Consider the following 71,864-nt stretch of genomic DNA (forward strand, 5'->3'; position numbering starts at 1 on the left):
AGGCAACTGGATTTTCTTGTTTTTTCTTTTGAAGACATTTCGCTTCTCATCCAAGAAGCTTCTTCAGCTCTGACAGGATAGTGGGGAATGGAAGGATTTAAACCCCTTGCAGACAGCTGGTCATTTGCATCCCTTTTAGAGGGCTGTTGAAGCACTTGGAGTTCTCAGGGTCACCTGAGTAATGCTCCTAGTTCCTGTAGTCTGCAATTTTTCTCCCCCTCCCCCCTTTTCTTTGAAGACTGAATCATTTTCAAAGAAAAAGAAAATTTTTTCCAGACTACAGGAACTAGGAACATTGCTCAGGTGACCCTGAGAACACAAATAAACCTCCAAGTGCTTCAACAACCCTCTAAAACAGAGGTGTCCAACTCAAGGATACCGGCCACAGGGCCAGCCTGGAGATATAAAAGGATTGACCCATGGTGCCTCTGGTAGCTAAAATGGGCTGCGTGCAGCTCCCCCTGCACCTTGTTTTCACCCTCCATGGCTGCCTACAGCACTTCGCAGCTGAAACCGCCCCAAGAAATGAGGCAAAAATGGGCTGAAAACAGGCCAAGGAGGATGAAAGCAAAATGTAGGGGGGGGCGCACGCAGACCGTTTTTGCCAGCAGGGTGGTGCAGAAGGCATCTATCAGTTCCTCCCATCCCAGCCCATGGAGAACTACCATGCTGATCCGGCCCTTGAAGAAATCCAGTTTGACACCCCTGTTCTAAAAGGATGCAAATGATCAGCTGTCTGCAAGGAATATACCATATTTTTCGGAATATAAGATGTACCTTTTTCCCTCAAAAAAGAGGCTAAAAATCTGGATGCGTCTTATACACTGAATACAGCATTTTTTTGCCTCCTGAAACCCCGCCCCCTTCACCAAAATGGCCGTGCATAGCCTTTAGGAGCCTTGCAGAGTGCTCCTGGTGGCTGGGGAGGGCAGAATTGTGCCCCCAGGAGCACTCTGTAAACTCCCTAAAGGCTATGCATGCCCTTTTTTTGACAAAAAATGGCCCTGTTTTTGTGACTTTACAAGCCTCCTAAAGGCTATTCATGCCCCCCCCCCTTTTTTTTAAAAAGGCCAGTGTTCGGGAAAAACGGGCCAATTTGGGAGGTCTTCTTGGATGAGAAGCGAAATGTCTTCAAAGGAAAAAGAAAAAAATATGAAAGTTCCTGAAAAAGTACCTTTGGACAACCATGACCTGGATGACTGAGAATCTCTACAGAATATGATCCAAGATTCCATTATGAGATCTAAGCACTAGCATATCCTTACTAAATTCAGTATGAGCCAGTGTTCTATCTTGAGACAGATGGAATTCTACAGTGAGAGATGATGTATATAGATTTTTTTTTGTAAGGTATCATCAGCTGTACAGAGACCTAATTTTCTAACTGCCTCATTCAATGACTTTAGAGCTATGGTGCTGAAAAAAATATTTGACCAATGCCGTCATTTATGACATTTACAGTGTCTCATAGTCAGTATATAGTCTGTGTCTGACTTATTTTTTATTTTTTCCTCTTGCAGAAAATGAGAAAGGGGATTACAAGAGAGTAAGTAGGAATAGTTGATCTAATTAATTGCCATTTTTCCTAAATTACATATTGAGTAATGACAAGTACTTCTAATGAACCTCTTCTGCCTTCTCTGGTCATTTTTCTAGTAGTTATTTTAAGCAAAAACAAAAGTCCCAAGTAAACAGAGTTAAAAAAAACCAAAACCCTCTCTTTTCTCCTTATCTTACTTCATCCATTTTCACTTTATAATAGAAAAAATAATTCTGTCCCCTTAGCCATTTAAAAAACTTTTTAGGTTACATTTTTTTCACCAATAGTGTTGTGGCCCGCCAGCGGACAGCAGAGTTGGCTGCAGATTCGGACAGTGAGGAGGTTGGGGAGGAACTTGGGCCAGTCCTGGAGTCTGGGAAAGGCTCTGATTAATGCTCTGCGTCGGAGGCAGAGACGGGGCCAGGCCATCTAACAGTTATCAGCTGGCTTCAGAATCAGACATCAGTGGGGCAGAAGAACAGCTGGAGCCTGTTCCCGGTCTTCTTGCCAAGTAATTGCTGCAACAGCTTGGCATTTGGAAGATATCGGCCTTGCAACTCTCCAAGCCTGATAAAGGTCTGTGGTTGTGAAATCTCATGAAAACTGTTTGCCGAGACTTTGCTGAAGAGAAATTCCCTTTAACCTAAATAAAAGAGGTTTTACCAGGACGAGGAGTTTGCTTCATGATCTTGGGAAGCCTAGGTCAAAACAATGCGCTCCCAGACCCTGGATCCCAGACCCCTTCTAGGGTGTGGGTCCTACTACATTTTTTTAAAAAAATATTCCCTACTCTTTAATCCCTTCCTCTCCAAATACCAACAATTCCTTGTCGTGCTAATTATCCCAGTACTGTGAACCAATTTTTCCGATGATCAGCTGTGCTTTGTGATTTATATAGGCTAGAAAGCAGGATTTCCATCCTGGCGATGGGCAGGCGGTTGCGGGCGCTTCACCAGCTCGGGTGCAGCTGGACTGGAGCACTTTATCTTCTCAGAAAAGTCTTTTCAGTGGAGCTGTGGCAGCCTGCCTGTCCCTTTCAGGTGGTTCGACTCCTGAGAGGGAGGGAGCTGGGGGGGGCATAAAGGGAGCAGCAGCTCCTCTGTGAATGGAGGGGGGGAAAAGTTCGGCTTCTCTGTGCCATTTAAGGGCTGCAGCAGGGAGAATCCCAACTTTTTTCCTCTCCCTCCATTCAGAGTGGAACTGCTGCAGCCTCTCCACACGTTGCCCAGTTATGGGGCCAGCCTGCTCTGCCCCGGAGTATTCGGGTGGAGCGGTCCTCTGTTTGGGGAGGGGAGATTTGATTGCAAAAACCCCAAAGGGGGAGGGCAGCCTTGGAGGGCCTATTCCTCCTTCCCCTTTTCCTCTCAGCCCTGCAAATCCAGAAATCTCCTCCGCTCCAAGCAACAACTGAGACCGTGCAGGGGAGAGGGGGGCAGGAGAAGATAATCGGACAAGAGAAGTTGAAATCCAGGAAAGACAGCAATTGTGCAGCAAGAGGAGTTTCTGCAAAAGGGAGGGGGGACGGGACACCCGCAGTTTCCAAATACCTTTTGCTTTTAGCCATAATTGCCATCAGAGCAGATGTTGGGGTGGCAAGGAGGGAAGGGGCCCAAGAAGCCCAGCACCCCGAAGAGATACGCGCGGACAGGGTGATGGGGAAGCGGAGGAGAACTGGAGGGGATTTCCTCAATCGTCTTCCTTTGCTCCCCTCCCTGGAGGGAAGACCAACAGGAGGCTCCTTTTGGCCGGGGGAGCGGACTGCATGATCTCCGGGCTGCATCCTTTAAAAAACAAATTGGTTGAAGTTGGGCGCGCATCCCTCTTGGAGCTCTGCTTGTCCATCCACAATAGATTGCCAGGAAAAAGAAAAGCAAAAGCAGGGAAGGAAGTCTGCAAGATGGTGGCAATGCTCTTAAATTGCTTAAGAAAGGAAAATCCATCTGGGGAGCAACTCCCGGGTCTGTTTTCTTTAAGGCACCCACCAGCAGACCTTGGGGACAGCTGTATGTGTTTTCCCCAAAAGGCCACAGGAGGTGCCTATCCCCGGCCTCACATTTTTCCAGATGCTGCAGTGGAACAAGAGAGAGGGGGGGAGGGGAAGGAGCAGTTGTCCTCTATCAGGCTTTGTGCATGAGGAAGGAGAAGCTGCTTCTCTCCCCCAAACCAGCTGGCCTGTTAATTTGAAAATGAGCAATAAAAGAGCATATTTCTGTACATAACACTGAGAAGTGTTGAGGAACTGTGGGGTGTGCGTGTGAGTCAGGGAATTCCAGACCAGATTGTTTTGCATTCCAGTTAAATTAGAACTGGTTCTTTGTGAAGGATCTGTGAGAATTTGATTTTGATTTACTGTATGATTTAATGTTGAAAAAGAATAATCTTTATCAGTATAAGCAGAGGTGTATTCTTCAACCTTTAATGCAGTTTGCAAAAATCATTGTAGTAAACTGAATACCACTGTAGAACATCATTTCTCACCAAAAATGCAATTTAATGGAGAGTAAAGTAAGATTTTACACAGGCAAGAAAAAAATGTATACAATAGGTGGTGGGTGCCTGGCTCAACTGGAAGTAACTATGAGAAGGATCTGTGAGACGGAAACTTATCAAACAGATCCAACCTAGAAATGAGAAATTTCTTGACAGAACAATTAGAGAAATGGGATGCCTTCGAAATTGTGGGTATACCATGTGGGGGGGCGTTTAAGAAGAAATTTGTCCATAATAGTATAGGGCAGTGGTTCTCAACCTGTGGGTCGCAACCCCTTTGGGGGTCGAACGACCCTTTCACAGGGGTCGCCTAAGACCATCGGAAAACACGTATTTTAAAAAAAATACGGAAAACATAAAATAATTTTATGGTTGGGAGTCACCACATGAGGAACTGTATTAAAGGGTCGCGGCATTAGGAAGGTTGAAACCCAACCTGATATAGGGTCTCATCTCATGCTTCCGCAGGGGTTGGACTAGAAAACCTCCAAGGTCCCTTCCAACTCTGTTATTCTTTATAAATTTCTCCACTCAGTCTTACCAAGAGAATGGTGATAAACAATATTTGGAAATGTACAGCAGGCGGTCTTCTGACAGCAAAATCTCATCTTATTGGCTAATATCAAGGGGAAGATAACTTTGAAAATGCTTCGTCTCCCACCATAACATGCAAGACGAGGTGAGGACTGGCTGGGAGGGGAGGGGCAAGAAGCCAGACCAGGTGCCCCTCCATGTGAGAGACATCAAGTTGGCCATGCCCATCCAATCATATGACCTTACCCACCTAGTCACGCCCACCTGGTCACATGACCCCCCAAGCCACTCCCACCCAGTCGCATGACTGCCAAGCCACTCCCACCCGGTGACATGACCGAGCGACTCCCACAAAACAGGCCACACCTACAGAATAGGTTCTAAAAAAATTTGAAACCCCCCCAAGTCTCGAAGGTACACACACAAACACAACAGACATTAACTTACATGGTATTGTAATTTAAAATGTTTAACCTTTACGATATCTCAGATGGAATGCATGTAGAGGTTTTTCTCTTTTAATCCTTGCAAAAATCCTGAGAAACCAGGCTAAACAAAATATAGCTTGCCCACCTCCATAATAAAATCTGTTGCATCTCTAATTGGACAAAAATCCTTTACCAGGACAAGCTGAACTCATGAGTACTTAATTTCTCTGCTGATAATTTCCCACATGATAGAGCAGGTCATTTTTTTTATTCCCATCTGAGATGCACAATTATTCAAGAGTTAAATAAATTTTAAAAATGTAATTAAGCTTCTGCATTTAACATTAAACAAAAGCACTTTATTTCCTTAATTAAGTTTAATTGCAGAAAGCTGCATACTTAGTTCAAAGAATAGACACAGAACTTTACTATTTTTTTTAAATGCCCCATGTTCTTTATTGCTAAAGTAACTTTCAGAATTAAGTACTGATGATACTTTTATACTTCTTGAAACTTAGTGGGACACTAAGCCAAGTTCAAAGAATTGCTGAAATATTGTTGATGTTCTTCAGGTTTCATGTATTTGTCTATATTTGAAACCAAAATATAACAATTAACAGCTACTCAAAATAGCAATACAAATTTGGTTCAAAAAATATAGACTGACATAAACCCAAAGTAAGTATCAAAGTTTAACATATTTAAAATGCAGGAATTGAAATAAAAGGATTTTTTTTGTAGTTGAAGCTCTTTTGAAATGCCCTTAGCTAAATCAAATACACAGGTCTTTTTTAAGATGAAGATTTAGAGGGCCGTTTAGCATGAGGAAATCAGAGAAAGATTTCCTCATAGGCTAGTTTATCTTTGGAGGATACATTTTATCTTAATGGGAAAAAAGCCCTCAGATAACAGTTGCCAGAAACACAATTCTGAAAATCCAGCAATTCAATAAATATAAAACATTTGTTTTCTGTTGGCTTGAACTGTTGTTGGTCCTTCTGAGCTAGAAGAGTGGGATTGTCCATGGAGATAAACCAACAAATTATAATCAATCCGTTTGAGAAGTCTGTTATGCAATCTGTTCATAAAAAAATTAAACTTTGTTCATCCAGCCAGTTATTTTTACAAACAGTAAGCATAAACACCATAATGCATCTGAGGTATTGGCACTGAATGTTAGGTACATGTACAATATGTAAACATCAGCTCTCATTTAGTGGAATGTCTCATTTTAGTCCATGTTGTTTTAAAAGGGGGAGGATCAGCATCTTAGTCTTGCTTCTTAGCCTTCCGGTATTCCAATATAGTAGTGATGACCCAAATATTAAGAGCCGTCATGACTACAAAACGGATCAGGACTAGGAAGAGGAGGAAAGAATACTCATTAGCAATTACATCCCTTAAAATAAACAAGCAAATTAATTTCAAACTAGGAAATAACTTCAATAGCTTTTAAACTAACACCGTGTTTCCCTGAAAATATGAGAGGGTCTTATTTTCTTTTGATCCCCGAAATAAGCGCTTGGCCTTATTTTCGGGGAGATCTTATTATTTTTGAGGTGTAAGAGGCGGCAAGTGTGGTCACCTCATGGCTGCTGGGGTGTTGCAATATTTTGGGGGAGAGCTTATTTTAGTGCATGCGCTCTAACTCCGATTGGGCTTATTATCCAGGGAGGTCTTATTTTTGGGGAAACAGGGTAACACAATACCTATGCTAGAAGAGAAACTCCTGAACCTTTCTCTTCATACAAAGCATCACACTGTTCCTCTCCCCCCACCCCACACACAATTCCTCCAAACTCCAAATTTGTAGCTTTTTAAAAAGAAGTGTGTTTTTCAAGAAAGGCACAAGAACAGTCGCCAATTGAAAACAAGCCCTTCAGTAAGGTGGCGTCTGTTCCCATAAGCTTCTGCACACCAAACCTTGTAATGGAGTGGGAACGTGAATTTGACTTAGAGAAGGAAAAGAGTAACATCAAACCATTACAAAGAAAGGTATTTGAGTCCTGGGAAAGTAGGAAGTGTAAGAAAGAAATTCAAAACAACACTTGTGATTGGGTTAGGTACAAGTGGAAGTAGAGAGAACTTCTGATAGGCTTTCAAGATTCTGTTACAACATCTTCCCCACATTAAAAGTGCATTCCAGGATTCCTAGCGATTCCCATTTTAAGCCTGATTCACTTCAAAGGGTAGACTGGGAATCAACCACATTTCTCAATTAGTATGTAACTAGGAACATAAGGACATTGTGACAGATGCTTATCCCACCATTCTTGGGACTAAATTGTAAGAGGAATTCCCTTGTCTTACGTAGATTCTAGTGTCACTTATACAGAACCCCTCACAATCATGACATTTAAAGCAATGGTGGGATTCAAATTTTTTTACTACTGGTTCTGTGGGCATGGCTTGGTAGGCGTGGCAGAGAAAGGATACTGTAAAATCTCCATTCCCTCCCCACTCCAGGGGAAGGTTCCTTCAAAATCCCCATTCCCTCCCAATCAGCTGGGACTTGGGAGATAGAGAATAGATGGGGACGGGACCAGTCAGAGGTGGTTTTTACCGATTCTCTGAACTACTCAACATTTCCGCTACCGGTTCCCCAGAACCTGATGAATACTACCTCTGATTTAAAGTTGGCTCTCATAAAGCTATATCATCATCTCAGCACATACAGGTAAAGAAATCCTTACTGCCTCAATGAGGCATTTTGCAGTTACTTTTTTTGTTGTTTTCAAAATAGAAGGGATTAATAATAAACTTAAAGTCCATCCTCCCAGAAAATATGCCATATTTGTTTGCATGTAAACATGCATCATTCAATCTGCACCGGGAAGGCAAATGTCCTCTTCTGATTGTAGTTGCAAAGAGAATCTCTTCAGCACTCCTATTCAAAGCTTTGGAGGATGAGATGCTTATGGGGTTGAATCTTTCCTTCACCCCCTGAAGGAACCTCTTAGGTGTTACAGAATGCTGTCCAAATCCAGCAGAATCCTCCATTGATTTTCCAATGAATGAAGGGCAGATGACTGAATGATGAAGGGGAATGAGTGTGCTCCCCCATGCCCCTCATTGCCTGTTTCAACTGCTCAAACACGACCAAGATTTGAAGTCAAGGATTTCTAGCTTCACATCTTCCTTTTGATTCATAAAGAGAAAGTGGGTTGTGAATGGGAAAGTTTGTGTTATTCTATCTAGCCCTTTATTCTAATGAGAACTCTTCCCTAGTTATTCTTCTCTTGTCTTCCACAGCCAGTAAGAACATATAGGTACTATTCAAGCATCTTCCAAAGGAGGCCAGGTCAGGCGACAGATACTGCAAGGACAACAAGTAGTCCACAAAGCGATGCGGACATAAAGCATATCATCACAAGACTGCATCATTTACTGATGGCAATCTTGGCAGTCCCCATTGCTGTCCTTAAGAGAGGTTCACAGGTCATTAAGCAAGGACCTCCACATAATTTCCTGCTGGCTTCCAGCAACCACAGTGTGAAAACCAGTTGCAAGTGCTGGTCGGCTGGCAAGGAGGCAGGAAAGCAGGTTAAGTGCTAGCAGGTGAGGAAGGGTACATGAGGGGTCAGCACAGCATACTGCAAGCACGTTAAGAGTTGGGAGTGACTTTCAACCTTCCCTGCTGGCTTCTCCATTGATTTTGCTTGTGGGAAGCTAACAGGGAAGGTTGCAAATGGTTCCTGTGACTGTGAAATGCTGCAAATGTTGTTAAGAGTGAGCTGACTGCCAAGTGCCCAGATTGAGATCATGTCACTGGGAGGGGGGCTGAAACATCAAGGACCAGTGGTAACTACCTCTTGTTCAGTGCCACTGTAAGTGTTGTGACCCGCCAGCAGAGCTGGCAACAGATTCGGACAGTGAGAAGGTTGGGGAGGAACATGGGCCAGTCCTGGAGTCTGGGGAAGGCTCTGATGAGGGCTCTGTATTGGAGGCAGAGAGAGGGCCAGAGCCGTATGCCAGTTATCAGCTGCCTTCGGAATCAGACATCAGTGAGGCAGACGAACAGCTGAAGCATGTTCCCAGTGTGCGCATGCACAAGAGTTTCCAGACAAAGGAAGGGAACAGCTAAACAACAGGGGTCAACTATAAAAGAGGAGCGAAAGGGGAGTGGAGTTTGCAGGAGGCAATTAGTTCGCTTAATTGGTTCGAGGCTCCTTGCCAAGTTTTGCAGTATCGGCCTGGCAGCTCTCCCAGCCAGATAAGGTCTGTGACTGTAAATCCTCCCTTGAAAGACTTTGCTGGATGTGAATGAGCAGAATTTACAGTAAATTAATAAAATAGTTTTTTGTCATGACAAGGAGTTTGCTTCCTGCTCTCAGGAAGCCTCGGTCAGAATAGTAATTTCAATTGCTGAAGAAGTGGCTTTTAACCTGGGATTACCTGTACTGGTAGTTTATTGTTATCTAACAGAATCTGAAAGCCTCTTGTCCCATAGAAGATTAAAGCAGGGTTATTTTGAGTCTTTTTCTTAGGTACCCACTTTTCCCAGAGCTGAGATACTGTTGACTGCTAACAGTTCTTGCAACCTTTGCCAAGGTTATCTCTACCTTCCTCTACACTTCCACGTTTTCTGCAGAATATATTTAAAATCCCTGCTAAAAGACTCCCCAATAATAATGTAACATTACCTGTAGAATCCTTTGTAGTCATTAATGTTGTAAATATTCTTGCTTTAATTGGGAGAAAGCGAGAGATTTTGAAAGTTAGCAAATTTTAAATAAATGAGTTTCCTATTTTAGCTGACAATTCACTTCCATTCTCTTTCAATCCTGGCAAGTAAGATATGCAGAACCATTATCATGACTGGTGAAGAATTCTTGTCAAGCATCTACCTGAAATCTTCCATATATTTTTTTTTCTTTTGGTATGCACTCACATGTTCCTCCCATAAGATTATCTTTCAACAAAAAATAGTATTTTTCAGGCACGTGTTTTTATTTTCTCAGCGATTTTTGTAGAACTTAAACTCTTATTTTCAACAAACTACATTTAACAGCAGCTCATAAACGTTAACTTTTAAATTCTTCCAATAATTTTAAATTTTGTTCTATTTGGTCTAGTGCCGTGATGGTGAACCTATGGCACATGTGCCACAGGTGGCATGCAGAGCCCTCTCTGCGGGCACGCCAGCCATCATCCCAGCCCAGATTTACCGTGCATATGCATGCCTCCTGCTGGCCAGCTGGTCTTCAGGTCTCTGCCATGCATGCGCGGGGCACGTGTGGGGGACATGCACGTGCATGCATGGGAGGGGTTCTTGCATTGCATTTTAGGACCTCGCGCAGCGCCCTGTTTTGGCTTCCAGGTTGGCGCAAGCGGCCTTCCAGGCCCAAAATGGGGCGCGAGGGAGCACGGGGGGGGGGGACGCTTGCACATTGCATTATCAGCATGCAGTGACAAAAAGGTTAGCCATCACTGGTCTAGTGGTTAAGGCATCAGGCTCCACACAGAATGTCAAGAGTTCTAGTCCTAGCTGCGGCACAAAGCCAACTGAGTGACATTGGATCAGCCACTTTCTCTCAGACATAGGAGAGGGAATGGCAAACCACTTCTGAAAAAAAACTTCAGGTAGTCTCTGAGAATTGGACACAATTGAACAGAAGGGGGACGACGACACATATACTGAGAAATTCCACAAACACGTTGGTAGGATAGATATCGCTTACCTGCACAGGTGTATATGGCTAATCCCCAAGTTGTGGCACTCACTTGTTCAGAATCTCTAGTCTGCCAAAGACACCGGAGCTGAGCAAGTTTACTTGCAGCACTGATCACTGTGCTCAGGTTCTGCAGAGAGGGAAGAATAGGAGTGCAAATGTTGGAGCAAAGATCATGTTTGAAGGTGGGAGGTGTCCATCGCTCAATTATTCTTTTGTAAGCAGAAATTGAATCACTGATGCTGCCTGTTCAAAACAGATTTCACATCCCAGGACTCAAAGGGCAGGTTCAGCTTCAGATCCAACAAAGCTGCTGGTAGCTGGTGAAGATGACATTTAATGCTTGGATCTGCACTGATGCATTGAACAATTCCTTTGCAAGTTATGTGAAGCCATACTGAGATTTGTTTGACTTTAGACCAGGGGTGTCCAAACTTGGGAACTTTAAGACTTGTGGACTTCAACTCCCAGAATTCCCTAGCCAGCATGGCTGGCTGGGGAATTCTGGGAGTTGAAGTCCACAAGTCTTAAAGTTCCCAAGTTTGGACACCCCTGCTTTAGACCAATTGTCACCAACCTTTTGGACCTCACGGACCATTACATTCATAATTTTAAATCCCGCAGACCACTAATATGATCTGCCTAATGACTAGGTGGGCGTGGCAAGGTGGTCATGTGAATGGGTGAGTGTGGCCAAATTGATGTCACTCACATCGAGGGGTGCCTCACCGGCCTCTACTTGCTCCTCCCCTCCCAGTCACTCCTTGTTTGCCTGCTCGAGCTCCTTAGAGCCTCAACAGGAAGCAGTTGCTGGAGCTAAGCAGCCACCACAAGAAAGAAGCTCAGCAGAAGCACCTCACTGAGGACTACAAGCATAGGCTTTCCATGCAAAGGGAAGACCTGTGAGAGTGCAAGGCCATGCCTGGAGACTCAGTGGGCTAAGATGGTCAGGCAGTTCCAGGCCATGATGCAGCCCCACTGGAACAAGGCCCTTTGACTCTTCGCCACCACCAGCACTTCCCTCCAGCCTTCACCCAAAGCCCTGCACCAGGAGGCTGAAGCAGAGCTCAAGTTGGAATTTCTTCCCCCCTCCGACCCACACAAAAAGACCCCAAAAGGGGGAAGACTCTTTGCAGCAAGACAAGCATTCAGTGCATGTATCCAGCCCAGGGGCCAGTCCCCCGTTTGAAGATCCCTGATTTAGTGCAATATAAAAAATGAAAATAGTTTTTCTGCGGACCTCCAAAATTTTCTCGCAGACCACCAGTTGGTGACTGCTGGGCTAGACTATGTTGGCCTAGGCCACCATTTAGTCAGCCAGGAACTTAGCCAAGATTGATGAGCTGATGCAGGCTGGTGTTTAGTCTCCCCAGGGACAGAGAACGTGAGGCTCTAGCACTACAATGGGCATGCCAATCACTGTTAGAGCTACAACTGGCAAAAATTGGTGGTAAGTATTTTAGATACATAAAATAATAAAATAAAATAGACAAGAGTTTTATTTTTTAAAAGAATCCCCCTATCAATTTAGGAATAAAATTCCTGTCCTTACCATTTTGCATTGCTTCATCCCCTTGTCTCATGCAGATATCCAACCCAGCCCAGTCCCCCAAAGGATGTCTACCCTAGGGTAGTGATGGCGAACTTTTTTCTTACGGCGTGCCAAAATTGTACACACGCATGTGTGGTATTGCGCACACACGCGTGCCCACTCAATTTCCCCACCCACCTGCGGATGCGCATGTGATAGCCCCCCGCGCATGCGCTTGCGGCCTCTTCCCAGGCTTTCCTCTGGAGGCTTTCCTAAACCGCCGGAGCTGACAGCTGGCATGCCACCAAATATGGCTCCGCGTGCCACAACTTCGCCATCACAGCTCTAGGGTATTGTAATGTATGGCCTTGTTTATTAATCATACTGATCAGTAGTGTAGCGAAATAGCATATGATCACTCCCAAGGTTAGGCGATCATTTTAAGTTAACATATTTAGTTCTTCCTAACAGCTAAGAACTAGACAAACTTGAATTTTCTGATACAATTTCTATCCTAACTTGCTCATCAAATTTCCATGTTTTTAGACTATTTTGACCTGCCTGGCTTCACAACAAAGTAAGCAGATATTGAAGTGGTTTCAAGGTGTATATATTGCCCAGTGTACCCACAGAACCTTAAACTTTAATCCAACTTTAATGAAGCACTCTAACCTTTAATGGAATACCAAAATTACTGAAGGAAACAATTAGACCCTGTATTTATTTTGGCCTCTTGAGCTTGAAGCTATTTTGTAAGCACGGCATACACTGGGGTCCCAAACCAGCCATGATTTCCCTTGCCCTTCTCTTTGCCTCCCTGTAGAGACCTATGATGGCCTAAAGAGCAACATCCTTCACGATCAACACAAAATGTAGAGGAACTCAATTTCAAGGGCTATGCCACATTGCTATGTGATGATGCATCTTAATTCAAGCGAAGGAAGGCAGAAGATAAACAATGAGCTTCTGACTTTTCATTTCCATGAAGTTCCTGCCCCACACATTTTTTTTTTTTTTTTTTTTTTCAAGAAGTTTTATTGGTTTTTTTTAAAAACATTTATGCGGAAAAGGGTAAGTGGAATAGTTACAAATTTTGGCAGTTGCAAGTATGGCAGACGCCCCCTCCCTCCAGACTCCTAGGTTACATCAAAATATCAAACCTTATTACATAGTCATAAAAAAAATCAGCATATTAATTCTAGAAAAAATACTTTTCAATCAGTTTATATAATTATAATATATAGTCTAGTTGTAAATTCATTAATACTTTCGGTCTGTTTATAACATTGTGGTTTTCTTATTTATTTTTGTGATCTGAGCTTTCTTGGTGTTGCCCCTTCACCCCCCGCTGGCAGAGCTCCGGCCCCTCCCGTGTCCTGTATAACCGTTGTAGTGTCATCTGTTTTTTCTAGGTTCGCTTTGTTTTTTTCCATAAAGGCCTGTGCCTCTATGGGTGTGTTGATTCTGATTCTTGTCTCCTCCCAGAATATCAGCATACCTTCAGGCATCAACCATCTAAACCACACCCCCTTCTGGTATAATTTATTCGCCAATTGCGAATAACTTTTCCTTTTTTCCCTAATTTTTTTGGGAATCTGCTTTAGAATGGTTATCTCCCTATCGTGGTATGTCAGTGTTTGCCCCCTTTGTACACCCAGAATTTCATCTCTTGTGGTTTTCCTAAGAAATTTAATATGAACCTCCCTGGGTACATTATGTGTTCTGGCATATGCTGAATTCACTCTATAAGCTAGATCTATCTCCCATTCCATCTGCTGTTTATCTTTGTGTATGTATTCAGCTAGAATGTTAGTCATAATGTCCCTTATATTTTCCCCATCTGCTTCTATTACATTTTGAAATCTAAGATAAAAGGACATTCTTTCAAACTCTGCTTTCATTTGTTGGATATCAAGTTCTTTGTTCCCCTTCTGTAAGGCCTCTACCCCCCCCCTCGCCTCCGCCACCCCACCCTCCACAAGGTCCAGTCTCTGTGAGTTCTTAAAGATTTGGGCTTGATTCTGTTTAATTTCATCTTTCATTTCCCTTAACTGTTTCTTAATTTCCTCCTGGCCTTGTAAAATTTGTTGAAGCATTTGTTGGAAGTCTATCTCTGTAGTCTTGGGTTGCATCAATTCTGATATCTTTGACTGTGTAGCTGGACTAGACGTTGCAGACGTTGGAGCAGAAGTAGCAAAGCCAGGCTTTCCAGGAGGTGGTCTTTTTGGAGACATGGTTTATGAAGCAAGGAGATCAGTCAAAGTAGAGACTGGGCAGCTGGAGAGGTAGAGCAGGCAGGCGAATTCAGAAGGCAGAGGATCCAAACAGATGGGGATTTCTTTAGTCACTCTAGCAGTAGATGAAAGTTTTTTTTCTCCAAAGAGTTCAAAAAGTAGCAATCCACAAGAAATTCCTCTGGGTGACTCGGAGACAAAGACCGGAAGCCTGAATTTTAAAGGTGGAGTCAGGTTTCACAGTTCATGAAGACAACGGAAGTGTGCCATCTTGCCCTGCCAGCTTTGGGCTCAGAGGCATAGTAAAATTTTTAAAAGTTCAAAAAGTTCTCAGTTCATCCATTAGTTCTGGAGCTAGGTCGAATGAAAATCACTTTTATAGGGGTGAGGCATCATTAGTTGGCTCTCCCCCCTCCTCCTCTCTGGGGATGGAAGGAAAGACTTTTCAAGCCGCTTGTCCGAGGGAGGGGGGGAAATCCCCCTCCCTCTAGCCGCACCTCCAGCAGGGATCCGAAAGTTTAACTTTTTAAAAGTGCTGAAAAGTTCATCAATTCAAAAGCGAAGGAATGCAGAAAGGAAGCCTCTCACCATACTGCCGCTGCTTCGTTCGGAAGTGTGTTCTCCGATCGGCATGGGGCGAGACGCGTGCGCACGCACGTCCTCCAAAACTGCTCCCCGATGCCTAGAACGAAGCGGAGGAGCCCCCGCCAGCCGCCGCCGACGCCAGGACCCTCCGCGAGCCGTTCCTTCGGCAAGACGCCCCTCCAAGGCGTCTTGTGCCCCCCCAGAAGCGGGGGAAGCCCACCGGGAGAGCTGGAGCAGGCAGCGATCTGCCTGTCGCCGTAGCCGCCGGAACCGGAAGCCCTGCCCCACACATTTTATGGTGGCTTCCCATTACATATTGTAGCATTTTAGAATGACTAATTATATAAGCATGTTCTTTCAACTCCTTACCATACTCAAGTCCAATATCCATTCTTGCAGTGTTAGAGCATACCATCCTGCCACAAATCTTACCTTTCAAGTTAAGATAGATATTATGTATTACATAATGCATGTGAAGGTGAAAAGGATGCTTGGTAGATCTGTGGCATAATCTGATTTTAATTGACGCAGTCCCTTTATTGTGCTCTTCTCCTTTCCTTATCTGCAATCCTTTTGATATTCCACTGATTTCAATCATCCTTAACGCTTCACATCTACATACATTATTCATCAGGAGATGAATTAATAAGTCTAGAATTAATTAACCAATTGCTTTTACTTGTTCAGTCAAACTGCACAGACATGCCCTCAGGATTCCCAAGAAAGCTCTCCATAGATTAGGAAATCTAAATATGTGTTACAAATGAGGATTGTGAAGCGGTTGAGAAAGAGATCAGGAAAGGGTTTCAGGGTGTACAAATGAAACATCTGTGTTTGCCTCAGCTGCATCCTTCCCCAGAATACCAACCACAGTTATCAGAATACAGGATTGCAGGCTGATTCTGCCCACAGTCAGGAGTTTGATCCTGGCTGGCTCAAGGTTGACTCAGCCTTCCATCCTTCTAAGGTCCGTAAAATGAGGACCCAGATTGTTGGGGGCAATAAGCTGTCTCTGTAAACCACTCTAGAGGGAGCTGTATATAAGTGCTATTTTTATGATGCAGCTGCATCCTGCTCCTGGGAAATGTAGCTGCTTTAAAGGGTTGCAGACAAATGCTACGCTCGTGTCCCTACCTCTTGTGAAAGATCTGAATCCAAAGCACTAAAGCCCCATTGCACATAGTTTGCAGAGATGGACTGATGCTGGTCACAGAATGAATAATCTTGAAATGCTCAGCTTTCATTTCACACTCCAGAGCCAGATCCACAAATTTCTAACTTACAGGCTACCTGAATAGCCAGATCCAACTGGGAAACAAACTATTGGGCAATGGTTCTTGTGACACTTGGGAAAGGTCTTTATGATCTCATACATCCTAACTGCAAAATGAAAAAATAATGCTTCATTTTGGAATGCAATGAATACACATTTCCTATAAAAGCATTGACCAGGGGTGGGCTGCTGGGGAATCGCAGAGGTTCGGGAGAACCTCTAGCTAAGATTCTGTGCAGTTCAAAGAACCCCCAAATCCCACTCGTGGCTGGACCTGCCCTGCCCAACCCGCCCCTCCCCTCCCAGGAGTTCCCCACGCAACCCGTTTTGGATGCAGGTTAAGAGCAGGCCGCATGCGAAGGCTCGGTAAGGAAGAAAAACAGGCCTATTGGAAGTTAGGGAAGGCCTGAAACATGGCCATTTCCAGCTTCCAGAGGGCCTCCGGAGCCTGGGGAGGCCGTTTTCACCTCCCGGAGGCTCGAAAAAAGCCTCCAGAGCCTGTGAAGGGCAAACCTCCACCCACCCACCCTCGTGGTGGTGCAGGAGGCCGACTAGGCCATGCCCACCATGATCATGCCCAACCAGCAACTGGGCAGAAAACCTTTTGCTAAAATTTTTGAAGTCCACTCCTGAGCATGACCCCAAGTAAGTTGTAAAAAATATCACATACCGTATTTTTCGGAGTATAAGACGCACCTTGTTCCCTCAAAAAAGGCTGAAAATCTGAGTGCATCTTATACACTGAATACAGCATTTCTGGCCTCCTGAAATCCCGCCCCCTTCACCAAAATGGCCCAGCATTGCCTTTAGGCTTCCAGAATGGTCCTGGGAGCTGGGGAGGGCAGAAATGAACGAACGGACCATTTCTTGCTCAATTCTGCCCCCCCCCAGCCCCCAGGAGCACTCTATAAGTCTCCTAAAGGCTATTCAAGGCTATTTTTAAAAAAACGGGGCCGCTTTCGCAAAAAACGAGCCCTTTTTGAGAGGTTTGGGGAGTGCAAAAACTTTTTTTAAAATTTGCCTCTTCAAAATCTTGGTGTGTCTTACACTCTGGTGAATCTTATACTCCGAAATACGGTATATATTCACCTATACAAGCTGAGTTTCCAAAGCTTTCTTTACAAGCTTTGGACTCCAAAATCTACCAGTCCCAGCTTGAATGCCCACAGTTAACGGGGATAACAGATTTTGTAGCCTAACAACACGGCAGAGCCACTTTTTCTGTTCCTCAACTAAAACCAGGCCCACTCTGTTACATTTCTCACAAAGTCCATCTACTCCACTAAAAAAACTTCAATTGTCAATGAAACACATTAATCCACTAGAAAATATTTGTGTAAGATCCTGAACATGTGACTTCTAAAAAGAAACATGGAGAAAAGCTTAGTTCTAAATATGAAATGAAGGAACAACGGCTGGAAATGCAATATAAATGGAAAAGAACAAATCATACAGTGAAGGATACATGACTGTGTAAGGCAAAGCATGCTTCATTTTGCCATTGAAATGCAGAACAAGCAGGCAAAGAATGATATCTGAAAGAAAACAAAACAAAGTTCATTACTGCATGATTGAGAAAAACAAAAGAATGGTGGAATAATAAAGGAGGAACAAATCCTACCTTGAACAATCATGAGGGGATATTCAATATATGTTAGTGGAGGATAACGGTAGTAACTCATGTATCTCAGGCAAACAAGGAAACTGGAAAAGAAAGCATAACTTTAATCAATGGGGCCAATTCAGACGCCCAGCCATCTTAAAGCAAGCTTCATTATTCTTTCTCTTCCTCCATGGGCCTCACTTCACACCAAATAATTCCTCCATTTTTAAACAAGTTATCACAATATTCAGACCAAACCAATTGAGTTTACAGGCATCTCCAAACCAAAGGCACAAATTGATCTTCTCAAGGCAGTCAAACAAGAGGCATTGTATTTAATTATCTATCTATCTATCCATCCATCCATCCATCCATCCATCCATCCATCCATCCTTTAAATTTATATACCACCTAACCTCACTCTGAACAGTGACTCTGAGTTGGTTGCAATTAAAATCATAAATATTAAAAACATTCAACATTTAAAAAAAGGCAGGAGGGAGAAGGAAGCAGGCCAAGAGCTGTCAAGTCAGGGACAGAGCGTTTATAGCGCCTGGGATTTTACCCAGTGGTGAAATTCATTTTTTTTTATTACTGGTTCTGTGGGCGTGGCTTGGTGGGCATGGCAGGGGAAGGATACTACAAAATCTCCATTCCCACCCCACTCTGGGGCCAGCCAGAGGTGATATTTGCCGTTTCTCCAAACTACTCAAAATTTCCGCTACCGGTTCTCCAGAACCTGCTGAATTTCACCCCTGATCTTACCCCGATACGCTGCTGAAATTCAATTAGAAGGCTAATTCTGCCAATTGTTATTTTTACCAACTATGATAATTCGACCACGTGATAACAGGAAATAACAGCAGCCAAGAATGGGGAGACAGCTGGATTTCAGATGTTCGGAACAAGTGTCATGTTTGGAACGAAGCTGTACTTTTTAATACAAAACGCTTGGGAGAGAAATTCCAACCTCTTCAGGGTTCTAGTTTACACTTGGGATTACTTCACAAATAAGAAGAAGGCCTGGTTTCCTGTTAAAAGCTGTAGTAAACTTTGGGCTGATGTTTTTTTTTTTCCTCCTGGGATTAGCAGTAAATTCAAATGCACTTAAAAATATATGCAGCTTTAGGATACAGTAATTTTTGAGCTTGTGAGAACTGTCTCATAGCCTTTCCCCACTTGCATGTAAGAACAGCCTGCCCTAGGAATACAGCTTTTAAAAAGGAACACTTGTTTAAAATGTCAACTCAGCAAATATTGAAAATAAAGCATAAACCGGTTCTTTTTTGTGGCATCAGTCTCTCAAGAGAGCTATCCTGATCATTTTAATGCTAGGAATAGATTAGAAAGGATAGAATAGAATAGAATTAATATAATAAATAGAATAGAGTAGAATGAATAGAATAGAATAGAACAGAATAGAATAGGAATTCTTTATTGGCCAAGTGTGATTGGACACACAATAAATTTGTCTTGGATGCATAACCATAAATACAGAATTTATCTCTGTTCAAGAAGCTTTTCAAAGCCAAATACTGAAATCGTCATCTGGACCCCATTCTATCTTAATTCTACTAGAAGCTCCTCCCCAAACTTCACTGTTCTGATACAATCTAGAATTCTGGATGTTCACTTCCCAGAATTCCCACAAAGCATGCCAGAGGAGTAGAGTCCCAAGAGAAAGCTGTCCCATATAATTTAAAGGAAGAAAAGCTATTTTGTGCCAATGTTGGTGTCAATGCCATATAACAGAGGCATGCAGAACTTGGATCTGAAGCAGGAAAGAAGTATTTTGTATTTTGTGAAGCATGTGTGCCTTGCCTAAAGAAGCTGCACAATACCCAACATGCATTCGGGAAAATACCTGTTTGAGTTCACTTTACAGAACCATCATCACCTTATATCAAAATGTATGCTTTCATGAAGTGCAGAGTTCCTATGTGAGACCAGAAGTGGGTCTTTCTACAAGTGCCATCAATGGACCTAAAAAGTCTCGTCCACTTTGCACCTCAATATGCGTATCTCAATCACATAACTTTCCTGCATTTATGGCCATATGCAGTATTCTGCAATTTTGTGACCACTTTTTATGTTTTTGCTGAAAACCAGTGTTTACTTCTCGTTTTTGGCAAAAATGCCCCAAACCCATCGTCAACAAACAGTCAGCTTGCTTAACAGTTGCTGCTGTTAAGTAAGTAAGCTCCCCGTTAGGAGAGCGAGTGTAAAGAGAAGCATAATGAGAGTGGTATGGAAGAACACGCACAAACCAGCATACAGGGACACCGAATAGTATAAAAATATAGTAGTTTACTATGTGGAAATATAGAGGTATTCAGAGTTCAATTTACAGTCCAAGTCATACACGGTTCAGTCAGTCAGTTATCAATGTTCTCAGTTAAGGAATGATCCTTCGAACACAGTCCAGTATCAAATAATCAGTTTAGCACACAAAGCAGCTAACAGTAGCAAAAACACAGTACCTCACGATACGTCTAATAAGCAGTGTTCACCGATCAGCATCTAACAAACAGAGACCTAACAGTCATTCTGGCTCCCTCTTATGGCTGCTTGACGTAACAGCAACCAATCACATTACAGCAGTACTTAAAGCAACAGTACTACCATCCTGGTTTATATATTGCTAACCCAACTGTTAGCTTACATTCCTAACAGCTGCAATAAAAGGTCATAAAATCAGATTGGTCACATGATGAACCCTTTTACAACCATCACAACTTATGATCATTATGTCCATATGTTGAGGACTACCTGTATGTAAGCTTTTCTACTGAAGATATCAACGCCGCCAAAATCATAGAAGCCAAGAGTAGAGATGTAATAGAACACCAAGGACATGGCAAAGGCAGTCATCTGCTCACAAAAAGTAGGACCTCAGCTTTTTCCAACCCAGTATCCTCAGGATGTACAGAATTTTCAACTAGCAAGATCAATAATAATGCTGGCTGAGAATTATGGGAGATGCAATGCAAGGTATCTGGCAGGCACAGACAAGGGAATTTGCCAACCATTTGACGAGCATATATCAACCACTCAGACAAGGATGGAGATTAAAAAAGGAGGCCACTGGCTGAGTCGGCAAAGTATTCAAGGAAGAGATCAGAAAAATGACTTGATTTTTCTTGTTCAAATCAGAATGTAAGGAGCCAAACCTCTCCCCCAAACTAAATGGCGTACAAAAGAGTTAAACAGTTCTCTGACTTTCTGTGGCACAGCGGTAAGCTTGAATTGGCTTTCTTTCCTTTTGGAGAGGTTTAAATGCCAGTTCGCCAGAATCTGACTCACAAGCTTGTAACGATATTATTATAAAACTGCAAAGAAGAAAGAAGACAGAATAAAAAACACTTTTTAATGGAAGAAACAGGCTATCTGGCCACAACTGTCTGCCTCAAAAACCCACTTTGCTTTTTTTGTAGATAGTTATTGATGAAGGGTAACAAGTCACTTAGGGATTGCAGAACTGTCACCATCAGCCCAATAAAATGTCATTTTTCACTTCCATGGGGGAAGCTTCATCACCATTATCCATGAAGTGCAACAGTCGAGTAAGAGATGACTATTTACAGCTTTAGATTCCCGATGCTTTATTATTCTTACTGTGGATTTCAGAGCACGCACCTTAGAGAATAGCAGAGTTGGAAGGGATCTTGGAGATCCTCTAGGTCTAGTCCAGGGATGGCTAACCTTTTTGCCATCTCGTGTCAAAAGCGGGGGGAGCGCAAGGGGGGGGAGAGAGAGGTCATACGCATGTGTGCCCACACCCATAATTCTATGCACCCTCTCCCCACAAATGCGCACGTGACCAACCACTTTTGGCATGTGATAGTATGGTGGACACATTTTTCGCCCTCCCCAGGCTCCAGACTCTTTCTAGGAGGCAGGGGAAAGCGAACCCCCCCCCCCCACTGGAGGCCCTCTGGAAGCTGAAAACAGCCCGTTTGCTGACTTCCAGTCGGACCGGAAGGCCCATTTTTCGCTCTCCCCAGGCTCCAGAGGCTTTCTAGGAGCATGGGGAGGGCAAAAATGGCCTCCCCGCCTCCCCCCAGAGGCCTCTGAAGGCTGTAAACAGCCAGTTTTCTGACTTTCGGTTTCCCCGTTGGGCTATTTTTCTCCCTCCAGAGGCTTCAGGTGGTTTCTGAACCCCACCGCAAACTGGAAGTTCCTGGCCAGCTGGTCTTTGGTGCGCATGGGGTGCCGTGCACACATGCGCAAAGGACAGGATGCATGCGAGGGTGCCGCATGCACAGGGGGTGGGGGGCATGCAGGACTCCCCACGCACGTATGCACATATCCAGGGGCCGAGCACATGCGCAGGGGCCAGCCATGCATTGCATTTTGGGTGGGGGGCGCATTCACGCATGCGCGCACATGCTTTAGCCACTTGGTCTGGAAAAGGTTAGCCATCACTGCTCTATATCATTCCAGACAAATGGTTGTCCTGATAAACAGTCTGAAAAACAACCTTACTGAGCCCAGAGATAGAGAGAAAGAAGTTGACACAGCTGAAGAACGCCAGATTAGAAAAAGTTGCAAAAGTCCACTTCTAAAGAAAAGTAAAACATTTCCTAAGAACTTCAATGTGGGGACTTTAAGAGTGGTTTGGAACCTCAAGAATCGGAGATAGAAAAAGGTTACTTGGCATTTTAAGGGAAATGCAGCCATGAGATACTCCATGGCACTAATATTACCTTTTATTATATTTGCAGGTAATCCTCAATTTACAGCAGTTCGTTTGGGACCATTCAAAGTTACAACAGCATTGAAAAAGTGACTTATGACCATTTTTCTCATGGCGGTATCTCCACCGTCATCTGGTCAAAATTCGGATGCTTGGCAACCGATTCATATTTAAGACGGTTGCAGTGTCCCAGGGTCATGTGATCACTTTTCATGGCCTTCTTACAAGCAAACTCAAAAGGGGACTCGGGATTCACTTAACCGTGTTATTAACTTAACACCTGCAGTGATTCATTTAAGAATTGTGGCATAAAATACCGCTTTGGTTGGATCTTGCAGACACCATGGGGATTACGAATATTAAGTCACTCGGGGGTTGTTTATATAAAGATGTGCTTATTGCTGATGGGGGCGAATGGAAGTTAAAAACTCTGGAACAGCTGTTGGAAGAAGGAATTACTTTAAATTGGTTACATTACATACAGCTTCAGAAGAGATGGGAAGAAGATCGCAGGGTCGGCTTTATGGATAAAGAAGTGGAACTGATTAAGCAGATAAAAGAGACTGGTCCAAAACAAGTTAAAAGAATATATAATGTACTGTTAGAAAGAGACTCAGAAAGTGAATTGGTTAAGGATTGTATGATTAAATGGGCTCAGAATTTTGGGGAAGTGGTTATGTTGGAAACGTGGGAAAAAATATGGGTTCAGAATGTTAAATTTACACAGTCACAGAATTTAAGGGAGAATTTTTATAAAATGTTTTACAGATGGTATTTAGATCCTAAAAAATTATCATGCATGTACCCAAATGTTCAACCAAAATGTTGGAGATGCGGGTGTCTAGATGCTACCTTTTTTCATGTATGGTGGACCTGCAACAAGGTTAAAGCTTTTTGGATAAAAATATGGTGGGTTATGCAGAATGTATTTAAGAAAAGAATACAATTCACTCCACAAATGTTTTTATTGGGTATAGTTAAGGATTTTACCAAAGGGGAAACAAAATTGGCCTTGTATATGGTTACAGCAGCTAGGTTGTTGATTGCGCAACATTGGAAAAAAGATTTTTTGCCAACAATTGATCAATGGATTCAGAAGGTGGCGGGGTCCGCTGAAATGGCAAAAATTTCAGCTTTCTTAAAAGCTCAGAAACAGGAGGATTACACACAGGAATGGGCAAAATGGATTGATTATATACAGAATAAATATCAGACTAGGAGTTATTATCTAGCCTTTAGGTAAGAATGTTTTGACCGTAGATGATCAGAGTAAATAGTATATGGGATGTTTGGAATTATTAGAGTGGTATACAGCGGAAGTCAGGGGGGTGGGTTTGTGCGGGAGGTGGGGGAGGGTTAGGGTGGAGGGTGGGGCAATATATATGTATGAATAAATTAGAAGATGGGACTAATGAAACATTGTTAGGCTAGGAGAAATTTATATTAAGGGTTATAGATGTTAAATTAGCTTAGAAAATGATCAATGTGTTATTATTAATTTAAGACTAATCTCTATAGTTTTTGTCGGGAGGAGAGGGGTTATGAGTAATCTATTTTAAGATGGGGGGTGGGGAGGGGGTAAAGTGTTTGGTATAATATTTGAATGTGAATTTTTGCGGGGGGGTATAGCATTTGTATGAGATTTATATTGTATGGAGGGGGGGGGTGAAAAGGGGGAAAATTTGTTTGTACAAAACTCTTTTAATAGAAAATGCTCACCACTAAAAAAAAAAAAAAAAAAAAAAAAAAAAAAAAAAAAAAAAAAAAGAATTGTGGCAAGAAAGGTCGTAAAACGGGGCAAAATCCACTTAACAAATTTTTCCCTTAGCCACAACTTCAGTCATAAATTGAGGACTAAAGGTATTTTATAAACTGGGAAAGGGGTTTGGGACTGAATTCAGAGTCCAGTTTTAGGCTTTCTAGATGTGCTTCCTTTCAGGAGGGCTGAACTGTCTGGTTGCAGCGGCTGCAACTTTCTTCTCTTTGGCTTTTAAAATCCAACCAAAGGATCGTTTTGCCAGCTCCTCCTCCTCCTCCTCCTCCTCCTCCTCCTCCCTAAGAGGCCTACAACAACCCTCTCGTTTAACGACGACCAAGCCAAACTCGAGAAAGCCCAGAGAAAAGGGCAGGGCAGCTGTGGCTTGAAGTGGCGCCCGGAAAGAAAGCGCAATTCCTGTGTGGAGACGGAAAAAGAGGCAAAGCGGCCAAAGTGGAAAAAGCGGCCAAATGAGGCTCCCGGGGAGTCCCAGAAAACGTCTCGTGTCTCAGGCCCTCCGCCCGGCTCTCTTTTGCGGAAAAACCACGGCCAGAACCGAGGTTAGGTTATGTATCCGCACCCGAAGCTGACTCGGGCTGGCTGTCCACTTTTGCGCCGCGGGGCAGGTTCAAAGAGCCCCTTTGGCATCGCCGCCCAGCAACAACAGCCGCAGCTTCCAAGGGACTCGCGGGGAAAGAGCCGACCCGTAAAATCCCCTCCGCAGCTCTCAACTCCTCCGCGGACACCGGGAAAAGGAGCCTTCCCCTCCTCCCCAATGACCGGGCATGGCGGCAGGCGAAGAGCGCGGAGGTTGTTGTTGCTGCCGCCGCCGCCGCCCTCGGGCAACTGGGCGGCGAAGTCCTTCCTTCCTTACCCGCCGAGCTCAAGCACTAAACTTTCCAAGCTGACTCCTCGGGCGGACCGGGCGGCCACCAAAGCGGCTCCCTGGGGCAACTTGAGCACCAGGCAGGCCGCGATGGTGCTCCAGTTCGCCACCTCCAGCAAGAGCGAGCCCGGTTCCATCGCGTCCCGCGTCTTCTTTCCAGAGAAGGGAGCGCCGCCCCGGCCGCAGCTCCAGCCCGTGGAAGACGCGGCCCCGCCCAGCGGAGTCGAAGGGAGGAGGGCGGGGAAAGGGTTAAAAAGATGGGTGGGGAAAAGTAGGCTTGGTTGCCATGGTTACGGCGGAGTTCCGAACGAAGGCTCTACTCCTAGCCTAGATGCACAGGTTTGCCAGCCTCCATCAATTGAAAAAAACCCGCTGATTTAGGGAAATTCTTCTTCTCTTCCTCCATCTCACCCCTTCTTATTCTTATTTGGTCAAGGCAGAGGCAGCTGTATTTTGCATATGTATGTATGTATGTATGTATGTATGTATGTATGTATGTATGTATGTGATATTTTGTCAAGCATGTATAAGATAACAGATACATGATTATGAATACAGGAAATGGCTACGAATAAGTGGGGACAGGGACGGTAAGCACGCTGGTGCGCCCCTTACAGACCTCTTAGGAATGGGGTGAGGTCCACGGTAGACAGTTTAAGGTTAAAGTTATGGGAGTTTGAGGATGTAACCACAGAGTCAGGTAGAGCATTCCAGGCATTGACCACTCTTGTTGCTGAAGTCGTATTTTCTGCAATCGAATTTGGAGCAGTTTAGCTTGAGTTTGTACTTATTGTGTGCTCTTTATTGTTGTGGTTGAAGCTGAAGTAGTCAGTAGTGGCCCAGAGGCTTTTTTTTTTAACCCTTCACACTAAGTGCCAGGACAGGTTCTGGTCTGAGTTGCAACTCCAAATTGTGCTTTCGTTAATTGGAGAGGATGGAGAGCTATTTTTTAAAAAGTTTATTCCAATTTCCTGGCATCATTAGCTTAACTTAAATCTATTTGCAGTCCTTGGTGTTTTCCTTATGAGAGCAGCTTCATTCCTGAAACCACCATCTGCGGCAATGAAGCCTTTTTATTATTTCCGGTGTGCTTATTGAGTATGATCAGAAATCGCCTGCCACCTGGTGTCCTGCAGTATAACTTAGAATAGAAGGACCGGGAAGGTCTTCTAGTCCAGCCCCCTGCTCAAGCAGGAAACCCTATACCATTTCAGACAAGGGCTGTCCAGTCTCTTCTTAAAAACCTTCAGTGATGAAATACCCACAATGTCTGAAGGCAAGCTGTTCCACTGATGAATTGTTCTCACTGTTAGGAAGTTTCTCCTAAATTCCAGGCTGCTTGTCTCCTTGATTAGTTTCCATCCATTGTTTCTTGCCCTGCTCTCAGGTGCTTTGGAAAATAAGTTGACCTCCTCCTCCTTTGCGGCAGCTCTCAAATACTGGAATATTGCTATCATATCTAGCCCTTCTTTTCTCTAGACTAGCCAATCCCAAATCCTGCAACCATTCTTCATATGCTTTGGTCTCCAGGCCTTTAATCATCTTAGTTGCTCTTTGCACTTTTTCGAAAGTCTCAACATCTGTTTTGTAATATGACCGAAACTGGATGCAGTATTCCAGTACTAAGTCTTTATAAAGCAGTACTAATACTTCCAAGTGATTTTGATTATATGCCTCTATTTATACCGTGTTTCCCCGAAAATATGGCAGGGTCTTATTTTCTTTTTACCTTGGGCTTTATTATGAGGGGAGGGTTTATTGTTTTGGGGTTGCCGGGCGGCTGCTCTCTTGCAAGCGGGCTCCCAAAGAGCCGGGCACAGCCTCATGGGCAAATGGCTGTGTTGCGCTGTCACAGCAGCTCAACACAACAGCCATGAAGCGACCACACTCACGAGCAGCCACCCGGCAAACCCCCTTTGCAGCCAGGCACAGTGCCATTCACTGACCTAGGGGTATCGCCAAGCCGCGTGAGCGCCTGTTCGCCGCCGCCGCCAGACTCCCGTGGCTTCGCACTTTCCAAATGCCAGTGAATGGTGCTCTGCACGGCTGGAGAGGGGGGTTGCGCAAGCGGCTGTTCTGCTCTCGCTCACCCACCTCCCAGCCTCACGATGCATGGCCCAGCTCTCATTACAGAGCCAGGGCACCTCCGCTGCCGCCACCATCCTAGCCTGGCTTTTTCCGCAGCTTCCAACCCGAGTCTTTCGTCGGTGGCCACTCTGGGCATATGCTCTATGGTTGTTGGCCAGCTGCCTGCAGAGCATACAAACATAGAGCGTGCGCTCAGAGCGGCCACTGCCGAAAGACTAGAATTATCCAGGTTTTATAAACCCAGTCCAGGGCGCTTCAAATGTCAAAAGATCTTGAGTAAAGTGTATGCTTTTCCAGATTGCCAAACAAACAACAAATGAATTGCCCTACATATCCTGGTTAGATAGGCATTACAAAGCTAGATAGATTCCTGATCTTGATCTGCATACATGAAGTAAAAAAAAGAGAAGAAATGAGACTAGAAGAAGTTGGTAAGCACAGGACAATTTTATTTCATGCCTGTTGCCAAGTTTTCTAACAAATATAAATGTTCTTCATTGCAAGACTTGAATATAATGGGGAAAAGATCATTCTGGTTACCCCAAATATTCCTGAATTATTTTGAAAGCTACCTCAATCCTTGATGGCAAATATTCAGAAGCATTTAATGATGGTGATTATGGGGTTTTATTTTTCATTTATTGCAATAGTTCTGCATTTATATAGAAGGGTACAGTATTAAGAGGCGTGGTGGCGCAGTGGTTAGAAAGCAGTATTTGCACTTCTGCTGATCACCGGCTGCCAGCAGTTTGGCAGTTTGGGTCTCACCGGCTCAAGGCTGACCCAGCCTTCCATCCTTCTGAGGTGGGTAAAATGAGACCCAGATTGTTGGGGGCAATAGGCTGACTGTAAAAACCGCTTAGAGAGGGCTGGAAAGCACTGTGAAGCGGTATATAAGTCTAAGTGCTATTGCTATTGCTATAAGACTGCTCAACTCACACAAATATGACCCTGGGCAGCATATATCAACCATAACAAAAACCAAGTAATAACAGGGAACAGATATTTAGAGATATTTTAATTCCCCCAAAACACATTGTCCAATTTCAGTAGCGTGGTGGCATAGTGGTGCGGACTCTCACTCCCACTTGGAAGGTTGAGTGTTCAATCCTGGGTAGTGGCCAGTGGTGGGATTCAATTTTTTTTACTACCGGTTCTGTGGGCATGGCTTGGTGGGTGTGGCATGGCTTGGTGGGCGTGGCAGGGGGAAAATACTGTAAAATCTCCATTCCCTCCCCACTCCAGGGGAAGGTTACTGCAAAATCTCATTTCCTCCCGATCAGCTGGGACTCAGGAGGCAGAGAATAGATGGGGATGGGGCCAATCAGAGGTGGTATTTACCAGTTCTCCAAACTACTCAAAATTTCCCCGATCGTTTCTCAGCTGGTAAGAACCTGCTGAATGCCACCTTTCATTCCAGCTCTAATACCTAAAAGAAGAAGCCATTTTAATGCTTTTCTAAAAGCTATCAAGGACAGGACCAACCCATATATTGAGGGAAGGTCATTCCAGAAGTCATGTGCTGCAACAGCAAAGGGATGTCTTCTAGGTCCTCTCAGGTTATATTGCTTCAAGGAAGAAACCTAAAGTGTACCTATCCTAATAGAGCATGGCAGGTAGAAATAATTGGAGAAAGGCAGTGTTAAAATAGTGGTTTTGCCGTGTGTGTGTGTGTGTTGGGTGGATGTATTGAGATGTGCTTATCAATTCACACAGCACTGCATTACAAACCAGTTACAGCTCCTGCAGTGTCTTCAGTAGCAGCTCCGTATAAAATGCATAGCAATAATCCAACCAGCATCTGGCTAAGGCAAGAATGATTACAAGTAGGGCTTCCCAATTCAGGAGCAAGTGCAATTGGCACAGCCACAGCATTAAGCAGCCCAGTCAGAGATGCTGTTCTGAACTAGGACGGCTGGTTCAGCTGCAGCAATTCGAATTGACTCCTAACACTCAACCTCACAAGTAGGTTCTGGCTATCTGCAGGACAGTGCCTCTGACAAACTCCAGGGGGTCCTGGATGACTCCTCCCTTCTACCCTACCCCTAATTCATACGCAAAACCCAAATAGATACATTTTATGTCCAGCCAAGTCTTTGCAATGTATAGCAGGTCCGCCCTGTCATCTGTAATAAAACTTCAGGCTTAATTTTGATGGAAGAAATACAGTTTTCCTACAGAATGAAAAAAAAAGTGGACCTCCACACAATCTTATACAGTTTTTTATGCTTTCAAGACTGGGATGAGCGCTACTATTTTCTTAACGTTCTTAACCATAGAGATTGGTGTTTACATATGACTGTGCTCAAGGATAATATTAGCAAACTTTGCAATCAACTTCAATTTTCTAAATAGCATCGCTGATCAGTCTGCAGAAGAATTAAGTCTGAAAGGATAAATGCACAAAGTTTTTGACATTAATCCTGTTTCAAAAAGTACAGATAAGCACTTATTTAACAGCAAGATTTATGTGGGATTCGTCGTCTAGTTTGGAAATAAACAATCACCAGCCAAAATTTCCAAGAGAAAACAATGGTAATTTTATTCTTCACTTTGCAAAGCGGGTGGACCACGCACAGGTGGGTACAGTGGACACACCCTAAGTCATCAATACATTTGCTTTATATTCCCTAGTACCGTTTACCACCACCTCTCCTTCATTGGCTTAGTAATAATGTCAGAACCTATCCAAAGTGTCTAAAATGAATACATTATCTCTGCCCTGATTATATCTCCCACTACTCTAATTCTATCTCCCCCTGCCCTTATTTATGAATTTCCTTTTATGGTCCTAGTTCCTAAGGATTGTCTTTAGAGTAACTATCATATCAGTAAATTCTGGTTAAGGCCGGTTTCTAGCACAGCAAAGGCCTCTAATCCTAGCTCCTATGTACAATTCTCAGACTTCAGCCTAACTCATGAGATTAGAAACATATACTATGTATTTTGTTCACAGGCCAGCATGTCTTCTTACAATTCTGTAAAAACAATACAACTCTATTTCCCACATTTCTGTTTAGTTCTAGGAAGGCTGGAGTTCTTGGTCGGTTTTTGTTTTTCTTCTTCCATAATTGAGGAAATAGTCCATTTTTATCAGTGTTTTACCAAGATCAGTGTTCATTCTGCTGCCAATAACGTGGTTGGTGGTATTGGGAATTTTGTCCGAAAATATTGATATATATTCGGGGAGCTGGACAGGCACTTTTTTCTTGCCCTAAAAATATAATTCAGTTATTTTATCTGAATAAAAATTTAATAGGAAATGCTCCTACTGTCATATTGCACATAATTAATTCCATTCATTATTGGGAATTAGGAACAAGAATAAACACAATAACATTAGAAGTATTTTACTGGAGCAGACCAAGTTCTGATAACTCCAGGATTTAGCTCTCATAACAAAAACACACAGATAGTTCTGCTTTCATACATTTGCTACAATCATTCTGGAAATTACCTTGTTTTAATGGCTTTTGTGTCTGCCTGTATTTTATGATAATGACCCGAAGTCAATTTTATCTTGTATGAAAAATTCTGTGGCTATAAGCAAACTGCTAATCCAGTTAATTAAAAAACTTTGCAATACAAGATTAAGCACTGCAATAAAAATAATACAATAATGTACGTGCCTTTTAAAGGACATTTAGCAATATTTTAAAACACAGCTCACTCAAGTCTAATGCAATACATTTTATTTATTCATCTGTATAGCAAAGCATCCAAAGCATTCAAAGCATTTATTTATTCATCTGTATAGCAAAGCATCCAAAGCATTCAATTTTTCATACTCTAAAATACTTTAGAAATATTATTAACGCGTGGTTATTTAGTAACCATTCCTGCCTTAAAACACAGCTCATTTGGTCAGAAGCAGATAAGATGCACAGACAATCTCTCCACCCAACAGAAAACCAAATGAGATATTGCTCTGAGATGTAAAATGTTCCTATAAAACTAGGCTTAATGTGTAGACACCAAAAAAGATGGCAAGAAATCATTGGCAGTGACTAGAGGACATATTCTTGGTTTCAGAGCGGAACCATTCTAACTTTGTGAAACTGTTTAAGATTTCAAGAGCCTCTCCCAGTGTAAGTTTATTGTCTGATCAGACCAACCCAATTCCAAAATACCTTCCAGTTAACGCCAACGTCTTGCTGAGATCAGGATGTTTTCTCAGCCCCTACGGATTTTTTTCTAAGCTACAAATTGCCTGATTTTCTTTAGAAAAATGCTGTTCTGCAGCATCAAACGACAGGAGCATTACTGCAATGCCCTTTTCTCTCTCTTTGAAGTCAAGGTTAATGATTTCATTCCCTCAGTCTCCAAAGAAATATTTTTCTTGCCTCTCCAACTTTCTTAAGTTTTTTAAGTCCTCGGGTTTTGGTTCCACTTTTCCTGATGTACATTGACTGAGATATCAAGTGTGTGTGTGTGTGTGTACTTTTCCCTCCCATCTCCAGAGCTAATAAATTATCTTGCTTGTTTTTATTCAGGAAAAAATAAGGGATTTCCACTCTGGGTTTTTTTTTTCTAATCCCAGAGGTGATTAAAAAAAAGTGAAGATGGTGATCAAAGCCCATTCAAAAGTATGTCATGGCAACCTTAAAAGGGGCGGAGCTTCCTTGTCCTGGTAATGGCTCCCATCTTGAGCTCCTTTTTTTTTAAAGTCTCTGAGAATGCCCCTTCCCAAATCCTAGACAGGCTTATATAAAAAAGGAGAAGGGGATGCAGAAGGGCAATAAAGTCGATCATTGATCAGTGGGCATCCCTCCTCATTTTTGCCTACCTTTAGAAGACAATGGATCATAGTGATAGAGCTATGCAAAATAGAAACTATGGCAATCTTTTTTTTTTATTCACTGAAGGCTACGTTTGAAGGAGAACTTGAACTATCCATGAACAATATTCAGGGAAATTTTCTTTACACCTTTCCCAATTCAGAGAATGGCACGCAAACCTTCCACATTTTGTGCTGAGCCTTCACTGGATAAGAGCATAAGCTGCTTTTGTGAATCAAGCTATTCCAGCTTGATTTTATCCCCTCCAGGATAAAAGTAAGCCACTGTCTAACATGATATATGAACCCACCCAGTGTAAAGCATCATCACCTGTTCATCCTTGTCTATTTTGAATTATGACTATATTAATCCAGGATGAATATATGATATGAAAATGTGAAAAAAATCTGTTTCAAACATGTCAGTATACTTTTAACGTGCATGTTTGGATTTTAACTTACCAGGGGATCATAGTCCTTTAGGAAGCTCCAGTTCTGATACCTTCAAAGTAAAAGGATATATTTTATGATTGTGAGTATAATTGTACCAAACAAATGAAAATTTAAGTGAATATCTGAAGGCCTAAAAGAAATGCACAACGTTGGAGCTGATTCCAGACCAGATAGATAGATAGATAGATAGATAGATAGATAGATAGATAGATAGATAGATAGATAGATAGATGATAGATAGATAGATAGATAGATAGATGATAGATAGATAGATAATCTCAAATTCTTAACTAGTATGGGATTTGAATGAGATGAATCATACCTCATTTATTAAGTTTATTCTAGTTCTTGTGATCACAAATTTTAATTAATCATTATAACCACAACACCCATATTTAATGAATGTATAAGTACATATCAATATTTATGTGTGTGTATATTCTGGTGAACTTGTAATTACAGATTTGTTTTATACTTTTTATATTTTTATTTGATGTGGCTTTTTTGTGTGCATGTGATGAATTACCGTATTTTTTGGAGTATAAGATGCACCTTTTTCCCTCAAAAAAGAGGCTGAAAATCTGGGCGCGTCTTATACACTGAATACAGTATTTTTTTGCCTCCCAAAACCCCGCCCCTTCACCAAAATAGCCGTGCAGAGCCTGTAGAAGGCTTTCAGAGAGCTCCTGAGGGCTGGGGAAGGCAGAAATGAGTGAAAAACAGGCCATTTTTGGTTCAATTTTGTCCCCCCCTAAAGGCTATGCATGCAATTTGTTTGACAAAAAATAGGCCCATTTTCATGAGAAATGGGGGTCTCACCCCCCAGGAGCAGTCTGCAAGCCCACTAAAAGCTATTTATGCCTTTTTGGGGGGGGGAATGGGCCCCTTTTCACAAAAAAACAGGCTGTTTTTGAGAGGTTTGCAGAGTGCAAAACCTTTTTTTTTTTAATTTGCCTTTTCAAAACTTTGGTGCGTCTTATACTCTGGTGCGTCTTACACTCTGAAAAATATGGGTATTCATTTTTATTTTAGATTTGTTTGAAAATGGATATAAATATGTATATATGCATATGTGTGTGGATATATGTGTGTGTGTATGCATAGATGTCCATGCATATCTAGGAATTGTTCAATTTCCTTTGCTTTGTTTCTGTCCCAAAATGTCATCAGCCAGTAGGAAACTATTGACAAGCATAGTCCTCAAGGGAGTTGGGGAGTTATGATCAGAGGTGGGTTACTCCCGGCTGGATCAGGAGAACTGGTGGTAGTGGTGGTGGGAGCCTCCGCTCACCTGCCCGGACACTTCTGCACAAGCACAGAAGCGTCGCAAGCACGCGCAATTGTAAAAAAAATTGGCAACCCACCTCTGGTTATTATATAATTTTAAGTAGAGAAGATAAGGTATGAGAGTATTTACAAGTAGTTTTTGACTTACAACCATTCCTTTAGTGACCCTTGAAGTTACAATGGCACTGAAAAAGTGACCTAACCAGTTTGCACATTTATAATCATTGCAGCATCGCCACCGTTATGTCATCAAAATTGAGCAAATTAGCACTTAGCAAAAGGCATGTATTTATGATAGTTGCACAGTCCCAAGATCATATGACCACCAGCTGTAACTTTCTCGGTTGGCTTCTGACAAGCAAAGTCAGTGGGGAAAGCCAGATTCCCTTAATGACTACAAAATTCACTTAACAACTGTGGCAAAAGGTAGTAGAATGGAGAATGACTCACTTAACAATTTAACGATGTTAAACAAGCCTTGCTTAACAATGGAAGTGTTGGGCTTGATTGTGCTTGTATTTCGAGGAGCAACTGCCTAGGGCATGTCAAATGTTTCAACTTTCAATTTCCAAACATTAGGGGTGCTCAAAAGTGGTGACATGCCTTGGGATTTTGTTAGGGTGTAACCAACAAGTTGGGTAGACAATATATTGCACAAGGCATGTTATGTATCTTTAAGAGAGGAGCTCTGCTAATTAGTAGATTACAGCATTTAAATTGCAGCTGATGTTGTTGCTCTCTCTCTCTCTCTCTCTTGATTGATGTATGATAACTGCTGTCTAACTGTTACTACTGTTGCTACTACTTACTGTGTGTAAGTTATTTGCTACTTGTATCCAAGTTATCTTGGTAGTATTGGACTGTTTTTCTGTGTATGACTTTTTGGCTGTGTTTATGGATTTTGCTATATTCTTCAAAAAGTAAAGTTTATTTTGTTACTTTACTATCCATTATTCAGTGTGGTTGCTTTATCTATCGCACGCTGCGTATACTTTACAGGGTTGCTCTGTTATAACCTCGACCTGGGGTTCATTGCTAGTGCTTGATCGCACCAGTACCTAACATTGGTTATGGGCCCAGACGCCCTGCCTTAACCATAATTTTTTTTTTTAAGCACCACTTTTTGGATAGTTTATTTTTGTGAATATGGCACAAGAACAGTCTGCTGCACTCTCCATGATTACCCGGTTTGATGGAACCAACTATGTTTCCTGGTCCTTGAAGTGTTCCCTACTTCTGCGTAGAGAAGGACTGTGGTTTGTGGTTCAGAACCCACCAGATGTTACAGATTGGGATCCTGCTGATAATGAGGATGCAAAGAAGATTGCGCAGTTTAACAGGGACAATGAGAGAGCTCTCTGCATTATTGGACTAACACTGAATGACCAGCAACTGGTCCATATTCGTGGCGAAGAGTCTGCTGCTAGGTGTTGGAACACATTGCGGAGAATTTATGTTCGGGACAGTGTGGGTGCTCATATTCATCTCACACGGAAACTGTTTAGAGTCCGTTTGCAAAAAGGTGGTGATATGTTGGCTCATTTAGACTTCATGAAGAAAACTTTGCAGGATTTGCAAGAAAAAGAGTTGATTTTTTCTGAGCTTCAACAGGTGTATATTATTCTATCATCGCTTGATGAAAGCTACGACTCTTTTGTTTCCTCATTGGAAGTTATTTCACGAGATGAACTGACATTATCTGAGGTTACCGGGAGATTGCTTGAAGAGTCCAGACGAAGAGAGGATAGAGTTCAGTTCAGAGACAATCAATCACAAGAAGAAACACAGTTTTCAACTGTAAATTTTGTTAAGAAATGTTATTCTTGTGGTGGTAAGGGGCATATTGCTAAGAACTGTAAAAATAGCAAGAAAAGGAGTGTTGCTAATAGTAAAAGAAAAAGCAACAATGTTACTGTAACTGTAGCTAAGGTAGATAAGGCTGTAAACCATAGTTTCTGGGTGGTTGACAGTGGCGCATCCCATTCTATAACTAAGGTTAAAGAAAGGTTTGTTACTATGAAGGCTAGCAAACAGCACATTTCCTTAGCAAATGGTTGGAAAATTAAGGCTTCAGGTGAAGGTACAGCTTATTGTCCATGTATTAATGAAAAATTGGAAATGTTATATGTACCTAAAATGAAATTTAACCTATTATCTGTAAAAGACCTTGTGAAATGTGGGTTTACAGTAACATTTAAGAATGATAGATGCATTATTGAAAAGGAAGGTAATAGTGTTATTGCCAATTTGGAGAATAATTTATTTATTCTACATGAGAACTCTTTAAATATTGCGAGTTCTGAACCTGGTTATAAGAATAAACAGCCCCATGATAACTCTATACATCTACTTCATAGACGTTTAGGCCATGTAAATTTTAAAATGGTACGTCAAACTGTTATTCTATCTAATGGAATCAATTTGAAACCTTGTTCAAAATATCTTAACTGTAATGCCTGTAACCAGGCTAAAAGTAAGGTTACCCCTGCAAACCGGTTTCAAGGATTCAAGACATCTCAACCACTGGATGTAGTGTTTGCAGACCTAATTGGCCCTAAGAAACCTAGCTTAGGAGGTGCCTGCTATATACTCAGCATTATGGACCATTATTCTAGGTATGGTTTCTGTTATGTAATGAAATCAAAGGCAGAAACTTTCCAACATTTTACTAAATGGTTAAAGTTTGTTGAACGTAAGATGGATAAAAAAGTACTTTGCCTAGTCACTGATAATGGGTCTGAATTCACTAATCATAGGTTTACATCAATGTTGGAGAATGCTGGTATAGAACATAGGCGTTCTGCCCCCTACAGGCCAGAACATAATTCATTTATTGAAAGACGTGGTCAATCATTGCAGGCAATGACCAGAACTATGCTGGTTGATTCTGGTTTGTCAGAAAAGCTTTGGGGTGAGGCTATAATGTGTGCAAACCATATTCTGAACATAGTAGTTAACTCAACTACTGGTAAGATTCCTTATACTCTTTGGCATGGTATGAAGCCTGATTTGAGTTATTTACACACATTTGGTGTCCCTGCTTGGGTGCATATTCCCTCACAGACTAGACGGAAGGATCAAAGCAGAGCTAGGAAGATGGTTTTTGTTGGGTACAATTCCAATCATAGATCGTTTAGGTTCTGGGAACCTGGAACTCGGAGAATTATGCACAGTGCTAGTGCTAAATTTTCAGAACATGTTGGTTGGGAGAAGCTAGAACAAGAGTTTCACAAGGTTTGTGATGATATAGATGTTGATCGTTTGGTTAATCATGATACACCAAATGAGCAGTTAGAGAATCAGGATGGTCCATCTATTACTCTGAAAAGGGAGGAAGATGTAGATGTAGAATCTACTCGTGAGGTGGAACAGGATGATTCTGCAAGTCCTGTATTGCCTAGGAGGTCTACTAGGGACAGGCATCCACCCGACAGATACCAAGCCAGTGTAGTATTGCAAGTTAGCATAGAACCTTCTAGTTTTGCAGAGTTAAGGCTGTATCCTGAAAAGGAAAAGAAATTGTGGAAAACAGCTATGGAGAAGGAGTTAAAATCCTTACAGGAATTGAAGGTTTATGAAGAAGCTAGGCTCCCTTCAGGGGAGAGTGCAATTGGCTGTAGATGGGTGTTTAAAATTAAAAACGATGCTGCTGGCAATGCTATTTATAAGGCTCGTTTAGTTGCTCAAGGGTTTTCCCAAACTGAGAGGGATTACGATGAGGTTTTTGCTCCGAGCTTGAAAGCCTCTACGTTGAGGGCAGCATTGGTGTGGGCTGCTAAGTATCGGTGTAATGTTACCCATATTGATGTTGAAACAGCATATCTGCATGCTCCATTGCAGCATACCATTTATATGAAGATGCCACCAGGTGTGGATTCTAATGGCCAGACTGGTTGTTGGAGACTTAAAAAGAGCCTTTATGGTTTAAAACAGTCCGGTTTTGAGTGGAACAGATGTACAGTAAATGAACTAAAAGCTATGGGATTTATTCCAGGTTTGGCTGATCCTTGTTTATTTAGACGGGTGAAAAATGGTTTGATCTCGTTGTTGCTTTTGTTCACGGACGATATAGCTATTATTACTAGGTCTGAGCAGGAAGCTATTGATATTGTTTCACAATTAGAGAGTAAATTTAAAATCCGGAATTTGGGTGAAATTAAGCATTATCTGGGCTTAGACGTGGTTAGAACCAGTAAAGGTTTTAAGCTGTCGCAGGCTGGTAAAATTAATCATTTACTTAAGAAATATAGCATGGAGCTATGTAAGACTGCAAAGACACCAATGGCATTGGAGTTTAAACCTGAGGTTACTGAGGGTACTGGTTTTGATAAGGGAATCTATCAATCTTTGATAGGTAGCCTAATGTACCTAAGTAATTGGTCTAGACCAGATATATCATTTAGTGTGAACCAACTGGCTAGATTCAATGATAGTCCTTCAGAGAGGCATTGGCAAGCAGCAAAGCGTGTGCTGCGTTATTTGAAGAAAACTATCCACTATGCATTATATTTAGAACCGAATAGGGATTTAGTTTTGACTGTTTATGCTGATGCGAATTTTGCAGCTGCTATAGATAATAGGAAGTCAACTTCCGGCATAGCCTTTATGCTAGGTGGTGTACTGATTGGATGGAAGTCGATACGACAGAAACACATAAGCTTATCCACAATGGAAGCTGAGTTTTCATGTTTGTCGTTGACATGTACTGAGCTGATATATTATAAGCAGTTGCTTATAGATATGGGATTAAGTATCAATGAACCTTTTACTGTTTATGAAGATAATCAGGCAGCAATAAAAATGGCGACTAGTTTAGCTATTAAGACGAGATCGAAGTATACTGATTTGAGGTATCTTAATGTTCGACAAAGCATTAAGGATGGCCTGATAAAGTTGGAATATTGTTCAACTGAAGACAATTTAGCAGACAACTTCACTAAGGCACAAAGTTCAGTGAAACATACCTCATCATGTGAAGGTTATCATCTTACATTGTGAGTGGATATATTGATCTACCCAAAGGGGAGAATGTTAGGGTGTAACCAACAAGTTGGGTAGACAATATATTGCACAAGGCATGTTATGTATCTTTAAGAGAGGAGCTCTGCTAATTAGTAGATTACAGCATTTAAAGTGCAGCTGATGTTGTTGCTCTCTCTCTCTCTCTCTCTTGATTGATGTATGATAACTGCTGTCTAACTGTTACTACTGTTGCTACTACTTACTGTGTGTAAGTTATTTGCTACTTGTATCCAAGTTATCTTGGTAGTATTGGACTGTTTTTCTGTGTATGACTTTTTGGCTGTGTTTATGGATTTTGCTATATTCTTCAAAAAGTAAAGTTTATTTTGTTACTTTACTATCCATTATTCAGTGTGGTTGCTTTATCTATCGCACACTGCGTATACTTTACAGGGTTGCTCTGTTATAACCTCGACCTGGGGTTCATTGCTAGTGCTTGATCGCACCAGTACCTAACAGATTTGTAAAGATATTTTGGTTACTTTAATGTAATTTAGACGTGCTTGGTAAGCAATCATAACTTTTTAACATTTTGTTTGTTTCATTGTGTAACTACTGCCTTTTCTCTCCCCTCTCATTTTCTATCTCTTCTCTTTCTTTTTAACTGTCCCTTTTTTAACTCTTCTTTTTTTTCTAAGTTGACATTGCTTTTATTCTGTAAAAATCACAGGCGAGGCTAGCATTACGCAGATCAGCACATGGCACAATCAAACTTGAACAGACATATCGAAGCTTTTAAGCCAGATTGGTTACTCACCAATATTTGGTTGCCTTCTTCTCAGCCTCCACAACCTCTCTCCAGATCTTGTCTTGTTGGACCTGGTCCCTCTTGAGAGCTTCTTTCTCTTCCCCACAGATTTTGCTTGAGGCCTTTCTGAAGTTCTGGGAGGTCACAAGTGGGCTTCCTCCAGGTCTGCTGCTCAATGAAAGCGAAGAATATGAGGCTAACTCTCCAGCAGAGCTGGTTGCCGGTAACAGACACCCTGTTGATGTGCTGCTTCTGAGTCCATTTGTTTTGCTTCCCATCGTATAAACTGTGTTTATAATACATAAAATGGGATTATCCCAGGAAAAAAAAAGTGTGGGAGAGTGTTAGCCAGAATGCAGTATGCCCACCAATTCAGCAATTTCTTGCCCAACGTTTTGACAGGAATGTTAAATGAGCAAGGAAAATTCATGATTAATTCTGAGGTTTCCTAAGTGGTTTTGGAGCATATTCGTGAGAGGACCCAGCAATTTATTTTTGGACAGTTCGCTATTGCACAAGGACTCGAAGGAATTTTCAGTGAGTTTTTAAAAAGCTATGAAACAGTGACTGGCTAACTGTATATATATGTTTCAGAAATAAAAATAATATTTCCTTGTTGTTTGCAAGATCCGCTCTGCATCATAAAGCTTTCTGAACACATAACAACAGACAAAGACACAGGGAGCCTGGATATGTTTACTGTCTCCAATGGAGACCAGACTCCTTGCTATGAATATTCATCATGAACAGAAGGTGTGTGCTCAATAAAGACAATTGCTGGAGGGCTTGGCTAAATTTTTAAGTTGCTACTAATCATCTCCCTCCTCTTCCTCCTGCTCCTCCTTCAGCTTCGTGTTTTTCAACTTCAGCAACTTTAAGCTGTATGCACTTCAACTCCCAGTATTGAATTAAAGTTGCCAAGTTTTACCCTCATAGATGCAAAGAATCCCACACTTTAGTCTTAGATAACAGATATTTAGAGTCATTTTAATTCCGCCAAAACACATTGTTCAGTTTGAGCAGCATGGTGGCCTAATGGTGAAGGCTCTCACCTCCCACTCCGAAGGTTGAGTGTTCAATCCTGGATACTGGCCAGTGGTGGGATTCAATTTTTTATACTACCGGTTCTGTGGGCATGGCTTGGTGGGTGTGGCATGGCTTGGTGGACGTGACTTGGTGGCAGGGGAAGGATATTGTAAAATCTCCATTCCCACCCCACTCTAGGGAAAGGATACTATACAATCCCCATTTCCTCCTGATCAGCTGGGACTCAGGAGGCAGCAGTGACGTGCAGTCAGGTGAGGCAAGTGAGGCACAGCCTCACCACTCTCATCATGAAAAAAAAAAGTAAAAGTAAAAAGCTGAGCTAGTTACTGCCTCACCGTGGATGACTCTGCTTAACTGTTTAAAAAAGCTGGAAAAGGTACGTGTGGGTTGGAGGGAGGGGGAGGAATTCAAACTTCATCCTCCTGGTGCTGTGCAGGGCTTTGGGCAAAGGCTGGAGGGAAGGACCCTGGCTCACTTGTGCTCTCCCTCCCCAAGAGTAGTTTGATTGCAGGCAGAGCCACGTTGTGGGGCCAGTGTGTGTGCTACAGCATGGCTCTTTGCCTGGCTTCCTGCCTCCTCCTGTGGTCTCCTCACTGGTGCTCTCCCTCCCCAAGTGTAGTGACTTCCTCCCTAGGCCCCCATTCATTTCTCTCACACACACAGCTGGATAAAACTATATAAAAATCTAGCCCAGCTTCACTGATTACAAGTTTGAAAAGGCAACGTGGCTCCATCTGCAATCAAACTACACTTGGGGAGGGAGAGCACAAGCGAGCACTGAGGAGACCACAGGAGGAGGCAGGAAGCCAGGCAAAGAGCCATGCTGTAGTACACACACTTCCCCCCAGCCTCTTTCTTTTGGAAGGATCAGATCGGCTCCCCTCCAGCTTCTCTGCCTCTCCTCTCACCCCAGCCTGCCAGCAGGAGGTGGTGGGTGGGCTTTATTGTGTTCCAGGCATTTCCCACCCAGACAGCAGGCTGCATTTGCAATGGTGGAGGTGTTTGGGAAAGGCAGCAGGGGAATGGGGGGGCGGGATGGCAGAGGAGCTGCTTTCAAGCCACTGGAAAAGATATCCAATCCAACTTTTGTGTGTGGGGGGGTTTGTTTGAGAGTGAGTGAGAGGGAAGGGGTAGGAGAGATAGCCCAATCCAACTTCTGTGTGTGTGTTTGTGTGTGTGTGTGTGTGTTTGAGAGAGGGGGAGGAAGGGAGAGAGGGAGGAAGGAGGGGAAGGAGAAGAAAAAGAAAAAGAAAGAAGGAGCAAAGGAGAAAAACAAATGCTGTCGCTTTAAATTGGAACTGAGCATGCCTGGCTGTGGAATTCTGGGAGTTGAAGTCCACAAGTCTAAAAATATTTGAAACCCAGCACTGTGTCAGTGCCTCACCAGTCATAAACCTCACCGCACGTCACTGGGAGGCAGAGAATAGATGGTGGCGGGACCAGTCAGAGTTGGTATTTACCAGTTCTCCGAACTACTCAAAATTTCCGCTACTGGTTCTCAACAACTGGTCAGAACCTGCTGAATACCACCTCTGGTAGTGGCAGATGTTTCTCTTCTAGGGAGTAAAGAAAAATTACCTGCTATGAACTCTGCATGGCATCAGGGAGGGCATTCGGCCAGTAAACACTCAGCTCTATCCAGTCACCCTGACTCTCTCCCAAATTAAGGCATTACAGAGTCATAAAAAGTGAAGTTTTATTTTAATTTGCCCAAAACACACTGTCCAATTGTTTCTTCGAGTTTGGAGGAAGCAGATGTCTGAAACATGGAGACTAGGACAGAAAAAGCAGCTGCATTTGCCAGAGCATATCCTCACAAAATCTTTCCCAACCAACATGCACACATTGAGAGATGTTTTCATGTAGACCTTGAAAATTGTTTGTGAAGGGAAAACTCATGCGACACTTTCAAACAGCCTCTTTTACAACACTCATGTAGATAAACTTCCTTCTAATTTTAACAGCCCAAACTTGCAAAACAGATCTTGGCCAAAAGAGGGTGGTGTAGGACAAAGCAATCCATGCTGACTTCTGAACGAATTTTTCAGTGTCTTTTACAAAAGGTCTCTACTGTATAATGCTAACTTTACATTCATATAAAACATTTGCAAACTTTTTAGAATAGAATAGAATAGAAATTTAATTTGTTAGCCGCACCCTCTCCGCAAGGGACTCGGGGCGGCGTACAATAAAACATACATACATACATATAAACATAAAAATACACACATATACATACATATACATACATGCATGGAGGAGGTAATAATTAAAAATACATTACATTAATAATAATAAAAATTAAATTAGTCATTAAAATACCCCGAAATAATAATACAATTTAAAAAAGGACTGTCAGGAGGAAAAGGATAAACTACGGTTGAGCCAGGCCAGACAGTTGAAAGAGGTGGGTCTTGAGCTTTACACGGAAGGAGCGGAGATCGGAAGTAATCCTGATATCAAGGGGGAGGTCATTCCACAGGGCTGGGCCCATCACAGAGAAGGCCCTGCTCCTGGGTGTCGCCCCCCGACACTGTTTAGCGGACGGCACCCGGAGAAGTCCCTCTCTGTGTGAGCGGATTGGTCGTAGCTTTTGAAAGCTATTTCACACTATGAGCCAATGATGGTTTTGAGTCTGGTCTGGAAGCTACAACTCAATACTGAATAATGTTATTTATGGTGTTCCTTGGGGGCAGGGGGCTAAAACGCCCACATGTTGTTATACAAAGGTTAAAAGGTCTCTTACTAGTTAATCGGGGGTGGGTTCTAGTTAGCGTTACTGCTGGTTCACTCGTGCATGGGTTTTGCGTGCATGCATGCGCAGTTCAATGGAAATTGTTCTGCGCATGCACAGAACTCCAAAAAAAGATGGCGACGGTGGCGAATGGGGAACCGGTCCGGGCCGTGGACAGCCTGGGTCGCTACTGGTTCTGCGACCCAGGCCAGCATACCACTACCAGTTTGGTCGAACTGGTAGGAACCCACCTGTATGGTATCCCACACTAAAAGTGATGGCATAAGTAAAGCCTTAACTAATTCAGGATCAACATATGTGGAATAACGTCTTGGATTATATCTGTTTCATAGGCACTTTTACTTCTCAGAGCAGACCCTGTTCTTCATGCCATGGGCTTCTTCTTGGCAATGATAAAGGGAGACTTTCCACATGAAGACACCTGGAATAGCCTTCCTGCAGTATAGTAAGCCTCGCGCCCATGCTGATGTGGTTTTTGTCAGACTTGCGGGATAAACCAGATAGGGATCATCAGCAGATGAACTAATTCTACCTTATTGTAAAGCTACATTGACAGAATTTTTCAAGCCTCAAAGTACAATTCCCACCTCCCCTCTAGTGGTGGGTTCCTACCAGTTCGGACCAGTTCGACTAAACCGGAAATAGCTTGGCGGACTGGGTCACTGGAACCGGCAGCAACTCAGGCCTGCCACGCCCCTGAACTGGTTCTCCTGACGGCGGCATAGGTGCTGCCATCTTATTTGTTGATTCTGTGCATGTGCAGAGCCATTTTAGCTATACTGTGCATGCGTGTGCCTCAAGTGCGCACATGTGTGACACATCCCTGAGCAAACCAGCAGTAGTCTCTGCCAAAGCCCACCCCTGCCCTCCTCCGATCTCCTTTACAGTCTGTGAAACTAAGGAAGGTCTTTTCTGAGATTCTGAGATTCTTGCTCATCCCATTGTGCAACTGTGGGCTATGCTGACTGCTCCCTTGGGCACTGTCTCTTCACCCAATTTCCCAAGGTGTTTCCCTTATAACATTACAGGGTTACACGCCTTTTGTAACCCAGGTTTTGTAATCTGCGTTGATTTTCTCCAGTCTCACTCTTGTTTCAGAAAAGCAAACACTTAAACAAGTATCACACAGCATAACAATCACAATAAAAATCACAATAATAACATTTAAACAATGGAGCCAAGGTTCTCAAAGAAATAGACAGTATACAACCCTACAGCAGAATCGACCAAAAATCTTATCCCAGAACCAGAGGGAATAAATCAGTTTTTCAAATGTTTCAGAACGTGGCTGACATTATCTTTTGATACATTGCTTTTACCTCGTTTATTTTAAAAGGTTTTTAGACTTTGTAAATCACTTTGGGAGGCTCTTTAACTACTGGTAGTCCGGGACTTACAACAGTTTGCTTAGTGACCGTTCAAAGTTACAATGGCACTGAAAAAAATGACTTATGGCCGTTTTTCACACTTATGACCATTGTAGCATCCCCACACTTATGACCATTGCAGTCACATGATCAAAATTCAACTGACAACTTGGCAACTGACTCATCTTTATGACGGCTATAGTGTTCCAGGGTCACGTGATCCTCTTTTGCAACCTTCTGACAAGCAAAGTCAATGGAGAAGCCCAATTCAATTGACAACCTTGTTACTAATTTATCAGTTGCAATGATTTACTTAACAGTTGTGGCAAGAAAGGTTGTAAAATGGGGCAAAACTCATTTAACAAATGCTCGCTTAACAACAGAAATTTTGGGCTCAATTGTGGTTGTAAGTCGGGGATTACCTGTATCAATGTTATAGAACAACTGTTGATAAATAAATAAATAAATAAATGTCGAAATTTATTGCCTGGACGTTTTATTTAATGCTACTTTACTAAATAAAAATGTAGATTTACCACAATAGTTTCATTTAGTGACCTTCCAAAGTTACCTCACTGAAAAAAGTGACTTGCAACTATTTTTTCACCCTTACAAACATTACAGCTTCCCTGTGGTCATGTGAGGAAAATCCAGATGCTTGCCAATTGATTCATATTTATGAGGGTTGCAGTGTCTCGGGATCATGTGATCACCTTTTGCGACCTTCGTACAAGCAAAGTCAATAGGGAAGCTAGATTCACCTAGCAACTGTGTTGCTAATTTAACGGGATCGCATCCTCCCACATACATCCCTGCGGCCAATACGCTCACACAGGGAGGGACTTCTCCTGGTGCCATCCACTGGACAATGCCGGCGGGCGACACCGAGGAGTAGGGCCTTCTCTGTGATGGGCCCAACCCTCTGGAATGACCTCCCCCCCGACATTAGAACCACTTCTGACCTCCGCTCCTTCCGGCAAAAACTGAAGACTCACCTGTTCCGATTAGCAGGCCTGGCATAATTCAACTGTCCCTCCTGGCAAACGCACTATATCTGGTTATTTTAGGGGTTTTTTAATTCACTGTATTTGTTTTTAGGGGTTTGAACTTATTTTAATCTGCTTTGTACAGTTCTTTTAATGTCATTCTAACCTCCTCCATGTCAACTGTCAACTGTACATACTTAATTTTATTGTATCTGATATATTTTGTACGAACTGTACACCGCCCCGAGTCCCTTTCGGGAGAGGGAGCGGTCTAGAAGCATTAAATTAAATTAAATTAAATTAAATTAAACAAGCGCAGTGATTCACCTAACAACAGGGGCAAAAAGATTGTAAAATGGGCAAAACTCACTTAACAATTTTTTCCCTTAGCAAGGGAAATTCTAGGCTCAATTGTGGTCGTCAGTTGAGGACTACCATATTTATCTGTCAGCTTTAAGAATGATCCAGTTGAGACACTTCCAAATAATCCCAATGAATTAAAGTCACTTTCGCAGCAAAGCTATCAACCCTCTCCAACAGAGCATGACATTGAAAGGCTAGAGTTGCCATCAGTTTAATGTAATCATTAAGGCACCAGGCTGGAAATGAGTTCAAGTCCCACCTTAGCCATAAAAGCCAGCTGGGTGACTTTGGGTCAGTTACTCTTTCTCAGCTGAACTAACTTCACAGTTTGGGGTGGTAGGGATATAGGAGAAGGAAAGTGTGTTAACCACTTTGAGTTATTTGTAAAAATAAAGGTGAGAAATGAATAAACAAACAAATATCCAACCATCATAGATTTAGTTACTATGTCAAGTGTGGTGGGGCCTTATATATCTAACAGGAACTACTTTGTGGAATGCCTAAATTACAATGTAGAACTCATTTTAAAAAGAGCTTGAAATCAGCATTATATTATCTTGTAAGTATACTGCCTTTAAGTATGCAGGTGCAGTCAAATCCTTCTTGGAAATACGTAGTTTTTGTGATGCTTCATAGGAGTGGGATCCTGTTTCTGATATCCCATGGACATGTCTTCCCTTCCTATTTTTCTTGAACATAATTATTTTTCAGAATGTCCATCTCAAAGGAGTCTTGGCTTGCCCACACACTATGGCACTGAGCTACTGAGTCAGAGAATCTCCATATCCTGCCTTGTAATTCCTAAGAATAGCCGACTATAAAATATCTATAAATTCCATTTCTAAAGTTCAGAGTTATTTGAACAAGCATGTATTTAAGCATCCGTTTAGGTTGCCTTTCAGAATGCAAAGCCAAATAAAGCAGTGCAATAATTAGTTTTAAACCGAACAGAATCCAGAGTTAATAACAGAAGCATGTTACATAAAGATTCTTTAAAAAACAGCAGCTATTTTAACATCACCAAAATATGACAAATTCATTTTTAGGACTTTCCTAACTGGCCTGCAATCTTCTTTTTGTGTTTATTTTTGACAGCTTTTCTACTGCAAGCATCAAGCCGCGTTGCGATTCTGAGATTGCACAGTCTATGTCTGTGTCTGCTGAATTCAAATTGTAAGTGAAATACATCTGAGAAATTTAAGTACCCCTGAAGAGGTTTGTTATTTTGCCTTACATCCTGTGAGAACATCCTGTAGGGTGTTTTGAGCAAAATTCTATCAAAAAAAAAAAAATCTCAATGCCAGTAGTCATTAATAACGTATGGAAATCAATGGTTGAACATACCTCCTTGAGTGAATTTGAGGATCCAAATCCTTTGCCTTGGAAAAAGGACTTGGGAAAGCCATATTGAGGGAAAGTTACTTTGCTCCAAGGAGTCAGAGAAACAGTGTGTTTCCCCAGACACGCTATTTGCCAAGAATATCAATTGCTGGTTGGCAGAAGAGTATACCATGGTAACCTCCGCTTCTGTTTACAGTTCAAATACACTTCCATTGGTTGACGGATCTATGGGAGCTTTTCAGGAAGCCTTCTAATTGCTTCAGCTGCCAATCCCTTGAGATGGGGACAATGCAATATTTCATAATAAGCCACTTCTATTGTCACCAAACAAAAAGAACACATTGCAATCAGCAAGCACCACATAGTTCATTAGTACATGGCAGTTATTTAATGTTTTTTTTTCCTACATGAAGAAAGGGGCTGCTTTGTATGTGTGCTTAAATTTGGGGGGAAAGGATTCTTAAACGCAGATTAGGGTTCTCACACCCATGCCATTAGACTAATCTCATTCCCTACATTGGGGCTATCCTGGGGAAGGATGAGGGAGGAGCAGAGCATTCCTCACAATCAGAGCTCTTTGGGGGGACAGTTTCTTTTAACCCAAGAGAAACTAAGATCTAACAGATTTAACAGTTTTGGAAGGCACTTATAGGTCATCTAGTCCAACCCCCTTGCTCAAGCAGGAAACCCTACACCATTTCTGACAAATGGCAGTTCAATCTCTTCTTGAAAATCTCAAGTGATCAAGGAGAAGAGCAAAGGCCCTTCCCCCAGAATATGATATCAAACATTCAGTTATTTTCTTTTGGATTCTAAAAAAATGGGATAACTCAAAGTAGTATAGTTCCATTGAGATTTCAAAAATGAATGTTGTTTTCATTTTCTGGAATGTATTTTATTTATTTATTCAACTCAATCAATGACTCGGGGCGACTTACAGTTAAAACTATTCAAAACTAAATTCAAAACTACAACTCAACACTGTGAAATCTCATTTCATTATATTATTCTTCCAGATTGTATGTAAATAACAAAATACATAAGCATTTTAATTTGTGTCATTGTATACCTTGAAGGCATTCTAAAAATGCGTATAAATAATGGCTATTGTCTGAATTGGGAGTCCAATGTTTGGGTTTTTTAAAGTCTGTCTTTTGCATGCTTTTATCATATAATAATTACAAGAATAAAGTGAAGATTAATCTTTGTAGTAAAGGAAGACAGACAAAAAAATGAACTGCTGGAGAGAATGCATTCTTTCCTTTCCGCTCTTGTCCTTTGCTTGTTTATTTTCCAGGCTTCTTTTCCAAATAAGCAGATGATGAAATAAAGAGACCAAAAAAGTGAAGATTCCTTAATGGAATTATATATAAAAGTCATTAGTTAAAAAAAAAATCAAGACATGTTGACAGTTGTTTTCTGAAGCACAATAAAGCTGGCTATTGATATATGCTTGAAGAAAGCATCTCAGCAAAGTTTGTCAGCCTTTGTACAATAATACTTCTTTGGAGAACTTGGTGCTCTCTGTGCTTGATCGTTTGCAAATGCTTCATTACCCAACTGATGTTATCTAGTTAGGCAATGAAATGTCTACAAGCAAATAACCAAGCTCAGAGAGCATCAAATTCTCCACAATTCAACCCTGAGCTATTCTCTTCTGTTGGAAGAATGTTTATCCTACACCAGTGATGGCGAACCTATGGCACGCGTGCCACAAGTGGCACGCAGAGCCATTTGTCGTGGCACGCGAGGCGCTGCCCTGTCAGCTGGCCAGCGTGCATGTGCGCGCTGGCCAGCTGAGTTCACCTTTTTAAAAGCTATTTTTCGCCTTCCCCAGGCTCCAGAGGCTTTATAGGAGCCTGGGGAGAGCGAAAAGAGCCTGCCCCGCCCCCCCTGAGGCTTCAGGGACTGTCCGGAGGCTTCCCTGAAGCCTTCGGAGCGCTTAAAACCACCCTCCGAGCAAACCAGAAGTGACTTCCGGGTTGCTCGGAGGGTCATTTTAAGCGTTCCGAAGGATTCAGGGACCTTCCGGAGGCTTCCCTGGAGCCTTCGGAGCACTTAAAACCACCCTCCGAGCAAACCGGACGTGACTTCCGGGTTGCTCGGAGGGTCGTTTTAAGCGTTCCGAAGGCTTCAGGGACCGTCCGGAGGCTTCCCTGACGCCTTCGGAGCGCTTAAAACGACCCTCCTAGCAACCTGGAAGTCACTTCCGGTTTGCTCGGAGGGTGGTTTTAAGCATTCCGAAGGCTTCAGGGAAGCCTCCGGATGGTCCCTGAAGCCTCCGGAGGGCCTCCGGGGGGGCTCTTTTCGCCCTCACCAGGCTCCTATAAAGCCTCTGGAGCCTGGGGAGGGCGAAAAAAGCATGTAAAAAAAAAAGGGGGGGGGGTCGTGCGTTGCATTATGGGTGCGGCACTCCCGCACACGACCCCGCTGCGCTCCCACTTGTGGCATGCGAGCCAAAAAAGGTTCGCCATCGCTGTCCTACACTGAAAGAAATGAAATACTGTATCACAAAGGAGACATTCAGGAATAACATCTAGGACAGGTAACAAAAGTAACAGTCAAAATGAAAAAAAAAAAACCCCCAGCCTCAGAATTTTTCAGCACTTTCATTCCATCCCTGAGAAGGATTTAGGAACTGGAACTGAGTCCATACTAAGTAATCCATGCTTCCCAAATGTCAGATGATTTCAATGTAAGCAAAATTATGGAATTCATCCATTCCCGATTTTGAAATCACTGAGATAATCCAAGAGTTCAAGGCCAAGAGAGTTCTTTGTCTTTCAAGCAAATGATAGCTTAAAAGCCCCTGGGTCAAAATCTCCACTGAGCCATTTGCTGCTTGGTATTACCTGCAGATAGATTTGACATCAATTGTAGCAACTGGATAAGGATGATTGGAGTTGCAAAACAGACATTGCGAGAGCACATGATAGGAAAGAAAGACTGGCCATTAATAATAAAGCTAAAGCTTAAAATGTTTGGGGAAAAGTCAATGGAGAAGGTCTTGATGCTTATAAAAAGTTTCCCCAGCTACACAAGAGGCACTATAGACTTCCTAAGAAGATTGAACTCCAATCCCCCTAATAACTCCACTGTATCCAATATGGATATTATTGAGACCCTGTACAAAGAAACCATCAAAAATATGATTGCTGATCCCTATAGAGCACATCTTGCAACCCGACTGTGTGATTCTGTACTTGCCCATAACTATTTCACTTTTCACAATGACAAATGCCTACAAATCACTGGTATACCCATGGATGTATCATACCTCCACAATATGTCAACATCTTTAGGCTGACATATTGAACAATTCTGCTATCTTGATGTCATGGTAAAACTACACAATGGAGATATCATCATCCCTTTTTACAATACAATACAATAGCAGAGTTGGAAGGGACCTTGGAGGTCTTCTAGTCCAACCCCCTGCCTAGTCAGGAAACCCTACGCCACTTCAGACAGATGGCTATCCAACATCTTCTTAAAGACTTCCAGTGTTGGGGCATTCATAACTTCTGGAGGCAAGCTGTTCCACTGATTAATTGTTCTAACTGTCAGGAAGTTTCTCCTCAGTTCTAAGTTGCTTCTCTCCTTGATTAGTTTCCACCCATTGCTTCTTGTTCTACCCTCAGGTGCCTTGGAGAATAATTTGACTCCCTCTTCTTTGTGGCAACCCCTGAGATATTGGAACACTGCTATCATGTCTCCCCTAGTCCTTCTTTCTCTTAAACTAGACATACCCAGTTCCTGCAACCATTCTTCATGTTTTAGTCTCCAGTCCCCTAATCATCTGTGTTGCTCTTCTCTGCACTCTTTCTAGAGTCTCCACATCTTTTCTACATCGTGGTGACCAAAACTGAATGCAGTATTCCAAGTGTGGCCTTACCAAGGCATTAACACTTCACGTGATCTTGATTCTATCCCTCTATTTATGCAGCCTAGAACTGTGTTGGCTTTTTTGGCAGCTGCTGCATATTACAGGCTCATATTTAAATGGTTGTCCACTAGGACTCAAAGATCCCTTTCACAGTTACTACTATTGAGGAAGGTACCATCTATACTGTACCTGTGCATTTTGTTTTTGTTGCCTAAATGTAGAACCTTACTCTTTTCACCATTGAATTTCATTTTGTTAGATAGTGCCCAATGTTCAAGTTTGTCAAGATCCTTCTGTATCTTTAACCTATCTTCTGGAGTGTTGGCTATTCCTGCCAGCTTGGTGTCATCTGCAAATTTGGTGAGTTTCCCATTTATTCCCTCATCCAAATTATTGATGAAGATGTTGAAGAGTATGAAGAGATGTTGAGAACTACACGTTGAGTGCGGTTGGTCAGCCAGTTACGAATCCATCTGGTGGTGAAGCTGTCTAACCCACATTCTTCTACTTTATCTAGTAGTAGGTTATGGTCTACCTTATCAAATGCCTTACTTTTACAGGTAACCAACCAATTGCCACATACAGTATACCTGTATATGATTCCAGATTCCATCCCAGAACACACTACCGAATCTATCATCTACAAGCTAGGCTCTATGCTACAACTGCATTTATTTTGACCTGCTAGGCAGAAATGCTCAACTGCTAGAATTAAACTGGGTATTCAGGAGACTGAACTACTCGCTGCATGTGATCAATAGACAAATTTGTAGAGCCAGAATGATTCCAAGGAAGAACCTATTAAAAGATAGAGCACAGAATACCACTGATTATCTGCAGCATCTGCTCATTCTGGTCTGTAGCTTCATAAGCTACATCCCATACTTAACAATGACACCGCTCTTTTGTTGTGCTGTCTCATACACACATGCCCACTCACCAGTGGTTTAGTGGGTTTATTAATATTCCATGGCAACTCCCTTCACCAAAACCCAGAACTGTCCCAATTAAGTCCAGCTACAAGCAGACCAATGCTAGCCCAAAGAGCAATGGCCAAAGAGTCCCCAAGGCACTTGAAAGTTTCCCAATCAAAATAAACCTACCAGGTAAAATTAAATCCACATAACAAGAAGGTTCATGAGGCAAGAAAAGTTCAAAGTTCACAAGGCATGATCCCAGTCAAGGCACAGTGTCAACCCACAGCAAGGCAAGAATCACAACAACCAGAAAACACACAGCTAATCTGTCAAGCTGATTGTTTCCCATAACAAAATGAACAGAAGGGATTGGTGGATGTTTTGGACTGTGTGTAGCCCATATGCAGAATATAGGATATTAACTAAGCTTGCTTTTGTGCAGAAAACCCAGAGCTAGTTTCACTTATCCTATGCCAATGTAGTTGATTCAGTAAAGTTTTATACTCTTGGTAAAATAATGTCCCAGGAGTTTCTTTTTCTGGATTCGTCAACTGGACAGTTGACATTAAACCAGCCCACGCAAAAGCAAGTGTAGTTAATTTCCCCTTTGATGTCATGGTAAAACTACACAATGGAGACATAAACATCACCTTTTACAGGTAACCTACCAATTGCCATCCATACTTACTATATACGCTTCCAGATTCTACATAGGATCAATGGGACAAACTTTGCATGAAGAATGAATGCACACAAGTTTGACATCAGGGCTCAAAACAAGGGCAAAGTTATATCAGAATATTTCAGTTTCCCAGAACACACACTGAAGATCTTTCCAAAGTGACCATTTTGGAAAACCAATATTTTAACAGCATGATTAAGTGAGAGACGACTGAATTTGTGTTCATCAAAGGGTTTCAGACTATCTCAACATGTCTCAACAAACATAATGAGTTTTTAATACATTACAATTGATAATTGAGCCTGTCTGCCTCACATATAACCTGTAGCTTATGAAAGTTAGCTCTTTTAATAAAATTTGCGAGTTGGAAAAGCTGGTACATGACTTCTGGTTTTTTGGCGTAAATAAAACAACTGTTTTGTGATAGAAACCTAGCATTTACTAAAGCTATAGCAAATTAACAAAAGATGAATGCATTTCTTACAGGAATATTTTTATCTCTAATAAGGATTCCGATAACAAAAATATGACCTGAACAGGAGGTACTTTTTAAGGAGAAATAACTCTTACTGTGCTGTACCAGGAATGTATTTTGCATCTGACAAAGCCAAATGTATGTCCTTATTTAAAGAGTAACTGTATTGTGAGTGAACTACAATTTACAAGTACTACTGCATATGTATATTTTTTACAAATATAGCTGGTTTCAGAGTAAAATATTTTGATCCATTAGTACTGATTAATTAGATGCCATTTGACTTAAACCAGGATGGATAATTTATTCCTCTTGTTCAAGTGCATGACCAGTGACAATGTTGTTGTGGTGATTGATTTTCTGGTATTTTGTATCATTATGGTTTATTGTATACATGTTTATTGTAAAAGATGTATACTGCTGCAAAAGCAAAACTATTCTAGTCTGAAAGATACAACTAATCAAGAGAAGATAATATTGGGCTAGCTGTACTAATGGCCATATTCAGTGGAAGGTCCAACATTCTTGTTCATATCCTACCACCTACTCTATCTGTAATCCATTCAGGTTAGTTTTCATCAGATTATCCCATAGGAACCAGCATATTATCTTCGTAATGAAGGATTGTGCTATCCCACTCACATATACACATACCAGTGGTTTAGTGGGTTTATTAATATTGCCAGCAATTTTTTTCACCCAAAACCCAGAACCGTCCCAATTAAGTCCAGACCAATGCTAGTCTGGACCAAAAGCAGACCAATGCTAGTCCACAGAGCAGTGGCCAATGAGTCCACAAGGCACTTGAAAATTTGCCAAACAAGGTAAACCAACCAGGCAAACTTAAATCCATAGTACAAGATAGTTCACGAGGCAAGAAAAGTTCCAAGTTCACAGGGCACAATCCAAGTCAAGGTGTCAATCCAAAGCAAGTCGGGAATCACAACCACCAGGAAATACACCACTAGGAAATGAACGTGTTGTTCCCAGCATCACCTTCATTTATCTGCTGTGCTAAATAACGAAGCCCATCAAGAGGGGCAAGGCTGCCTCCTTGTGAGTAATCAGGATAACCGTCACTGTTTCTGCCTTTTCTTTTTTTTAAAAAATGTTTTTATTATACATTTTCCTTTATAAAGATCACATTTTCAATTTTAGAATGACAGTCCGTCTCTTTCCATCTCTTTTCTCGTCCTTCCCTCTCTTCCCTTCTCACTTCCACTTCCCTCTCCTTCCCTCCTTCTTTCTCCTATCCTCCCCTCCATTTTCCTCTCCTCCATTTTCCTCTTTCTCTCCCCTCTCCTCTTCTCCACTTCCCTCTTCTTCCCTTTCTACTACTCCTACTCCTCCCCTTCCCTCTCCCCTTTCCCCTCTCTGCTTCCTCTTCTTCTGTCTCCTTCCTTCTTCTCTTCCCTCGACCTTTCTCCCCTCCTCCCCTCCACCCCACTCCACTTCCCTCTCTCCCTTCGTCTCTCCATTTCTCTTTCCTTCCATCCTTTTCTTTTCGTTGTTGTATATAAATTTCCATTTCCCTACAAAGTACAGAGTATTTTCCAGGTACTGTCTATTTCAAATATAACTATACATTTACTTGAAATTAGATTAGAAGAAAACAAGCTTAATATCTACATGAACAGTGTGTTGATAGCAATAATAATCATAATTATAGGCTCCTTAAAAGGCTCCTGCCTTTTCTCTGCCCTACATGTTCTTGGATCAGGTGTAGAATGCAGTTCATCCTCATCAATAACTGGCTGCAGCTGTTTGCCTTTCCCACCTGAAGCCTCAGGGCTGTCCTGCTGCAACTCTGCTTCAGCTAATTGGCTGCTTGGAGCCATTGACCAACTCCCCTTCTGCTGTGTCTGGAACAGATTCATCATTCACTGAGATGACAACTAGAGAGGTATATGGTGAAGCATCTGGGGGGAGTCATCACAACGATGAGGAAAGGCAAGAGTCTTGCAATCCAGAGCCTTAACCCAAAACTGATTGTTTATTATTGGTGAGACACACAAAAGGACATTCTGCAAGTCAAAAATCCAACCAGGAGAAGTCCTGGTCAAGATTTTAGACAGCAAAAACTAGAAAGTGACAATCAGTTTATTTCTGATACAATTCTGTAGAGATTCTCAGTCATGGTTGTCCCAGAGGTGCTTTTTTCAGGAAGCAACTGGACTTTCTTGTTTTTTCTTTGGAAGGTATTTCTCTTCTCATCCAAGAAGCTTCTTCAACTCTGACAGGATAGTGGGGAATGGAAGGATTTATATTCCTTGCAGACAGCTGGTCATTTGCATCCTTTTAGAGGGTCATTGAAGCACTTGGAGGTGCTTCAACGGCCTCCAAGTGCTTTAGCGACCTTCTAACAGATGCAAGTGACGAGCTGTTTGCAAGGAATATAAATCATTCCATTCCCCACTATCCTGTCAGAGCTGAAGAAGCTTCTTGGATACAATGTCAAGTGGTGATACTGGTGAGTTTAGATTAAAGTTCTAAATAGGTAAGCATGACTAATTTTGGTTTAGATCTTATACAAAAGCTTGATTCCTCTGATTCAGAAATCTCAGTGAGATTGCCTAGTCCAGGGAACAGCAAACTGCGGCTCTGGAGCCGCATGTGGCTCTTTCCTCCCTCTGCTGCGGCTCCATCACCAGTCGGTGTCACAATTTTGAGAGGAGCCTCCGGTGGGGGGGGGGGGAGAAGCACAGTGTGCCAGGAGAAGACTCTATGGCAAGGGGAGGGTTTTCCAGTTGTCTCCACAATTGATAGGGCTTTCGGTTATGACAGGTAGAGGAAAAAGTATGCCGCGCTAGGAGGAGACTCTATGGTGGGGGAACTGAACTTCCGGTCAGCTCCAGAATTGAACAGGGGGCTTCCAGTTAGGAACTTTGTGGCTCCTGGTGTTTTCTTTTCTGTGGGGAACGGGTCCAAATGGCTCTTTGAGCGTTTAAGTTTGCCGACCCTTGGCCTAGTCCATCTTCTTCATTGAAGGAGACAGATGGGATTACAAAATGGATATAAATGGTTAATATGCCAGAAGATTGGGGAGTCTTAGATTGATATTTCCACTATGCCACAAAGCTTATTAAGTAATGTTACAACAGTGAACCTGGTAATGTTCACTTTTCCCCCCTAAGCCATAGATAGTTGAATCATGGATTGTTGAATAAACAAAGGTTGACTAGTTCATACATTACTATAAGCCTGAAATCCTGGTTTATATCTAATGGTTGGCTTTGCAGATTTAATAAACCAGAAATTTGCCTTATCCTGCTTTGTACTGATGTATGACCAAATTATCAGAATAAATGTATAGGTGTCTGATACAAGCCATGATGTCAGAACGACTGAGCATTGTGATGTCATCAGGCAAATATCACAATTATGTGATTTGTGTCAATCATGTCATGACGACTGACACAAGTCTAAGTTGCACTGAATGCTATATTATGCAACTTGCTTGCTATAAGGATCTACGTGTTGTTATTCCCACTTCCAGGGCTGCCCACTTTAAGAGAATCAAATGGTGCGGAACACTTATGTATTCCACTGTAAATTCTTAGAAGAAGGATAAAAATTAAAATCAATGGCCTATTTTATCCTCATAAAATCCCTGTGTGGAATATGAAGCTGAAAGAACAAGTAGTTGGTGCTTGCAATCATTCATTAAACTGCTCAGGCCTAAGAGGGGATTTATTTGGCTGGAAATGAGATTGTTAAGTGTTTTGTTAATTTTTATCCTATTTTTTTTCTCCTAAAAAGCACTTTGGGAATATTTATAAACAGTTAAAAATGTAAATAAAGTACTGTAATTTTGTGACTCATGAAACGGTCTTGCCTTGTTATGCTTTTGATTTCTGAACTTCGGGATTTTAATTTTTCCTCTCCAGAAGCAATGGATACACATGACTTAAAGTCTTTTTGCTCAGATTTATTATTAACTAGTTGATAACCCGGCGTTGCCCAGGTATTTATTTATGGGGGAAAATGTCCAGACCAAACATAATTTCTAATGTTGGATTTTCCCCCTTACCAAAGGGAGCCCCCTTGTGGGGTACTGTGAAGCTGTTACCATGGCAACTCCACTGTGCTGTACAGTAGAAACCATTTACGGCAGTACAGTAGAATCTATTTTAGGGCACACCATGGTGTATCTTAACAGAACACACACACCCCGAGGCGTGTTATAGGGGTGTCTTAGCCCCACAGTATTTTTTTTTCCAGAGAGTAAGTCATCTGTGTACCAAGTTTGGGTGAAATTGCTTGAGGTGTTCCAGAGTTATGCTGGGACACACACAGATAGATAGATAGATAGATAGATAGATAGATAGATAGATAGATAGATAGATAGATAGATAGATAGATAGATAGATAGATGGGAGAGAGAGAGGTGTCTGACTGGTGGTGACTGCAGTGCTTTTCAATCCAAGTTCTTGGAATCTTATCGTTTCTGCCTTCTTGAGTTAAGACTGTGGAGTAGATGACATTTGCTTCCAACAGTTCAAATGTTTACAAAATGTCTCCTTTCCCAGTTTTTCTTTCAGGCAAAAAGGTAATGTGTGATTCCCAGCAAATGTAGATCGAGATAATAAACCCAGGGAACGCACATCAATTAACGATTCACTAAGATTGTTCTAGGCATGTTGGCTTGATTAAAATTAATGATCACATCGAGTTTAACAAACCACTTGGAATTTTAATTGTTTATGTATATCGCACTACAAAAAGAGATATTAATTGCATTTCTGTTAGTGAATTGCTTGTGTGTGGATTTCAGCTCGTTTCTCCCAAAGAGAGATAGTGGTAGTGATGGTGGGTAAATTGGTATTTTTGCTTTTCAGCAATGAGCACAACCATTATGTTATGAATTATCATAAGCAAAGAGAGTTGTGTAGAATTAGAGCTTGGGCATGAAGCTGGGCCAGGCAAATTTGCAAAATTAAGAGCTGGAGCTCTCATTTCATCAGTGTCTCACTCGCTCCTCACACTGAAAAAGCAGAAGTAGAAGAGAAAGAAGCTGCAAACAATTACAAATGAGGGAGATGTTACTTTTTAAGGTGATCACAAAAGTATGGGTTGTCCTGCTATAGTTCATGATCCTACTTACCTAATTGTAACTATGTATGGCCTGATCTGGAAAAAAATGTTTTTTAAAAGAACAATTTCACCCATAAGATTGTTGGAAGAAATTTATTTTATTTATTTTATTTTAATTAGATTTCTAGACCGCCCCCTCTCCCCGAAGGGACTCGGGGTGGTGTCCTCCTGGGTTCAGTTCCAAGCGGGGGGGGAAAAGACACTGGATTCATGGAAGTTGCTTGGAAAGAAGGTTTATTGATGGTGGACAGGACCACATGGTTTGAGGTCCTGGGGGAAAAGGGGGTCACATCAGTGGTGAGATTCAATTTTTTTTACTACCGGTTCTGTAGGGGTGGCTTTCTGGGCATGGCAGCGGAAGAATACTGCAAAATCCCCATTCCCTCCCCACTCTCAAAATTTCCGCTACCAGTTCTACAGAACTTGTCAGAGCTGAATACCACCTCTGGGTCACATGCTTTGAAGATCTTGAAGAAGAAGAAAGGGAAGAGATGCTGAGAGAGCCTGAGTTTTATACTCTCTATTGGGCCCCACCTTAGAGTTTTCTGTCCCTGTCTAATAAATGTATCCCATTGGCTGTCAGACTCCCAGGGGGCAGGGATCTTAGTGACTGTGTCCCAGGCCTGGCTGAATTTTGCTGGGTGATGTAATCTCCCTGTTAGATACTCCCCCCCCCATCTAGTTGTTGACAAGGACAATCACAGTCTCCACTCAGGTCCTCTCCTTTCAGGCAGAGCAGGGGACCCTGATTGGCTGGAGAGCTGGGCAGCTTCCCCTTAAAAGGGGGAGCTGCCAGACCCTAGTCAGAGCTTGCCTGAACTTGACCTAATAAAGAGCTGTTGTCACCACTTGCCTTTTGTGCCTTCATTACCCTATCTAACACTGGCGACGAAGGTGGGATTGAAGGCAATTAGGCTGACAAAAGAGCGAAACTCACTACAAAGAGCTTGAGCGAAACTCACTACAAAGAGCTTGGTCACGAGACAGGGATTCTGCCTGGAGCACAGGGAGGCATACTAGCCATTTGTGAACCCAGAGAGAGAGTCAGAATGGCCACCTATGCCCAACCACCTCCGTTCAACCCAGCCACAGACGATTGGGACGCCTATATGCTGCGGTTCGACATTTTCTTGGGGGCGAACGATCTCGGGGGCGCCTCGGATCTCCGGAAGAAGAATCTGTTCCTGGGATACTGCGGCCCCACAGTTCTTGACACCGCCAAGAACCTCTCGGAACCGACGCCGCTACCGGCCGTCTCCTGGTCCGCCTTACAGCAGGCATTGAAGACTCACTATGCCCCGACACCATCCAAGTACGTACGGCGCTATCACTTTCACCAGAGGAACCAGTTGGAGGGCGAGCCCATAAACGAGTACATCGCCGAACTCCGGAAAGCCGCAACTCATTGTGAATTCCGGGATCTGGACGATGCGCTTTTGGACCGGATCATAATGGGGGTCCGAGACCGGGGCCTGCAGGCAAGACTGCTGGCAAGGAGCAACCTCTCCCTCCAGATCGCCCTCGACGAAGCACGGGCGACCGAGTCTGCGCAGAAGTCCGTTGAAACTCTCCAACGCCTCTCCGCACCCTCCGAGGCCCCCAGGAGCACCCGCGTCCACCGCGAAACCGTACAACAAGAGAGCTCTGAGAGCGACGAGGATGTCAGCCACCGCATACGCAGCAACCGAGCAGTGCCGGCGCGGAAACTCAAACCGCCGGGCCTGCCCTGTGCCAGCTGTGGCGGCGATCATGCGAGAGCAACCTGCCGGTTCCGAGATGCGACATGCCAGCGATGCGAACGGAGGGGGCACATAGCCAGGGTATGCCGCAGCGAACTCCCTGCAACCAGCGGTCGGCCCGAGAGAACAGAAAGAGGACCGAATCGGAGGCAGCGACCCAGCCAGAGGCAGCTCCGCAGGGCAGAGGTGGACGACCACGTAGCCAACCTCACCGCATCCGACCAGGAACACCAGGAGCATCACGCGATTCCAAGCGTCACGGTCCCTGTTCGGCACATGCGGATCAGCCGCCCTAGGAAGCTCAAGGTCACAGTTTTCATCGAAGGCGCCCCCTGCAAGATGGAGATCGACACCGGGTCAGCTCTCACAATCATTTCATGGGCAGTAGTAAAACGAACGGTCCCCATGATGTGGAAGGAGGACCTCAGGAACCCCGACGTCCGTCTCCGCGACTATCAAGGAAACCTGGTTCCCCTCGTTGGTCAAGGCACGTTCACGGTACACTACAAACGGACCACGAAGAAACTGCAGGCAATCGTGGTGCGGGACAACCTCCAGAGCCTCTTCGGACTGGACTGGTTCCAAGCTTTGGGAATGGTCGTGGCCGAAGTCAACACCCTAGAAGAAGCAGACCCAGCAACTGCTGCCGCCACAGGGAACGCCGCGGAAACCATATTTAAGGAGTTCCAGGACGTGTTTGCTTCCGGCCTGGGTGAGTACAAGGGGCCCCCCATATCATTTAGCCTAGACCCGAACGTAGCCCCAATTCGGCTCAAACCCAGGAGAGTGCCCTTTGCACTCCGACCTAAAATCGATAAAGAGATAGACAAACTGGTGAGCCAGGGGATTCTCGAACCCATCGATCACGCCCGGTGGGAAACACCAATAGTGACTCCGGTTAAGTCTGACGGGTCAATCAGATTGTGCGCCAATTACAAATGCACAATCAACAAGGGGTTGCAACAGAGTGCGTACCCCGTACCTGTAGTCCAACACTTACTGCATTCGCTCGGCCCAGGGAAAGTTTTCGCAAAATTGGATTTGGCGCAGGCGTACCAGCAGCTGCCAGTAGATAGCGCTACTGCAGAGGCCCAGACTATAGTAACACACAGGGGGGCGTTCAAGTGCAACCGCCTGCAATTCAGCGTTAGTATTGCCCCTGGGTTATTCCAAAGCATTATGGAACGCCTCTTGCAAGGGATACCAGGAGTCGTCCCATATTTCGATGACATCCTGGTCTCCGCTGCAAACGAAGCGCAACTCATAGAAAGAGTTCGCGCTGTGTTAGGCAGGATCCGGGAAAAGGGCCTCCGTCTCAAGAAAGAGAAGTGTAAAATTAATGTACCCAGGGTAGAGTTTCTAGGCTACATGATTGACGGCTCCGGGATTCACCCGACAAACCAGAAAATCAGGGCCATTAGGGAAGCCCCCACTCCCCGGAATCAGGCTGAACTCCAGGCGTTCCTTGGACTCCTTAACTTTTATAGCGTGTTCCTTAAGCAGAAAGCGACAGTTGCTGAACCGCTACACCGCCTGCTGTCGAAGAATGCGGAGTGGTCATGGGGGAAAGCCGAAGCTAAGGCGTTCGCCGCCGTGAAGGGACTTTTATCAGCAGACTCTTTCCTGGTCCAGTACAGTCAAACCCTGCCGTTGGTATTGACCTGCGACGCCTCCCCGTTCGGAGTTGGCGCTGTCCTGAGCCACTGGATGCCGAACGGCACGGAAGCCCCAATTGCATTCTATTCAAGGATGCTGTCCACCGCCGAACGGAACTATAGCCAGCTGGACCGGGAAGCCCTGGCTGCCGTGGCGGGGGTCAAGCGATTCCACGAATATCTGTACGGCAGGGATTTCGACTTGGTGACTGACCACAAGCCACTGCTGGGACTGCTAGCTGGAGATCGCCCAACACCGGTGTCCCTCTCACCCCGCATGACCCGGTGGTCGATTTTCCTGGCCGCGTACTCTTACCAACTCATCCACCGTCCGGGCGTCACACTGGGGCACGCAGACGCACTGAGCCGATGCCCCCTACCGGAGCTGCTCGCAGATCCAACACCCGAGACCGTCGTTCTCCTCATCGACTGTCTAGACTCGGGCCCCATCTCCTCCAGGGACGTCGCACACCACTCCGAGAAAGACCCAACCATTAAACAAATTTTAAACTGGGTGTGGAGGGGGTGGCCCAAGGGGCCGTTTGGGGCAGAGCTCAACCCATTCGCCACAAAACGAGATGAACTGTCCGCTATCCGGGGTTGTTTGTTGTGGGGGGACCGAGTGGTCATTCCGAAACAGCTACGAGTGGCCGTGCTAGAGGCCCTCCACAAGGGTCACCCGGGGATAGTGAGGATGAAGGCGTTGGCCCGGAGCTATGTGTGGTGGCCCAACATGGACAAGGACATTCAAGAGTGGGTGGCCACATGCACACCGTGCCAAGAGTCCAGACCGGCTCCCCCAGAGGCACCCCCGAAAGAATGGGAGCGACCCCAGGAACCATGGTCCAGGATCCACGTAGACTTCGCAGGGCCAATGCACGGGCAGACTTTCCTCATCGTAGTGGACGCATTCTCGAAGTGGCTGGAGGTAGTCCTGATGACATCCACCACCACAGACGCTGTTATCAGGATGCTCCGAGGACTATTCACGACCCACGGATTCCCGGATGTGCTAGTATCAGATAACGGGCCACAGTTCACGGCCAAGTCTTTCGAAGAATTCTTAGCAACACAGGGAATCCGGCATGCCCTTGTCGCCCCATTCCACCCGGCGTCCAACGGCCAGGCAGAACGGATGGTGAGATCTACCAAGGAGGCACTAAGCAGAATGGGCCCGGGTGACTGGAGAACCCGCATAGACCACTACCTCCTAATCCAGCACATCACGCCGAGTGCCACCACCGGCAGGAGTCCAGCGGAGCTGCTCATGGGGCGCCGACTCAGATCCCATTTAGACCGCCTGCACCCCAACTACTCCTCCGACACACCGCCTGACTCAACGGGAAAGATCCGGGCATTCACTATTGGAGACCCAGTCTATGCCCACAATTACACAGGGGGAACCCTGTGGATGCCCGCGACCGTCGTCGGAATATCGGGGCCGAGATCATACTCTGTCAGGCTCGAGGACGGGCGTCACTGGAGGAGGCACATCGACCAGCTCCGGGGACGAGTAGAAAGCTCCCAGAACCCGCAATCGCCACCGACGCCAGCGCAGGTCGAGCCGCACCCCCCACAGACCGGGGCGGAAGGACTTGGGGACTTAGCAGACTCTAACGGGGCACAGGCAAGGCCTCGAACAACGATGCCAGCCAAGACATCCGAAGGGTTCCAGGAATCCCCATCCGACGAGTCTGGAGAAGGAACGGGGCCAACCGTCCAGCGTGAGGACACCCAACCATCGGAACCGCGCAGGTCCAGCAGGTCGACCCAGAGGCCCGTCTACCTGCGCGACTACGTCACTTACTAGAATGCTCCATCCTAGGGGGGAGGGGTGTTAGATACTCCCCCCCCATCTAGTTGTTGACAAGGACAATCACAGTCTCCACTCAGGTCCTCTCCTTTCAGGCAGAGCAGGGGACCCTGATTGGCTGGAGAGCTGGGCAGCTTCCCCTTAAAAGGGGGAGCTGCCAGACCCTAGTCAGAGCTTGCCTAAACTTGACCTAATAAAGAGCTGTTGTCACCACTTGCCTTTTGTGCCTTCATTACCCTATCTAACACTCCCCAGGTGCCATGTGGTGAGTTCTGTTGCTAGATGGATAGAGGGCTAATCCTATCATGTCCTGAGGGCCATGTCTTAATCCCATCACCCTAGACCTGAAGGGTTTGTTATGTATAATTGACTGACTCAGGCCTTAATGGCCCATTGACAAAGGTGGAAGGGCGGAGTTTCTGCTCCCTTTTAGTGGAAATATTCTGTCCTTTTAATATTTCCTGAAATATCTCATTTTCCTAGGATGGGTGGATGCTAACTTCCTACAAGATACAGGGTCTGTTGATTATGATTAGACTTCCCCTTTCATTCATTCAGTGGTGTTCATCCAGACTAAGTGAAACCATGCTTAAATAAATAAATAAAATCACAAATTGGAGCAGAACTACACAAAGTTTGTGTGTTGTCCACCTTCATTCTTAATTCAAACAGATTAAATATTAAATTCTACAATTGTGTACAGTTCTGTCCTGGGAAGGTTCTGTAGGCCTCTCTCAACAGACAATTCCAATTTATTCCAAAACAAACCTGCGAAATCTCCCTGAGCCTAGTCTTACACTTTGTGATACCACATGGGCCCTTTTCTCCTGTTCATGTCAAGAAATCTACGGTAGAATCTGTGTCAATGGTCTGATTTCACAGAATGAAAGCTGAACAAGCTGTACAGTCCCATTCTTACAAAGCCGTGTTTCCCAACCTTGGAAATGTTCAGATGCATGGACTTCAACTCCCAGAATTCCCCAGCCAACCGTGCTAGGTGAGGAATTCTGGCAGTTGAAGTCCACACATCTGAAAGTTGCCAGGGTTGAGAAACTCTGCTGAAAAAGATGGCTTGAGATGAGAAATTATTTTGAAATGTGAAATTAGTTTGAAAATGGCTAAGAAAAATGATCCCAAAGAGGAGAAAACACACACACACACACACACACACACCTGAACCATAGGCAACAAGACATTGTTTGTTCCTCTTTTCATAAGGAATGTATTTCACCATTAATAAGGTGACCAACCGTCCTCCTTTAGGGAGGACAGTCCTTCTTTTGTAAGTTCTGTCCTCCCTCGAAAAGTGTCCTCCTACATGTCCTCCTTTTCGATATTTGAAGACTAATCTGTTGCGCGTTATGTAACATATTTGTATTTGACATGACAATTCGTCAAGACTCGGTATAGTGCAGTATAAGACGTGATTATGAGATGCATGCGTTCCGCATGGGAGACCTTGAGAGAGAGCGCCGCGTGCAAGTGGCTTTGTTTACTTCTTACCAAAACACAACACGGCACATACGCACGCAGTAAACTCACGGCACGTCGGCAATTGAATGACTCATGGTAATTATTTCTTTCTCAGTGAATATTCAATTATACAGAGGTAAGTACAATTCACGTTTTATTAAACAGTTTTTAATGGTGTTTTTTTTACTTCATCGCAAGTATATTGAACAGATATTGAATCTTGTGTTGAATTTTTATCTAAAGAAATGCTAGACATTAAAATAGACGACAATTGTCTCTTTGAAGAAATTAGAAGACTGAATGTATATTTAAATTCTGAAAAATTAATACAATGGGAAAATCAACATGTTGAAATTGATAAAAGATGGGTGGATATTTTCAGCCATTTCAAAAATGAACATATTCCATGTGAACATTTATTCTCTACATGGGGCTGCCCTTGGGACGCGCCCGGAGACTGCAGTTAGTTCAGAACGCAGCCGCGCGGGCTTTGATGGGGAGTACGAGGTACTCCCACGTAACACCTCTCCTGCGCGAGCTGCACTGGCTGCCTGTGGTTTTCCGGGTGCGTTTCAAGGTGCTGATTACCATCTTTAAAGCGCTCCATGGCACGGGACCTAGTTACTTGCGGGATCGCATCCTCCCACATACATCCCTGAGGCCAATACGCTCACACAGGGAGAGACTTCTCCTGGTGCCGTCCACTAGGCAATGCCAGCGGGCGACACCAAGGAGTAGGGCCTTCTTTGTGATGGGCCCAACCCTCTGGAATGACCTCCCCCCCGACATTAGAACCACTTCTGACCTCCGCTCCTTCCGGCAAAAACTGAAGACCCACCTGTTCCGACTAGCAGGCCTGGCATAATTCAACTGTCCCTCCTGGCAAATGTATTATATCTGGTTATTTTAGGGGTTTTTTAATTTACTGTATTTGTTTTTGGGGTTTGAATTTATTTTATATCTGCTTTGTACAGTTCTTTTAACTACATTTTAACCTCCTCCATGTCAATTGTCAACTGTACATATTTAATTTAATTTTATTGTATCCTGTTATATTTTGTATGAACTGTACACCGCCCCGAGTCCCTTGCGGGAGAGGGGGCGGTCTAGAAGCATTAAATATTATTATTATTATTATTATTATTATTATTATTATTATTATTATTATTATTATTATTATTAATACTTGTTCAATTTACGGTGTGCTGCCCTGGAACTAATGCAGCGGTTGAAAGAGTTTTTTTCAATTGCCAATCATTTTTCGACAAGTGAGAAATCAAGATTGAATGTTGATACTCTAGCTTCAGCACTTGCCGTAAAATTCAATATGAAGGATATTTCTTGTTCAGATATTTCCAATATATTGTTAGAAGATGATACATTGAAAAAAATATTAATTCAATGGAAAAGTACTCATTTAAATAATAATTAACAGGCATGTAAGCATAATTACAATATAAAATGTTGCAAATGTTTTTATTATGCATATATCATATTTTAGTGTATTATTGTTGCAATGAATAAAATATTTCTTTTATTTACAATATATTTTTTCCAATTTATTTGTCCTCCTTTTCATTGTAAAAAAGTTGGTCACCTTAGCATTTTGGACAATAGAACGTGTTTTGTCCTCCTTTTCATTGTAAAAAAGTTGGTCACCTTACCATTAACCTTCCATCACCAACAGGGCATGAGGACATATGCAAATTGCTGTGAACTGGACAAAGAAATTAAACACTGTTATATGTGCTTGGACTGCTTTAAACTCAAATTCAAAAGTTAAGAGATGATTAGGTGGCAGGACATGCTCAGAACGGTATTAATGAGCTTTGCAGTATGATGATGAAGTGATCTCCTTGGCCTTCTATAATTATCCTAATATAATTAATGATATGTTAGCTGTTTCAAAGCATTCTAAGCATGCTGGGAAACAGTTCATTCCAAAATTAGTCATACAAGATGATTGTAGGCAGTGAGTAATCTGAACTTGGTCTTCACCTGGTAGTAATGATTCTAGCACAAAAATGAATTATAGAAGAAAGGAATTATTTAATCTGTTTCCCATAGCAGCAAACTCTCCTGCGCTATTATTTGTCACCTTCCCTGATCTTTCTGACCAGTGGGCTGCCAAATTATGTACAATTGATGACAGGAACATGGGACCTAAACATCTATTCTTAGATTGTTGCTTTCCCCCCCTAATATAAGGAAAATTAGCATGCCAATCATGCTACATCTCTATGGGTTCCAACTTTGTGAGTTCTCACGCTTTCTCTTGGGCTCTTAGAGAAGTCTCCCTAATATAAGATATGATAAAAGATCATGCTGAAATTATCTATTTTGGTGTGAAAATATTTTGATAGGTTATGTATTCCTTATTTACAGATCTTTGTCAGCAATAATTGCTACATGGAAAGAGTGAACATTTTTAGGGAAGTTAAAATAGCATCGAAAGGGGAGAGGTGAAAATTAATGCAGCATGAAAAATAATCAAAGTAATATTCATGGCTGATTAATAAAAGAATTCAGAAGAAAATCGGGTTTGACAGCAGTGGAGTACGACTATTCTGGTTAACTTTTGAAAAAAAGAAAGCAGGAAATACTTTAATGTAGTTTTATGCACCTACACAGAACTTTATTGTGGTGTGTCTGATTTTTTCAGCTTCAATGCCATTCCAGTTCTGTGGTTTATTTAATCAAATGCCATTAAAATGATGGAAATCTGGTCATTGTCATTGTTCTCACCGACATGGGCTTTCAGACAAATTGTTTCTGTAAGTGAGGTTGACAAGAACATAAGCAAACTGCTTTAAGAATATAGCTAAGTGCCTTATTCTATTAACAGACACTTGGAGAACATGACTTGATAATGCTGTTTACCTCATGGTTACCATATTCAGTAAAATTACATTGTGAGATTCTCCTGTTGGGTTCCTTAACCCTTTGAAACATTTTATAACAAGCTGTGCTCTGCGATGTTTAAGGCAGTCAGCAAATTTAAAAGGTTTGTCCGATGTAATCAGGGCGTCATGGTTCTGAGTAATGAACTCCCGGAAATCAGGGCTCTGACACCTTGTTCAGGTTCAAGAAACCCTTTAATGAGTACATCATATCGGCACTTAGAAAGGTGAAGCTAACTCTAAATTATTCCTGCTCAAAGGTGTTGTGATCTTCCAGCTGCCAGTGGAGCTGGCTGCAGACTCGGACAATGAGGAGGTTAGGGAGGAATCTGGCTCAGTCCTGGAGTCTGGGGAAAGCTCTGATAGGTGCTCTGCATCAGAGGCAGAGATGAGCCAGGACTGTCCAACATTTATCAGTTACCTTTGGAGTCGGAGATAAGTGGGGCAGAACAACAGCTGGAGCCTGTTCCAGATGTGTGTATAGGCAGAGCTGTCAGGAGAAAGGAATAACTAAGGAACAGGGGTCGACTCGGAAGTAAAGGCACAAGTGGATGCTGAATGGCTCCTCCCAGAGGGAATAAATAGGAGCAAAAGGGGAGTGGGGTTTGCAGAAGACAATTAGTTCGCTTATTGTTGTGAAGATTTGCTTCTCTGAATTTGTGCCTCACAAAGACTCCTTGCCAGGTATGTCATTTTACAGTGTTGTGACTGGAAGCTCTCGGCCTGAAAACTATCCAAGGACTGATAAGGTCTGTTTTGCAATTAAACCTTGAAAGGCTTATTGCCGGGGCTATTCTGGATGTGACTGCCAGGAATTCACATTAACCAAATAAAAAGGGTTTTTATTTTTTGGGACAAAGAGTCTGTTTCATGATTCTGTTAAGCCTGGGTCAGAACAATAGGGATAGTTACAAGAATAGGATTCTCCTCCCCCCAGGTATCTCTGGTCACATGGGTCAATCAGTCCAGCCATAGGTTCCCGCCCAACTTTGACCAGGAATCTGTTGACATGACCTTGGTTCACACGCTGGCTGGTGGATGTTATGACTAGACATCTGAGGCACCATATTCCTAAATTCAATCCTCCTCCCCCTTTGAGTGGCAACCAAGAAACGAAGTAGAAGTAAGCATGGCTTCTGTTGAAGACCTATTTTAGGTTGACACAGAGGCCCAGTAACTTAGCCTGGAGACACCTTCAGCACTTGGGGATACATCATGGCTAGTTCCATTCTTGGACACAGATCCTCCAGGATCATAATTGGGACTCTGGAAGTAATATCCCCAAAGAACAGAGTGCTGACCACAATTACCTTCATCTGGACCAGAGTTTTAATAGCTCACGAAGATGCAAACTTCAGAGGCATCGGTAAAATTACTCAACTGAACCTCAAAAATGCTATTGCTACGTCTTATTGGGACACTTTTCAAACATACATTTTTCTTCTTGGTAGGTAGGCCTGAATTGAGAGGAATATGTTAATTCTTCAACTATCAGGCACTGTTGGCACTCTAGCATCTTTCCCCCCTATTTCTTTAAAGTTAATAGTCTGGTGCCATAGCCAACTTAAGTAGGATACATGTTGCTGTAAAAGAAATTTTATTTCATGACGAAAATAATCCAGTGGAAATCTGCAGTTTGCTTTACTTGATAGTCAGATCAATCTGTTCTCAAATGGAGGAAGACAATTCAGAAATGGCTTCTTTTTCATGCTTCTTTGCTGCTTCACCCCTTACTGCTTCATTCGGTATGTGATCCATCCCCTAGCTACCTCATTAAATGCACATAAATCACATGGATTGTATTTATAGGCATTTGGATGCTGATCAAACAGGTTCCAGCTGCATTTAGCTACCTACTGAGATGAGCTGAACAGTTTCTGGTGAATTGAGAAGTTTCCTTGAGAACGTCTTGCTATTCATTTAATACAACAAGATGGGCTTTAGTAATCAAAAGACTATACACTATAAAGTTTTATTCAAAGTGGTGGTGGTGGGGACTCTAAATTTCAATCTCTACCCTTTCTGGCTTTTAATATACTGGAGTAAATAGCTTTTGGAGAAAAAAAACCAAAACAAACACAAACTAGAGAGATGATTTGATATAATGGTTAAGACATTGGACTAGAAACGAGGAGACTGTGAGTCCTGGTTTTGCCTTAAATGTGAAGCCAGCTGGGTGACCTTGGGCCAGTCGCCCTCTCTCAGCCCTAGGAAGCAGGCAAAGGCAAACCACTTCCAAAAAAAGCCCCTTTCTTTTTCTATGAGAAAGAGGGAGGGAGGGGGGGGGAGAGAGAACTAGATATAAGATAGATAGATAGATAGATAGATAGATAGATAGATAGATAGATAGATAGATAGATAGATAGATAGATAATAGACAATATAGAAATATAAAAGGGAAGGTATATAAAATACAAACCTCTATGTTTCTGCATATAATACTTTGTGCACAATTCTGTCCAAAGAAAACTGGATTAAATAAATGATGACTTGTGTTAATGAAAGAGAACAGCAAGAAGAAAGTTGTTCCCCATATGTTTTAGGAAATACATCTCATACCTTACTGATTCCATGCAAACTCTTTCTTGTGTAATGGATTTTCTCAAGTGCAGATAAATAAGTCAAAATAGCCATCAACATTGAGAAGAATCACAGTAACTCTACTGAGTGAATTAGCTTGCCAACAATTAGCTTGCCAACAAAAGCCTTTGTTGGCAAAGAGACATTTCTAAATAATAATTAACTGTGCCTCAAAGAATGCATTTACATAAGGATTTTGGCAAAGGGTAAACTCACAATATTTTCAAATTTCTCATCTGTTTTGTTTATCTGCTTCCCATCAGGAATTTTTTTACAATGAAAAAAATGGATCAAAATAGATCTACTGTAAATGTCAGTCATCCTTTCAACTGGGTAGCGACTTGGTGCTTCTGACACGAGTGTAAAAATAAATAAAATCAAAGGAATATGTTTGGGTTGGCAGAATAAATCATTGTCTAGTACAGGGTTTTCCAAAATGGTCAGTATTTCATTATTGATCATTGAAAAAATCATTATTGTTATTTATTAATCAAGATTTATTCAGCCTTCCATCCTTCCGAGGTTGGTAAAATGAGGACCCAAATTGATGGGGGCAACAAGCTGACTCTGTAAACTGCTTAGAGAGGGCTGTGAAGCACTGTAAAAAAGTATATAAGTCTAAATGCTATTGCTATTGCTATTATTACTATTCATAATACTATTAGTTAAAGTGATGTTTGTAACATTATTTCCATGTAATAAATGTTTGGGGATGGATGAATAATTTGAAACTTCTTGAAGGAATCGATGAGCTGAAGATTTTGATGTCCTTGACCTAGTGCTTCCCAAAAGGAACATTTCTTAAATCCAGGATTCCCATATTTTGGAATTCCAGGTCCACATGAAAGGGGAAGGGAAAGGGAAAGAAAAGGAAAGGAAGTTGTTTTGGCCGGTGCTGGACCATCTCTTAAGCTATCTTTTAAAACTTATTCTAGGCTTTGTTTTGCCTGGACAAGACCTCTATGGGTCTGCCCAGGTGAAGCAAGTGCAAATTTTGATAGCAGTCCTGCACTGTCTCTGCAGGTGGCATCCACACGTGAAGCAAGTGTGATGTCAAAGGTCATAAAGACCAGAGTTACTTTATGGTAAGAAGGGTGGCCAATAAATGTAATAAATAAAAAAAAGAATGAATGCAATTGATAATTCAGTAACGAGGCTGTTAAGTGAATATGGCTTCCCCATTGATTT

The 71,864-nt window shown here is 42.8% G+C and overlaps 2 protein-coding genes across 5 annotated transcripts; both read right to left on the minus strand.

Moving 5' to 3' along the window:
* Positions 1 to 3,940: 3,940 nt before the first annotated feature.
* SLC66A3 (solute carrier family 66 member 3) lies at positions 3,941 to 25,449 on the minus strand. The gene is made up of 7 exons (XM_081942303.1): positions 25,217 to 25,449; positions 17,909 to 17,991; positions 17,753 to 17,822; positions 15,384 to 15,441; positions 10,674 to 10,794; positions 9,636 to 9,677; positions 3,941 to 6,350 (listed from the first exon to the last, which is right to left on the minus strand). Exons 1-7 carry the CDS (start codon positions 25,363 to 25,365, stop codon positions 6,262 to 6,264), a joined length of 612 nt encoding a protein of 203 aa, XP_081798429.1. The 5' UTR covers positions 25,366 to 25,449; the 3' UTR covers positions 3,941 to 6,261.
* Positions 25,450 to 29,540: 4,091 nt separating this feature from the next.
* On the minus strand, positions 29,541 to 55,162 carry CIMIP5 (ciliary microtubule inner protein 5). Of its 4 annotated transcripts, none has more exons than XM_081940117.1 (4): positions 55,052 to 55,162; positions 39,613 to 39,889; positions 32,556 to 32,595; positions 29,541 to 30,530 (listed from the first exon to the last, which is right to left on the minus strand). In XM_081940117.1, exons 2-4 carry the CDS (start codon positions 39,879 to 39,881, stop codon positions 30,339 to 30,341), a joined length of 501 nt encoding a protein of 166 aa, XP_081796243.1. In that variant the 5' UTR covers positions 39,882 to 39,889; positions 55,052 to 55,162; the 3' UTR covers positions 29,541 to 30,338. The 4 variants fall into 4 exon arrangements, with proteins under 4 accessions (XP_081796243.1, XP_081796246.1, XP_081796245.1 ...); XM_081940120.1 differs by having other exon boundaries at positions 39,613 to 39,771; positions 55,052 to 55,156; XM_081940119.1 differs by lacking the exon at positions 55,052 to 55,162 and adding an exon at positions 47,466 to 47,592 and having other exon boundaries at positions 39,613 to 39,771.
* Positions 55,163 to 71,864: the final 16,702 nt, after the last annotated feature.

This window comes from Natrix helvetica, assembly GCF_964273705.1.
Source record: "Natrix helvetica genome assembly, chromosome: 2".
NCBI lineage: Eukaryota > Metazoa > Chordata > Lepidosauria > Squamata > Natricidae > Natrix > Natrix helvetica.

What these genes read in the sequence shown, in the direction of transcription:
- CIMIP5 (XM_081940117.1), bottom strand. Translation starts at nt 39,881, where the DNA reads ATGGGAAGCAAAACAAATGGACTCAGAAGCAGCACATCAACAGGGTGT. An exon ending in AAGAAGGCAACCAAATATTG is followed by an intron (nt 32,596 to 39,612) that starts GTGAGTAACCAA and finishes TTTACTTTGAAG; the next exon opens with GTATCAGAACTGGAGCTTCC. An exon ending in TAAAGGACTATGATCCCCTG is followed by an intron (nt 30,531 to 32,555) that starts GTAAGTTAAAAT and finishes TTATATTTTTAG; the next exon opens with GGCAAGAAAAAAGTGCCTGT.
- SLC66A3 (XM_081942303.1), bottom strand. Translation starts at nt 25,365, where the DNA reads ATGGAACCGGGCTCGCTCTTGCTGGAGGTGGCGAACTGGAGCACCATC. An exon ending in TTAGTGCTTGAGCTCGGCGG is followed by an intron (nt 17,992 to 25,216) that starts GTAAGGAAGGAA and finishes TTTCTTTTCCAG; the next exon opens with TTTCCTTGTTTGCCTGAGAT. An exon ending in GGATATTGGACTTGAGTATG is followed by an intron (nt 10,795 to 15,383) that starts GTAAGGAGTTGA and finishes CCCTCTCTGCAG; the next exon opens with AACCTGAGCACAGTGATCAG.